This window comes from Triticum aestivum, chromosome 6B, assembly GCF_018294505.1.
Source record: "Triticum aestivum cultivar Chinese Spring chromosome 6B, IWGSC CS RefSeq v2.1, whole genome shotgun sequence".
Taxonomy (NCBI): Eukaryota; Viridiplantae; Streptophyta; class Magnoliopsida; order Poales; family Poaceae; genus Triticum; species Triticum aestivum.
The window spans coordinates 586889970-586962058 of record NC_057810.1 but is presented as its reverse complement, the minus strand read 5'-3'; the positions used below and the strand labels follow the sequence as shown (position 1 = coordinate 586962058).

Sequence of the window (72089 nt, the reverse complement as noted above, 5' to 3'; positions counted from 1 at the left end):
TAAATCAGAGAATAATGGTTGTTCTATTTATATGAGTAATATCTTTTATGGTCATGCACCCTTGAAGAGTGGTCTATTTTTATTGAATCTCGATAGTAGTGATACACATATTCATAGTGTTGAAACCAAAAGATGCAGAGTTGATAACGATAGTGCAACTTATTTGTGGCACTGCCGTTTAGGTCATATCGGTGTAAAGCGCATGAAGAAACTCCATACTGATGGGCTTTTGGAATCACTTGATTATGAATCACTTGGTACTTGCGAACCGTGCCTTATGGGCAAGATGACTAAAACGCCGTTCTCCGGAACTATGGAGCGGGCAACTGATTTGTTGGAAATCATACATACTGATGTTTGTGGTCCAATGAATGTTGAGGCTCGCGGCGGGTATCATTATTTTCTCACCTTCACAGATGACTTGAGCAGATATGGGTATATCTACTTGATGAAACACAAGTCTAAAACATTTGAAAAGTTCAAAGAATTTCAGAATGAAGTGGAAAATCATCGTAACAAGAAAATAAAGTTTCTACGATCTGATCGTGGAGGAGAATATTTGAGTTACGAGTTTGGTCTACACTTGAAACAATGCGGAATAGTTTCGCAACTCACGCCACCCGGAACACCACAACGAAATGGTGTGTATGAACGTCGTAATCGTACTTTACTAGATATGGTGCGATCTATGATGTCTCTTACTAATTTACCGCTATCGTTTTGGGGTTATGCTTTAGAGACGGCCGCATTCACGTTAAATAGGGCACCATCAAAATCCGTTGAGACGACGCCTTATGAACTGTGGTTTGGCAAGAAACCAAAGTTGTCGTTTCTTAAAGTTTGGGGCTGCGATGCTTATGTGAAGAAACTTCAACCAGATAAGCTCGAACCCAAATCGGAGAAATGTGTCTTCATAGGATACCCAAAAGAAACTATTGGGTACACCTTCTATCACAGATCTGAGGGCAAGATTTTCGTTGCTAAAATCGGATCCTTTCTAGAGAAGGAGTTTCTCTCGAAAGAAGTGAGTGGGAGGAAAGTAGAACTTGATGAGATAACTGTATCTACTCCCTTATTGGAAAGTAGTTCATCACAAGAACCGGTTCCTGTGACAACTACACCAATTAGTGAGGAAGCTAATGATATTGATCATGAAACTTCAGATCAAGTTTCTACTGAACCTCGTAGGTCTACCAGAGTAAGATCCGCACCAGAGTGGTACGGTAATCCTATTCTGGAAGTCATGTTACTTGACCATGATGAACCTACGAACTATGAGGAAGCGATGATGAGCCCAGATTCCGCAAAATGGCTAGAGGCCATGAAATCTGAGATGGGATCCATGTATGAAAACAAAGTATGGACTTTGGTTGACTTGCCCGATGATCGGCAAGCCATTGAGAATAAATGGATCTTTAAGAAGAAGACTGACGCTGATGGTAATGTAACTGTCTATAAAGCTCGACTTGTTGCGAAAGGTTTTCGACAAGTTCAAGGGGTTGACTACGATGAGACTTTCTCACCCGTAGCGATGCTTAAGTCTGTCCGAATCATGTTAGCTATTGCTGCATTTCATGATTATGAAATTTGGCAAATGGATGTCAAAACTGCATTCTTGAATGGATTTCTGGAAGAAGAGTTGTATATGATGCAGCCAGAAGGTTTTGTTGATCCAAAAGGTGCTAACAAAGTATGCAAGCTCCAATGATCCATTTATGGACTGGTGCAAGCATCTCGGAGTTGGAATAAACGTTTTGATAGTATGATCAAAGCATATGGTTTTATACAGACTTTTGGAGAAGCCTGTATTTACAAGAAAGTGAGTGGGAGCTCTGTAGCATTTCTGATATTATATGTAGATGACATATTATTAATTGGAAATGATATAGAATTTCTGGATAGCATAAAGGGATACTTGAATAAAAGTTTTTCAATGAAATACCTCGGTGAAGCTGCTTACATATTGGGCATCAAGATCTATAGAGATAGATCGAGAAGCTTGATAGGACTTTCACAAAGCACATACCTTGATAAAATTTTGAAAAAGTTCAAAATGGATCAGGCAAAGAAAGGGTTCTTGCCCGTGCTTCAAGGTGTGAAGTTGAGTCAAACTCAATGCCCGACCACAGCAGAAGATAGAGAGAAAATGAAAGATGTTCCCTATGCTTCAGCCATAGGCTCTATCATGTATGCAATGCTGTGTACCAGACCTGACGTATGCTTAGCAATAAGCTTGGCAGGAAGGTACCAAAGTAATCCAGGAGTGGATCACTGGACAGCGGTCAAGAACATCCTGAAATACCTGAAAAGGACTAAGGATATGTTTCTCGTATATGGAGGTGACAAAGAGCTAGTCGTAAATGGTTACGTCGATGCAAGCTTTGACACTGATCCGGACGATTCTAAATCGCAAACCGGATACGTGTTTTTATTAAACGGTGGAGCTGTAAGTTGGTGCAGTTCTAAACAAAGCATCGTGGCGGGATCTACATGTGAAGCGGAGTACATAGCTGCTTCTGAAGCAGCAAATGAAGGAGTCTGGATGAAGGAGTTCATTTCCGATCTAGGTGTCATACCTAGTGCATCGGGACCAATGAAGATCTTCTGTGACAATACTGGTGCAATTGCCTTGGCAAAGGAATCCAGATTTCACAAGAGGACCAAGCACATCAAGAGACGCTTCAATTCCATTCGGGACCAAGTCCAAGTGGGAGACATAGAGATTTGCAAGATACATACGGATCTGAATGTTGCAGACCCGTTGACTAAGCCTCTCTCACGAGCAAAACATGATCAGCACCAAGACTCCATGGGTGTTAGAATCATTACTATGTAATCTAGATTATTGACTCTAGTGCAAGTGGGAGACTGAAGGAAATATGCCCTAGAGGCAATAATAAAGTTATTATTTATTTCCTCATATCATGATAAATGTTTATTATTCATGCTAGAATTGTATTAACCGGAAACATGATACATGTGTGAATACATAGACAAACATAACGTCACTAGTATGCCTCTACTAGACTAGCTCATTAATCAAAGATGGTTATGTTTCCTAACCATAGACATGTGTTGTCATTTGATTAATGGGATCACATCATTAGGAGAATAATGTGATTGACATGACCCATTCCTTTAGCCTAGCATTTGATCGTTTAGTATATTGCTATTGCTTTCTTCATGACTTATACATGTTCCTGTAACTATGAGAATTATGCAACTCCCGTTTACCGGAGGAACACTTTGTGTACTACCAAACGTCACAACGTAACTGGGTGATTATGAAGGAGTACTACAGGTGTCTCCGAAGGTACATGTTGAGTTGACGTATTTCGAGATTAGGTTTTGTCACTCCGATTGTCGGAGAGGTATCTCTGGGCCCTCTCGGTAATGCACATCACTATAAGCCTTGCAAGCAATGTGACCAATGAGTTGGTTACGGGATGATGCACTACGTAACGAGTAAAGAGACTTGTCGGAAACGAGATTGAACTAGGTATTGGATACCGACGATCGAATCTCGGGCAAGTAACATACCGATGACAAAGGGAACAACGTATGTTGTTATGCATGTTGACCGATAAAGATCTTCGTAGAATATGTAGGAACCAATATGGGCATCCAGGTTCCGCTATTGGTTATTGACCGAGAATAGTTCTAGGTCATGTCTACATAGTTCTCCAACCCGTAGGGTCCGCATGCTTAACGTTACGATGACAGTTTTATTATGAGTTTATAAGTTTTGATGTACCGACGTTTGTTCGGAGTCCCGGATGTGATCACGGACATGACGAGGAGTCTCGAAATGGTCAAGACATAAATATTGATATATTGGACGACTATATTCGGACACCGGAAGTGTTCCGGGTGATTTCGGAGAAAACCGGAGTGCCGAAGGGTTACCGGAACCCCCCCCCCCCCCGGGAGAGTAATGGGCCTTATGGGCCTTAGGGGAAAGGAGAGAGGGGCGGCCAGCATGGGCCGCGCGCCCCCTCCCCCCTCTGGTCCGAATTGGACTGGGAGGGGGGCGGCGCCCCCCCTTTCCTTCCCCCTCTCCCCCTTCCTTCCTCCTCCTAGTAGGAGTAGGAAAGGAGTCCTACTCCTACTAGGAGGAGGATTCCTCCTCCTTGGCGCGCCCCCCTTGGGCCGGCCGGCCTCCCCCCTTGCTCCTTTATATACGGGGGCAGGGGGCACCCCATAGACACACAAGTTGATCTACGGATCGTTCCTTAGCCGTGTGCGGTGCCCCCCTCCACCATATTCCACCTCGGTCATATTGTCGCGGAGTTTAGGCGAAGCCCTGCGCCGGTAGAACATCATCATCATCACCACGCCGTCGTGCTGACGGAACTCATCCCCGAAGCTTTGCTGGATCGGAGCCCGGGGATCGTCATCGAGCTGAATGTGTGCTGAACTCGGAGGTGCCGTACGTTCGGTGCTTGGATCGGTCGGATCGTGAAGACGTACGACTACATCAACCGCGTTGTGCTAACGCTTCCGCTTACGGTCTACGAGGGTATGTGGACAACACTCTCCCCTCTCGTTGCTATGCCATCACCATGATCTTGCGTGTGCGTAGGAAATTGTTTGAAATTACTATGTTCCCCAACAGCCATCTCCTCCCCGCAGCCTGATGCTCCCCCGGCCCCGTCGTCTCCATGGGTCGCCCCGGTTGCCGCCCCATCGGCCCCCCGCGCGCCGCCTCCCCCTCAGGCCGCGCCGTCACCCCCTGCCCAGCTCTTCCTTGGCTGTGCTGGGCCGAGTCTGCTGTCCTCTCCTTCGTCGTCTCCTGGGATGGGGGCGGCTCGGATCATCACGCCTTTGGCGGCCCAGCGCCCCCTCCCCGGTCCGCCGCCTACTCCCGTCGTGGTCGGTCGTCCTCCTCCCCGGTGGTGGCCTCCCGCCGGAGTGCTCGTCTGGACGCTGCTCACCCTAAGGGCAGCCCGGCGTTGCCCATCCCCGAGCGGGTGGAGCTCCGCGCGGCCGCCCATAACTTGGAGCCAGGTACGCCCTCCATTCCCCCCTCTGCTTTGTCTTGTTCTTTCTCTGAGCTTGAGTCTGTGCCGCTGGGCCACCTCGCCAAAGTGGCCTCCGACTCCGCGATCATTTTCCGAGGGGAAGTTGGTCCCCCTCTTGCCCAGATCGCGGCCTTCAGAGCCCGTGAGGTTCTCGATGGGAAGCTTGCGGAGGCCCGGGCGGCCCTCCTCGTCCCCCCAGCCACCTCTCCGGCTGGGGGATCTCCTTCTTCGCCCATGCCGCAGCCGTCGGCCCCTCCTCCCCCTATGGCCATGCCAGAGATTCGGGGCCGCACCCGCTCCCGTACGGCGGCCCTTCGTGCGCTAAGCGCTTCTCGTGTTCTGGGTCAAGCAGCCCCCCCATGGCTCCTTAATGCGGGCCCTCTTCTGGAACATCCGCGGCTTCGGCCATGATGGCCGTCGCCGCCAGTTAGTGGAGTACATGCGGGATGAGCACATCGACATTGTGGCTGTGCAAGAGACCATGCGTCGCGATTTTGCGCTCCCTGAGCTTGACCGGCTGAGCTCTCACCTCTTTGCGTGGCACTGGCTCCCTTCTAGTGGGAGCGCGGGTCACTCGGGTGGCATCCTTTTAGGTGTAAAGGATGCCACCTTTGAGGTGGGCAGCATGGATAGGGGCGAATTCTTCGTCAGCATGGAGTTATTCGAGAGGTCGCTCAACTTCAAGTGGGAGATCATCATTGTCTATGGACCGGCCGACCATAGTAGGTCGGCCTCCTTCCTGGAGGAGCTCCACCGTAAGATCTCGGCTGCCTCCCTCCCCGTGGTAGTAGGGGGCGACTTCAACCTGCTGCGCATCGAGGAGGACAAGAGAAATGGCAATGTTTGCTTTGCCCGGATGCAATTGTTTAACGACTTCATTGCCGACCTCGCCCTCCGGGAGATTGATCGGATTGGGGCCCGGTTTACCTGGACCAACCGACAAGCCTCCCCGACCCAGTCCGTCTTGGACAGGGTCCTAGTTTCCCCGGAATGGGACCTCCATTGCCCCCTAGCCTCTCTTCGTGCCATCACCCGGATTGGTTCGGACCATGTCCCCCTGCTTCTCTCCTCCGCAGACGAACGTCCGCCGATCCCCCCTCGTTTCCGCTTCGAGACCTTCTGGCTATCCCAGGCGGGTTTTACCGACGCCGTGTGCGCTCGGTGGATCGAGGCTCGGGCCCACCCCCACCCTCGCCCCCCTTCTGCTATTGACACGTGGCACTTTTGTGCGAAGCGTGGCCGGCAATTTATGAAGGGTTGGGGGGCCAACCTGGGTCGTGACGCCAGGGAGCGTAAGAAGGCGTTGCTTACCGCGATCCAGGCCCTCGACTTTCGGGCTGACGCGGTGGGTCTCTCTCCGGACGAGTGGCTTTCCCGCTATGACCTCGAGGACCAGCTCTCCATGATTTACACCGATGAGGAAGCATATTGGCGCCTTCGGGGTGCCCAGCGTTGGGTCCTGAAGGGAGACGCGAATACGGCTTACTTCCAGTCGATTGCCAACGGCCGCCGTAGACGCAACACCATCCCCTACCTGTGGGATGGGGAAACCCTCCTTCAGGATCCCCGTGACATCCGGACCCATGTCGACGGTTTCTATCGGTCCCTCTTCTCTCCTGCTCCTAGGAGCGGCATCTCTCTCGCTCTCGATTGTTGGCCCGGCGCCTAACTAGTTTCTGACGTGGAGAACGCGTCCCTGACGGCTCCCTTCTCTGAGCAGGAGGTCTGGGAGGCCATCAAGGGTATGAATTCCTCCTCTGCGCCGGGGCCGGACGGTCTTCCGGTCATTTTCTTCCAGACCTTCTGGCACGTGATTAAACCAGAGGTCATGGCCATCTTTGATGAATTCTTTGTGGGATCTATTGACCTAGGTCGCCTCAACTTCGGGACCATCTCCCTCATCCCCAAGGTCCCTGGGGCGGCTGACATCCACCAGTTCCACCCGATCACGGTCATTAACGTGATCTTCCGGATCCTAGCCAAGGGGTACGCCAATAGGGTGACCCTGCTAGCTGATCGGATTACCCACCCTAACCAATCGGCCTTCATTAAGGGGCGGTACATCCTAGATGGTGTCTTGGGGCTTCATGAGGTTCTTCATGAGGTCCGGGTCAAGCGCCTGAAGGCGGTTTTTCTGAAGATCGATTTCCATAAAGCCTACGACACGGTTAGCTGGATCTTCCTTAGGGAAGTCCTTCTTCGGAAGGGCTTTGACGACCGGTGGATCACGAGAGTCATGCAAATGGTCGCTTGCGGTCGCACGGTGGTCAACATCAACGGCGAGATCGGTCCCTTCTTCCCTACCCTATGTGGGGTGCGCCAAGGCGACCCCTTCTCCCCGTTCCTCTTCAATATGGTCGTGGACGCTTTGGCCTCTATTCTGGATAAGGCAAAAGCCGCTGGCCACATCCAAGGGATTACCCCCCACCTCTCCGGGGGCTCGGGGATCTCCATCCTCCAGTATGCTGACGACACGATCATCATGATCGAAGGCTCGAAGATGGACATCGCCAACCTCAAGTTCCTCCTTCTTTGCTTCCAACAGATGTCGGGCCTCAAGATCAACTTCGACAAGAGCGATGTTATGGTGATGGGATATTCCCCCTCTGAGTCTGTGGCCATTGCCAACAGACTCAATTGCCGCCTGGGTTCTTTCTCCACTACCTACTTGGGGACCCCCATTAGTGAGTCGCGTCTCTGTGTCGCGGACCTGCGGCCCTCCGTGACCAAGCTCCAGTCCCAGTGCGAGCCTTGGCAGGGGAGGTGGCTTTCTAAGGCGGCCCGGACTATCCTTATCAACTCCTCCCTCTCCAGCCTCCTCTTGTTTCTTATGAGTTTCTACAGCCTCCATGAATCTCTCCATAAGGAGATCGCCAAAATTCAGTCCCGATTCTACTGGGCTGGCGAGCATGGCAAGCAGAAGTATCACATGGTCAGCTGGCCTGACATCTGCAAGCCCAAGGAGCAGGGTGGCTTGGGCATCATGTGCTCTAAGCGGATGAATATTGCCCTTCTATCCCGGTGGCTGTGGCGCATCGCGCAGGGTCATGGTGGCCTCTGGCTGGACATTATCCGGAATAAATACCTGCAAGGTCAACCCCTTGCCTTCTGCCAGAAATCGGGCGGGTCTCAGTTCTGGCAGTCTCTCGTCCAGCTTCTCCCGGTGCTCCGCATTGGTACCTCTATCTCGGTGCGGTCCGGCCTCTCGACGCTATTCTGGTTTGATCGCTGGGCCGGCGACTCTCCCTTTGCGGCCTGCTTCCCCGCCCTCTTCTCTATCTCCGTCGACCCTATGATTTCTGTTGATAGGGCCCTTCTTGACTTAGGGCGCCTTGCTTTCCGTCGGCCCTTTGGGCCGGCGGAATCCGCCGCCTGGCGTGAGTTGCTCGACTGCGTTGCTCTGCATGAGCCGTTGGTGGATGGGGGTCAGGACTTTGTGCGCTGGCACTTGGAACCATTGGGTCAGTTCTCAACCAAGTCGCTTTACTTGGCCATTGCCCCCTCCTCCGCCCCCTCCCCCTTTCGATGGAGTGGTCCGTCCGCGTCCCCCTGAAGATTCGCATCTTCATGTGGCAGTGGATTCGCAGACGGGTCCCGTCCGGTGTGGAGGTCTGCAAGCGCAATGGCCCGGGAACTGGTATCTGCCCGCTCTGTGATGTCCCGGAAGACTCCAAACACATCTTCTTCGCTTGCGTCTCTGCCCAGTTCCTCTGGAGCTGCTTTCGCGAGATTGTCGGTGGAAATTGGTGCCACACCAATTTCCCGGACTTATTTGCTGAACTCCAATTGTCCCCCACGTCCTCTCGCCACATTAGGTGGCTGGAGGTTGGGGTTCTAGCCTGGACTCTTTGGACCGTTCGCAATAAGCTTGTGATCCAGCGTACCCCTCTTCATCGCGCTACTGACGCTCTCTACAAATTCTCGGGTTTCTTGCAGCTTTGGCGGCCGCTTAGCCGCCCCCCGGATCGGGACGCCATCTCAGCCTTCATCGCCGACCTCCGCTCGATGGCCGTCCGCCTGTCGCCGCCGCCCCCGCCGCCTCCGCCGGAGCCCGACTAGACTTCCTACGCTTGGAGGGCTTTGTTTTTTCTCTTTCTTTTGGGCTTGTTGAGCTGTGCCCTCAGCAGAACCTTTGTACTTTGTTGTGCGACTCGGGTGGTGTGTGTGTGAACCTGCTTTGGTTGTATGTCTTGTGGCGGTTTGCTTTATTTATAAAGCGGGGCGAAAGCCTTTTTTGTTAATTCATTGACAAAACATGACTCTAAATAAAGGAAAAACTATAGCTGTGACTATATGCCACACATTCTTATTGAAGCCAAAACTAAACTTTGCTATCGTAGCACCACCATAACTCTTCTTGACATCAAGAAATCTATCCATTGAAGTACCTAAAAATACCTCACTGAATCGCTTCAACCATAGACCACCTCGATTTTGACAGGCAGCTGGGCTAGTATGGTGGATAATGAAGTAGGAGGACTTTTATTCGAGACGAGATTGCCATCACCGTCTAAGCAACATCACCGCGACACCAAAACCTGCTACTGAACTGATGAGAGACAATAATCCCTCCAATCCTCCCTACAGTGCCAGTGCAACGGCCATAGCCATAGGGGAGATGAGATTGATCTTGTGACGGCTAATGTTTATTTTCTCACATCTACTTCGGTTGAGTCCACATATATACATGTGCCTCACTTTTCCATTGTCACACCAGAGGGACTACCTCCTCGTGTGTGACATTAGTTTGGAATTAGACGTGCCTTGGACATCCACTACGACGACTAGAGAGATGGGATGATAGCAAAAAATATTAGGCTTTGTTCATAGGCCGTAAGAATCCTTCCCGTGTGCAGGGCCCGTCGATCATCGTGGATCTGGTGTTGTTCGTTGGTACAAGAAGTCGAGAACAGAGACAAACTAAGTAACTATTTCTCCCTCCATCTCATAACATGGATGTTATTACAACCAATATATGAGTGATTCTACGACACTCCAATAAATGAAAGTTTCATGTGTCAACTTTTTCTCAAAAATGGAAGTTCCCGGGAAAATTTGAAACCATTCCCAAAAATCCACACTACCCTTATGTTCAATCTGGAAAAGTTTCAACAAGTGTTGCAAAATAGAAAAGAAATTACAACAGAAATTCAAATTCATAGCCATTTTGAGTCAAATTTTGGCCAAATAAAAAAACAAAAAAAATAAATGTTTTCTCAAAACCCCATACTACCATTATTTTCAATTTGGGAAATTTTCAACAAGCTTCATCAAGTAGAAAAAAAGAGAAAAAAATTCAAATTCAAAGTTATTTTGGGTCAAGTTTGGCCAAAAATTTCAGATAGATTCCAAGAAATTCTCAAAAAGTCAAACTACCCTTATATTCAATCTCGAAGAGTTTCAACAAGTTTCTCCCAATAGATAAAAAATGCAAGCATTATTCAAATGGGCTTGCTAAAACTCAGTCGACTGAGATTTGACCAAGTCTCAGTCGACCTTGTAGCATTTCTCTTCCATCGTTTGCAACATTTTTTCCTACGGTTGCAGCATTCGTCTTACTGGTTGTAGCGTGTCATCCTCATCGATTGTAGCACATCAAATCATCAGTTGCAACATCCTTCATTGATGGTTGTAGCATTTTAGTTAGAACGGTTATAGCATTTGTGGTCGTTGCTTGCAATATCATCGCAACATTTTTCGTCTCTGCTTGTAGCATCCAACCGTACCGCTTAAGCCTCAGTCGACTGAGTTCTACAGACCCTGATTCAAGTTCAAGAGCATGGTTACCTAGCAGACGAAGTGGCGCTGACGGGGAAGGAGGTGGAAGAAGCCGCCCGGGAGCACGATCGGAAGCAGCCACCTCCTTCCCCAAGAACCTGCACTGCGTTGGCTCCACCGACAGCTGGCTCGCCTTTGACTGGACGGACGATGAGAAGAGGCATGCCTACTTCTTGCACAACCCTTTCTCAAGGGCAACCGTGCCACTCCCGGAGCTGGACGCCATCATCGGTGATGTCTCCGAGTTGTTTAGGATTCGCAAGGTGCTCATGCGATCGACCCCGATGACCCCATCATGGTTATGACCAACAACTGGGATCTTCCTATATTTTCAATCCAGTGAGGGGAGGGTGCGTTGTTACCACAGCTGCAAGCAGCTCCCTTGACTTTGGGACCATCACTGACATTGCCTTTCTTGAAAACAAACTCTGGGGAATCACCAAGGACCAGTGTGACGCCCGGGTAATCAGGCTACAGTGATTCCACGCTAATGATGCCACATCACCATCGTTGCTGTTGTTAGTCTCGCGATGGTTCAAAAACGATTCAAATTCAAATTTAAAATAAAGACAAACATCAAAAGTTTTCAAACGCTAAAACTAAAATGTTCGGAATATGACATAATTAAATATACTAAATTAGGTACAACTTTTGTATTTTACCAAAACTAAAGTATTTAGAAAATAAGAGAAAATAGAAAAGGAAAAATAAATAAAAGAAAGAAAATATAAAAGAGAAAAACAAACAAAAAAGGAAAAGAACCCCCCCCCCCCCCGGTGCTCCGGCCCAACTGGGCCACGACCCACCAGGCCGGCCCAACCGGCCATCCCTCACTCCCCATATCCCCCCACTCCCGAAACCCTAGCCCACCGACACCCACTTCCCCCCCCCCCCCGTCGCCCCACTCGCCCCCCACTCCCCCTCGTCGTTCTGGATCTGGATCGGGATCCCGATCCCCTCGCCCCCCCACCGCTCGTCGCCGCCGAACGCCGGCGCCCCCGCGCCACCACGCCACCTCGCGGGACTTCCCCACCGGCCTGCCTCCCCGTCGCGCGTCGTCCCCGTCGTCCTCCTCAACCCCCACTGCCACGATCCCTGCATACCCCCGTGAGCACACGCCGATCCTCCTCTCTTCCTCCCCTGCGCACGTGCTCGAACCCGTGCCGCGCATCACACACCCCCGCCGCGGTGAGCGCTTCGTGCCCCCTACTGTCGTCCTACCGTGCGCCCGCCCACGCGGGGCCGCGCCCGCTGCCGCTCGCGGCTCCGGCCGGCCCGTGCTGGCCTCACCCCGCCTTGTTTGCGCGCGTGACCGTTGTGGCCGCGTTCGGCCACCGCCGACCCCGCGCAGCTCGGCGCCCGTCTACTGCTCCCGCCTTGCGCCGCCCGCGTCCCGGCTCCTTCCTTCAACTGCTCGCCGTCCCGCCTCCATCGCCGAGCCGCCGCGACCGTCCCTGCTTCGTCTCCACGCCCCGTTGCGCCCTCCGCCGCTCGACCTCTGCCCGCGGTGCCGCCCCGCACCGCCCGGGTCCGGCACCCACAGCCGTCGCCCGCCGTCGCGGCCTCAACCTCCTGGGCGGGCTCCCCCGACGCCATGCGGGTTCGCCCACGCCCAGGCGCCCGTCGCCCGCTGCCCGCTCACCTGCGAAGGCCCTTGGGGCCACAGACATGTGGGGCCCGGCCCCAGAACATAAATAAAAATAAAATTAAAAATAAAATTAATCAATTAATTAATTAAAGAAATAATTAATTAATTTAATTTTGATTAATTAAATCAAACAACTAATTAAACTAATTACACATTAGTTACCTAATTAACCTCATCAGTTAATTAGTTAGTTAAGTAGTCAATGACAGTGGGGCCCACCTCCTAATTAATACTAATTAGGTTAATTAAATTGTTTAATTAAAATGTGTCACTGACCAGTAGGACCCACTAGTCAGGTTGACCAGTCAACCCCCGTTGACTGCTGACGTCAGCATGACATCATGCTGATGTCATAAATCCATTTTCGGGTTAAATTAAATAATTAATTAAAATCCAGAAATTAATAAAATCTTTAGAAAATCATATCTTTTAATCCGTAACTCGGATTAAATTATTTTCAACATGAAAGTTGCTCAGAACGACGAGCTAAATCCGGATACGCAGCCCGTTCGTCCGCCATCCATCCCTAGCATAGCAAACTCGCAACTTTCCCCCTCCGGTTCATCTGTCCGAAAATGCGAAACACCGGAAATACTTTCCCGGATGTTTCCACCCTTCGCCGGTATCACCTCGGACTGCGTTAGGGCACACCTAGCACCGCGTATTGACATGTTATGCTTTGTGATGCTTTGATAGCTTTGTTATTTATTGCGTTCCCATCCGTTACTTCTTTCCGGTAGACACCGAGGCCGCTGTCGGTACCCCTGTGATCGACTACATCGACGATGAACCCTTCTTGCCAGAGCAACCAGGCAAGCCCCCCCTTGATCACCAGATATCACCTATTCTTCTCTATACTGCTTGCATTAGAGTAGTGTAGCATGTTACTGTTCAGTTACTCCTATTCTGTTGCATGGCCTGTCATTGTTGCTACAGTCATTGATACCTTACCCGCAATCCTAAATGCTTAGTATAGGATGCTAGTTATCATCATTGGCCCTACATTCTTGTCAGTCTGCCTTGCTATACTATTGGGCCGTGATCACTCGGGAGGTGATCACGGGTATATACTATACATATATACATACTACAGATGGTGACTAAAGTCGGGTCCGCTCGAAGAGTACCCGCGAGTGATTCACGGATTGGGGGCTGAAAGGACCTTTGTCCCGACGGCCCTCTGTGTGGATCTTTGTGGCGGAGCGACAGGGCAGGTTGAGACCACCAGGCGAGAGGTGGGCCTGGCCCTGGTCGGCGTCCGCGGTTGCTTCATAATAACACGCTTAACGAGATCTTGGTATTTGATCTGAGTCTGGCCATTTGGTCTATACGCACTAACCAACTACATGGGAAAGATATGGGCACTCGACGTCGTGGTATCAGCCGAAGCCTTCTAGACGTCAGCGACTGAGCGGCACGCGCCGGATTGGAACGTAAGCCTGCTCTTGTATTAAGGGGGCTAGTCCTGCTTTCGTCCGCCCTCGCAACATGCAGGTGTGCAATGGGCGATGGGCCCAGACCCCTGCGCCATAGGAGTTAGACCGGCGTGCTGACCTCTCTGTTAGGCCTAGGTGGGGCTGTGACGTGTTGATCTTCCGAGGCCGGGCATGACCCAGGAAAGTGTGTCCGGCCAAATGGGATCGAGCGTGTTGGGTTATGTGGTGCACCCCTGCAGGGAAGTTTATCTATTCGAATAGCCGTGTCCCTCGGTAAAAGGACGACCCGGAGTTGTACCTTGACCTTATGACAACTAGAACCAGATACTTAATAAAACACACCCTTCCAAGTGCCAGATACAACCCGGTGATCGCTCTCTAACAGGGCGACGAGGAGAGGATCGCCGGGTAGGATTATGCTATGCGATGCTACTTGGAGGACTTCACTCTACTCTCTTCTACATGCTGCAAGACGGAGGCTGCCAGAAGCATAGTCTTCGATAGGACTAGCTATCCCCCTCTTATTCTGGCATTCTACAGTTCAGTCCACCGATATTGCCTCCTTACCCATATATCCATGCATAAGTAGTGTAGCTCCTTGCTTGCGAGTACTTTGGATGAGTACTCGCGGTTGCTTTCTCCCCCCTTTTCCCCCCTTTCCTTTCTTTCTGGTTGTCACAACCAGATGCTGGAGCCCAGGAGCCAGACGCCACCGTCGATGATGACCACTACACTAGAGGTGCCTACTACTACGTGCAGGCTGCTGACGACGACCAGGAGTAGTTTAGGAGGATCCCAGTCAGGAGGCCTGCGCCTCTTTCGATCTGTATCCCAGTTTGTGCTAGCCTTCTTAAGGCAAACTTGTTTAACTTATGTCTGTACTCAGATATTGTTGCTTCCGCTGACTCGTCTATGATCGAGCACTTGTATTTGAGCCCTCGAGGCCCCTGGCTTGTATTATGATGCTTGTATGACTTATTTATGTTTTTAGAGTTGTGTTGTGATATCTTCTCGTGAGTCCCTGATCTTGATCGTACACGTTTGCGTGCATGATTAGTGTACGATTGAATCGGGGGCGTCACAAGTTGGTATCAAAGCCGACTGCCTGTAGGAATCCCCCTTCCCAACTCCTTGGCCTAAGTCGAGTCTAGACGTTGCAAAAACTTTTACTAACATGACTGTGTGTCTTACCGGCACACGTCGCCATTGGGTGGTATTAGGATCTTTTACTCCTTGTCTATACTCTAGGACTCTGATCTCTCTCTTCTATTCGGGTTAAATGAATTTTGCTAAATCTAACATTAAGATCTCGTTATCACTTTCACCCAAAGAGCCCCTTATTGCTGATGATCGTCTGCTGCACGTGAAGACCCTGAAGATACTCTCCGCTGTTAACCCGAGAACTTGTGTTCATTGCGTTTGCAATTCCCCTTCCACCGTCAACCCTTATGGATAACTACTTGCAGTTGTTATTCTGACATTCATCCCCAGTTGGTCTTGTTATTACAAGATACCCCGAAACACTCGTCGTTGTTTCGATAATCCTTTGAGCTTACTGCCTTGCTGTTCCTTGTCACCTGAATACCCCTATGGATAATTCTCGCACTTATCGAGTATCCACTCATCCCCCAGTTGTTCATGTGTTTCACAATGGTCTTCGAAATACTATTCGATCCTCCAAAAATCCTTAGTAGCTTTTTGCTCTGCCATACTTGTCTACTTGCATGATGGATGCTTTCCATATGTCTGGCAATATTCGTTAGTATCCTTAGGCATCGTCATTTTGATCCTTTTGATTCAACATGAGTGCGAATGCACGCAATCATCAGTTGATCCTTTTAAATTATCTTTCCGGCTGAGATGTCATTTTGAACATGATCTGTTTATCAACCAATCAAATTGTCGACGATTGTACCCCTAAGTCTATTTAGCTTAACCATCCTTAATCAGAGCGTTGCTTCTGATCCCTTGAATCAGAAATCATGATTCTTTACATTGAGCTTTGAATTAGTCAGTTGCTTCTATAATCCAATGGCTTCGCATTGTTTCTTCCTCTGCTTGTGTACCAATACTCACATCAGCTCCGCTATGGACCGTTGGATCCTTTGTTGTAATATCATCCGACAGTGTCCTTCATATACAAAAACCTCGAGAAGATCTTTCCCTGATACATAATGCATTCGGTAAATTGTATCCTCTCCTTCTGTCACCCATGCTCTACTATGGAGCTTGTGTTAATTACTATTGAAGTTTGTGGTATATGTTCGTAAGATGCCCTGATGGGTTGAACCTATGCCTTCCTTAATCTGTGTGAACTTGAAAGTTTTCACGAGTCATATTCTTCTAGTGTTTCGCCAGATAAAATTTCAACACTGCAACTTCTTTGAAGACGAGACATGAATGAGAGGTTATGCATTAAAGAAGTGGGAGTTGACCTTGAACTTTGTGTTCATGCCCATGGACACGATGTAGATCCTATCATAGAAGCTTCTTGTAATGTTAACTATTTCCTTGATATGAAATCATCTGGTATCGATGTATTGATCATTTGCAGTCGTGGTCCCGACCATATTTTCTCCTTGATTCCATTTCTCGGACAAGTTAAAGTACCTGCCTTGTAGATCAATACGCTTGCCCAACCTCTATTTTGATCTTCCTCGAGTATTAACCTCTGGTATCTCGAGAGCTATGTTGCTTCCTGCGAGTCTTCATCTAGTATTGCTTCTCACCGATCTCGGATCCCCCCCAGGTTCTGAGTTATTAGTCACTCGAGAACACCGGTAAGGGAATTGATTCCGCACTCCGATTCAATAACTCTAAGTAATTCTTGTTGCTTACGAGTTTAATAATCCTTCAAGTCATTCCTAACCTTATCGGCTATATCAGTATCGTGCTGATCCTAACTGTGCTACCTGGTCCTTATTTCCGGAGCACCACTTTCAGCGATGAGCTAAGCTTACGTCGATCTCCCTTGTCTTATCGTTTCACCTCAAATAGCAAGCTCGATCCCGAGCTGGAGACGTATCGGTGGTTCCAAAAATCTTTCGCTACAACACTCCTTTTGCTTGATGCAGTCGATGAGCGATTATATCCTCATGAAACCTCTCGACAATTGTGTCATGATCATCATCAACATTCTGAGCTCTCCCAGGATATCAATTGAATTCATGATGAGAAATACCATCCTTGCCCTCTATGATTTGTGTTGTCATCGACCACATTATTGCCTTCCCTCCAACACAAACTTGACTGTGTTTTGTGTTATACCTGGAGATCCTTACTATCCAGCTTGTACTATGTTCTACCTTAAAGTATTATTGTCTTTTATGTCAAGGATGTTGCGAGGATTGCTCCACCTCTTAAGAATTCTTGAAATAGTGATACTTCTCTCCATCACCTTCTTTCTTGGTCCCCGTGTTGTTTCTAACCGGAATACCGACAATTGAACTATGATGTGTGAATTCAAAATTCCTAGCAACCCTATTGCTTTGAAGTGAATGGTCAATAACTCCATTCTAAGTCCTTTGGTTATTGAATCTCCATTCTAACATTGATCATGCTACCTAAGCCCATATTTCGGGTGCACCTTTCAACCAATGTTTAATTGTGTATGTTTCCCTCGAGCATACATCATTATATCATCAGATCTGACAAATGTTATCTCCTTGTCCGCATAATTGTGGGAACCCATCTTTTTGGAAATCTCAATGAATTTTTGCTGAGTCCATCAGCCACCTCCTCATCCCCTCCTTGGTGTAATGATGAACTATTGTTTCAGGAACCCTCTCCCATAGTTCATTTCCCGAGAATCTTGTAATGTCATTTCATCGAATTTGTGTTGCACCTTTTCTTCTCGGACATCCCGAGTCTGAGGTATCATGACACCAACCGGATCTGAATCTCGGTCAGATATGATGGTTGGGACAAATTTCCAGGAGTTATGATGTTGGTCCTTGATGACCCGGTAATATGATATCATGCCTAGCACCCCCTGGCTGGAGAACCTATCAATATATTTCTTTTGCAAGGATAACCATTCTTCCTGGAGAAAATTGTAAGACTTATTTTATAAGTTGCTCCTGTTGGATCATTTGAGTATCCAAAGTTTGACCCTTGATTGAAACACCATATCATTGCTACCTCGAAGCATGACTATGATACCCCGCTCATCAACAAGAACATTGGAGGCGCGATGCTAAATGTTTCTTGGTCAGTTATCCAAACACCGTTGTACGGGTAACATCTTGATTAATCCTTGCCTCTTATCTGAATGGTTGGGTACTTTCTCTCGTACCCTGCATGCCATGTTCTGCTTGTACCTGGGAAAGATATACTCCTAATAATTGTGTGTAATCACAATTTTCCTTTCCATTGTTCTGTTTAATCTGATAATCGCATTTTTCTTTCCATTTCTTTTATTCAACCTTTCCTGTAATATGACTTAGTTGAGCAGAGATAATTCCCTGCTTAGGTAGGCACCTTGTTGTACCACTCTGTTTGTAAGACCCTGTTACCATTGTTGATGACATTCCGGTAACCACCGATGGGTGAGAACTTTGCCAAGTGGTTTGCCTCGTTCAACGAGCGGGAAATGGTTCTCTTCATTCCCCGTCCTTGGTACCGACTTTGTTGCCGGCATAGCTGACAAGCTATTCACTGACATGCCTCCCTGTCGCGGCTGTGAAAGATGTCACCACCCTTCCTACTTTCAACTCACATGGTGGGCCCATAACCCATAGGTCCACTGGATCGAAACCTGACTCTTCTTTACAACTCGGATTTTAATGTATCCTTTGCACCTGGCTTCGTATGTGATTCACGAGCTAAATTCTATACCATTAATCATTCTGGAATCAAACACCATGTTATTCTCGTTGTTCAAACCCCTATTCCAGCTTCTGTCTAGTCATCGAATGATTGCCTACCCGTTTGAAACTTTGGTACCATCGTATATTGCACTCAACGAATTCACTAAAATACAACTCGTGGGGTACCTTGTGTATTTCCCATTGAGTTCACCGTCAGATGCCCAGCTTTGTGGATATGCGTTCTTTCAGAGTTTTTCCCCTTGGTCGCGTTCGTAGGACGATGGAGTTTCTGAAGAAAGGATGCCGACTTCATCATGATGACCTGAAGCAGAGGAATAAAGACATCAACGTAATGGATCAACCTCTTCGAAAGGGCAGCCAAGACCGAGAAGACTCGTTAGGTTTTTCGCTACTAGCACCTTCCCCCCTACTCCGCCGCTTAAATCTCGGGACGAGATTTCTTGTAGTGGAGGAGAATTGTGACGCCCGGGTAATCAGGCTACAGTGATTCCACGCTAATGATGCCACATCACCTTCGTTGCTGTTGTTAGTCTCGCGATGGTTCAAAAACGATTCAAATTCAAATTTAAAATAAAGACAAACATTGAAAGTTTTCAAACGCTAAAACTAAAATGTTCGGAATGTGACATAATTAAATATACTAAATTAGGTACAACTTTTGTATTTTACCAAAACTAAAGTATTTAGAAAATAAGAGAAAATAGAAAAGGGAAAATAAATAAAAGAAAGAAAATACAAAAGAGAAAAACAAACAAAAAAAGGAAAAGAACCCCCCCCCCCCGGTGCTTCGGCCCAGCAGGCCACCGGCCCAACTGGGCCACGACCCACCAGGCCGGCCCAATCGGCCATCCCTCACTCCCCATATCCCCCCACTCCCGAAACCCTAGCCCCACCGACACCCACTCCCCCCCCCCCCGTCGCCCCACTCGCCCCCACTCCCCCTCGTCGTTCTGGATCTGGATCGGGATCCCGATCCCCTCGCCCCCCACCGCTCGTCGCCGCCGAACGCCGGTGCCCCCGCGCCACCACGCCACCTCGCGGGACTTCCCCACCGGCCGGCCTCCCCGTCGCGCGTCGTCCCCGTCGTCCTCCTCAACCCCCACTGCCACGATCCCTGCATACCCCCGTGAGCAGACGCCGATCCTCCTCTCTTCCTCCCCTGCGCACGTGCTCGAACCCGTGCCACGCATCACACACACCCGCCGCGGTGAGCGCTTCGTGCCCCCCTGTTGTCGTCCTACCGTGCGCCCGCCCACGCGGGGCCGCGCCCGCTACCGCTCGCGGCTCCGGCCGGCCCATGCTGGCCTCACCCCGCCTCGTCTGCGCGCGCGACCATTGTGGCCACGTTCGGCCACCGCCGACCCCGCGCAGCCCGGCGCCCGTCTACTGCTCCCGCCTTGCGCCGCCCGCGTCCCGGCTCCTTCCTTCAGCTGCTCGCCGTCCCGCCTCCATCGCCGAGCCGCCGCGACCGTCCCTGCTTCGTCTCCACGCCCCGTTGCGCCCTCCGCCGCTCGACCTCTGCCCGCGGTGCCGCCCCGCACCGCCCGGGTCCGGCACCCACAGCCGGCGCCCGTTGCCGCGGCCTCAACCTCCTGGGCGGGCTCCCCCAACGCCATGCGGGTTCGCCCACGCCCAGGCGCCCGTCGCCCGCTGCCCGCTCACCTGCGAAGGCCCTTGGGGCCACAGACATGTGGGGCCCGGCCCCAAAACGTAAATAAAAATAAAAATACAAATAAAATTAATTAATTAATTGATTAAAGAAATAATTAATTAATTTAATTTTGATTAATTAAATCAAACAACTAATTAAACTAATTACACATTAGTTACCTAATTAACCTCATCAGTTAATTAGTTAGTTAAGTAGTCAATGACAGTGGGGCCCACCTCCTAATTAATACTAATTAGGTTAATTAAATTGTTTAATTAAAATGTGTCACTGACCAGTAGGACCCACTGGTCAGGTTGACCAGTCAACCCCCGTTGACTGCTGACGTTAGTATGACATCAGGCTGATGTCATAAATCCATTTTTGGGTTAAATTAAATAATTAATTAAAATCCAAAAATTAATAAAATCTTTAGAAAATCATATCTTTTAATCCGTAACTCGGATTAAATTATTTTCAACATGAAAGTTGCTCAGAACGATGAGCTGAATCCGGATACGCAGCCCGTTCGTCCGCCATCCATCCCTAGCATAGCAAACTCGCAACTTTCCCCCTCTGGTTCATCTGTCCGAAAATGCGAAACACCGGGAATACTTTCCCGGATGTTTCCACCCTTCGCCGGTATCACCTCGCACTGCGTTAGGGCACACCTAGCACCGCGTATTGACATGTTATGCTTTGTGATGCTTTGATAGCTCTGTTATTTATTGTGTTCCCATCCGTTACTTCTTTCCGGTAGACACTGAGGCCGCTGCCGGTACCCCTGTGATCGACTACATCGACGACGAACCCTTCTTGCCAGAGCAACCAGGCAAGCCCCCCCCCCCTTGATCACCAGATATCGCCTATTCTTCTCTATACTGCTTGCATTAGAGTAGTGTAGCATGTTACTGTTCGGTTACTCCTATTCTGTTGCATAGCCTGTCATTGTTGCTACAGTCATTGATACCTTACCCGCAATCCTAAATGCTTAGTATAGGATGCTAGTTATCATCATTGGCCCTACATTCTTGTCAGTCTGCCTTGCTATACTATTGGGTCGTGATCACTCGGGAGGTGATCACGGGTATATACTATACATATATACATACTACAGATGGTGACTAAAGTCGGGTCCGCTCGAAGAGTACCCGCGAGTGATTCACTGATTGGGGGCTGAAAGGACCTTTGTCCCGACGGCCCTCTGTGTGGATCTTTGTGGCGGAGCGACAGGACAGGTTGAGACCACCAGGCGAGAGGTGGGCCTGGCCCTGGTCGGCGTCCGCGGTTGCTTCATAATAACACGCTTAACAAGATCTTGATATTTGATCTGAGTCTGGCCATTTGGTCTATACGCACTAACCAACTACGTGGGAAAGATATGGGCACTCGATGTCGCGGTATCAGCCGAAGCCTTCTAGACGTCAGCGACTGAGCGGCGCGCGCCGGATTGGAACGTAAGCCTGCTCTTGTATTAAGGGGGCTAGTTCTGCTTTCGGCCGCCCTCACAACGTGCAGGTGTGCAATGGGCGATGGGCCCAGACCCCTGCGCCATAGGAGTAGACCGGCGTGTTGACCTCTCTGTTAGGCCTAGGTGGGGCTGTGACGTGTTGATCTTCCGAGGCCGGGCATGACCCAGGAAAGTGTGTCCGGCCAAATGGGATCGAGCGTGTTGGGTTATGTGGTGCACCCCTGCAGGGAAGTTTATCTATTCGAATAGCCGTGTCCCTCGGTAAAAGGACGACCCGGAGTTGTACCTTGACCTTATGACAACTAGAACCGGATACTTAATAAAACACACCCTTCCAAGTGCCAGATACAACCCGGTGATCGCTCTCTAATAGGGCGACGAGGAGAGGATCACCGGGTAGGATTATGCTATGCGATGCTACTTGGAGGACTTCACTCTACTCTCTTCTACATGCTGCAAGACGGAGGCTGCCAGAAGCGTAGTCTTCGATAGGACTAGCTATCCCCCTCTTATTCTGGCATTCTGCAGTTCAGTCCATCGATATTGCCTCCTTACCCATATACCCATGCATAAGTAGTGTAGCTCCTTGCTTGCGAGTACTTTGGATGAGTACTCACGGTTGCTTTCTCCTCCCTTTTCCCCCTTTCCTTTCTTTCTGGTTGCCGCAACTAGATGCTGGAGCCCAGGAGCCAGACGCCACCGTCGATGACGACTACTACACTAGAGGTGCCTACTACTACGTGCAGGCTGCTGACGACGACCAGGAGTAGTTTAGGAGGATCCCAGGCAGGAGGCCTGCGCCTCTTTCGATCTGTATCCCAGTTTGTGCTAGCCTTCTTAAGGCAAACTTGTTTAACTTATGTCTATACTCAGATAGTGTTGCTTCCGCTGACTCGTCTATGATCGAGCACTTGTATTCGAGCCCTCGAGGCCCCTGGCTTGTATTATGATGCTTGTATGACTTATTTATGTTTTTAGAGTTGTGTTGTGATATCTTCCCGTGAGTCCCTGATCTTGATCGTACACGTTTGCGTGCATGATTAGTGTACGATTGAATTGGGGGCGTCACAACCAGGAACTTATCTCCCTCCCCATCACCTTTGGCTATGTGCACGACATGCCCATGGCTACCAGTATTGAGCAGGTCATCTGGACCAACATTGATGATGTTGCTGATGTGGCAGGAGATGGCGAGGACGAAGACGAAAACAACAAAGGCTATATGGGTGACGAGCAAAACAACAGTGAGGCTGAGAATGATAATGATGAGCTTCTTCTTAGCGAAGAGGACAAAGCCAAATGCCGTAATCATGTCAAATCGATGTTAAAACCTAGGGATAGCATGATAGGCACCAACATCCAATTTGAAGCCGACAATATGATCTTTCGGTACTTGGTCGAGTCATGCAGGAAGCTTCTCATGGTGATACGATAAGCCGATAGCCCGAGATTGACTTATAAGGTGGAGGTTTTTGTGGTCGATTTCAATGCCCTTGAATGGGTTCCGATCTCTGGCGGCGGGCTACGTGGCCAGACGCTTTTCATCAGCAAACTCTTCAGTAAGTCTGGTTTAGCTCGCGGGGAGGTGGAACCAGATGCTATTTATTTTATCGATTTTGATAAAGTCTTCACCATGAAATCCTCCGAGGCGAGATACGTTGGTCACTTTCGGGGGAAGAAATTTCTTGACTTCAATACCATAACGTGGATCTTTCCTCCACAGTAGAACCAATTGTTTATGCATGCACTTATTCCTGTTAAAAATATATATTAACCTTACTACGTACATGCATAGATTTATGCAGTGTACACTCTTTTTTTCGGGTGTCATTGCCAATTCAACTGGTGTGCCTTTTGTGTATTATAGTTGTGTCAAATATGGTTTATACTTTTTAAAGATAAATATGGTTTATACTTTATATTATGTCAATCAACGTTGGATACAAGCACGTGACAATACACGATTCTAACAAAATTGAAAATCATAACCATGACTATATGCCTCAAACTTCTTGGAGAAGTCACAACTGAACTTGTCATCGACTGCACCATATCATAGCTCTCGCTGACAATGGGTAACTTCATGATATCCAGCCATTGAAGTACCTGAGTTGTTGAAAAAAGATGATGATGCCGCTTATGATGCATATGTAGGGACGCCAACAGACATCACATATAATCAACCCGTCGTCCATGAAGAATAATGGGGATGAAAACCCCCAAACTACTCGGCAATGTCGCGCGATGCCGCTTCCTCCTTTTATGATGCTGCCGCCATTACCGTCGGAGCTACGTCTCCGCGGCACCAAAACCTACTCCCTCCATCCTAAAATAAGTGTCCCCTCCCATCCGCCCTATGGTGTTGGCGCAACAGCCATAGCCGTAGGGGGGATTGATCTTGTGACATCTAGGGTTTTTTTTTCTCACAGCTACTATGGTTGAGTCTTCTTTCTAGGGGAACTACTACGGTTGAGTCTGTACGTGTGTGCCTTACTTTTGCACCGGAGGGATTGCCGTCGTTGCGCGTCACCTTGGTTGGGATCAGTCGTGCCTTAGACATCCATCCACCATGACTAGAGATGAGATTGATGACACAAAAGATTAGTCTTTGTTCGTAGGTCGTTTGAATGAAAGTGTCACCGTGTGTAGGGCCCATCGACCGTCCATCGTGCTTGGCAGGCTAACACACTGAGGCTTCGGTGCTCTATGTTGTGGACCTAGTGTTGTTCACCAGTATGAGAAGTTGAGAACACGGCTTGCAGCAGTGGTCTAAGGCCAAACTTGCTACTCCCTCCGATCTAAATTAATTGACACAGTTTGAGGGAGTACTAGAAGAGTGACAAACTAAATACCACATTATTGTTGTTATGCATTAGAAAAGAAAAGGTATTATTGTTGATGGATAGCATCTCCTTACCCCAGGTAACCATGGCCATTTATTTATCCTAGAACCAGAAAGGTAATTGGACTTGAACGGGAAGTGGAAGAAACCTCGTGAACCTATCTCTTCCCTTGTTCGTCGAGTGGTCTCATTCACGCGTGCAGGCAGGACGAGACACATAATTGTGCTGCTTAAAAACTACTTCCTCCGTCCCACAATGTATGACGGAAGGAGTAAGTCTTGTCTTTAAGCTACAATAGTGTTTTTATTCAATTGGCATGTCTATGTAAATCATGTATTTTCTTTCATACTCCCTCCGTCCCATAATGTAAGACGTCTTTTGACACTAGGTGTAGTGTCAAAAAACGTCTTACATTATGGGACAGAGGAAGTACATATTAATTGTCGCTGACTAGAAAGAGAATAATAAAAAGAGAAAAGTATGTTTTTGGTCCCCCAAGTTCACCAAAAATATACACTTGCTCCCTTACGAATTTTCGGGAGACATTTGGTGCCTTAAGTCTCAAAACCGAGTAAATTTGGTCCAAACCAGATTTGTGTGCAAAATCGCCCACATGGCAACGGTTTTCTCTCTCCCCAGTTGCCACATTGGACACCGTTTGGTCAAACTAACGCCTTCCTCTCTCCTTCTCCCCCCTCTCTCTCTATCCTGACTGCATCGCCATCGACTTGACCAACGGCCTCACCGGCGGCCGGTCTGAGGTGGTCCCCTTCCTCGGTTGCATCTCGCCTCACCCCCCCCCCCCCCCCTCGAACAACTAGCGAGCACCACCTCGTCAGACCATGACGCGCGACGGGTGTGACCTTGTCCATGTGAGAAAGATGGTCGGGTTCGGGGAAGCCGGTTCCCAATGCAGGAAAGAGGGGGGTGGAGGCTTGTCGGGGGTAGCTCACTGGAGCCTGTCGTGACGGTGACCACGGGAAGGGAGCAATGGAAGGGCGGTGGCCCAGGATCCGAATTCTGTGGTGGGAGGTGGGCGCGACACACATGGAGGGGCACTGTGGCTTGCCTTAGCCCTCATCCTATGGTCGATCTCGCCGTCTACGGGAAAGAGGGCTCTCATGGAGGATGCTAACATCGTGTGGGGTGTTGAGGGAGGAGGGGCATGGCCTCCCTGCCTTCGGTTGTTGGTGCTGCGGATGCGACCACTATATAGTGGATCTCACATGTGGGAAGATGGGGAGATGACCGAGTCGTTGGAGCTCCGCCGGTGGTGGGGCAGCAGAGGTGGAGGCATGGGGTGGCGTGGCAGGTGGAGGAGGAATGACACGATGGGTGGAGGAGGGGCGTGGCCTCCCCGCCTTCGGTTGTTGGTGTTGCGGATGCGACCACTATATAGTGGATCTCACCTGTGGGAATATGGGGAGATGAACAAGTCGCTGGAGCTCCGCCGGTGGTGGGGCAACAGAGGTGGAGGCATGGGGTGGCGTAGCAGGTGGAGGAGGAATGACACGGTGGGTGGAGGAGGGGCGGTGCAGCCAGTGGTTGTCAGGGTGGTGGTGGAGGCATGGGCGAGGAAGAAGGATGTCGGGGGGTGGGATTCAATATTTGACTAAATTGCTTCCACATGGCAAGTGAAGAGAGAAAACCACCTGCCATGTGGACGATTTTTCACTTAAGTCTGGTTTTGGATGAAACTAACTCAGTTTTGAGACTTGAGGGATCAAATATCTTCCAAATTTTTTTTGAGGGGCCAAGTGTATACTTTTGGTGAACTTGAGGGACCAAAAACATACTTTGTTGCTTCCATGCAGGCAGGACAAGACACATAATTGTGCTGCTTAAAACCTACTCCCTCCGTCCCACAACGTATGACGGAAGGAGTAAGTCTTATCTTTAAGCTACAGTAGTGCTTTTTTATTCAATTCACATGTCTATGTAAGTCATGTATTTTCTCCGTTTCACGTTAACTGTCGCTGATTTAGTAAAAAAGAACAATAAAAGTGCGTGCGAATTTGCTGGGAAGTCATTCACGTGTCTGACCTGGCAGAACCGCTGGGATCCACTGCAGGAACAAAAGTCGTAAGCAGGAAAGTATGCCAATGCTAATGAGGTGTATGGATGTAATCCTCGAGCGTAGATAGACGGGAGACCGTATATAAATGACTGCGTGGATTGGCTGTCGTGACATGTACGGAAGTTACTGGAAGATCATATAGGGAGTGGTAGATGCTTGTGGAAATGCACTTGGAGCGGGCAATGTTACGTGTGTGTATATGGACGGGACACGTGGTGGATGACTGCCGCCCGGTGCATCATCCGTCGATAGATGAGGACGCGCACGCATCATGTTGCAGTTTTTGTTCTGCACGTCTTCCCTGCGACTTTGCGCAATTATTGCCTCACCTTGAGGCCACGAATGGGATGGTTTGCTGCAGCCAAACGCCTCGCGTGTGGAGCTGTTCTTATCCGGCACCGACCCTCTGGTTCGCCATGTGCAACGTGCTTCTTGCTTCTTGGACAATGTATTATAAATCGTGTTGAGCCGACCTACTTTTACATGATGGAGTTGCATGCCTTAATCATTGGTCAGTTATTTACATTAGGGCATGTACAATGGTCGATAAGGTAGTCTTATCTTAAATCCTGCATGTAATTTAGAGATGACAAAAAAACATGTCTATAATGGTTCATCTCTTAGCCTTATCTTTAATAACTAGTTATTTCTAAAAACGTGGGTGAGACATATTGTGTTAAGAGATCATCTTTTGCCTTCTCTTAGTTAAGAGAAGACAAGTCTTCTCTTATGATTTCTCTCTCCTCCACCTCATCATTTATCCTACGTGGCATTGTTAAGATAGAACCATTGTACATGCCCTTAATCATTATTACTCGCTCTGCTTCATAATTATTGCCGTGGTCTGTTTTCCATAATTATTAAGCTTAAAAAGAATGAACTCCACCTCATTCAAACTCCTTTGGATAGCATAATTTACTCACATTCTTGTGGTACACTGCTACTCCACCTAGCAGGAGTATGATTTACCCAAGCAACAGGTTAGACTGAATCTTTTACGCAGCGGTTCTTTCAGTCAAAGGGAGGAACTTTTACGCAGCGAGGTGAGCCGTTATTTGTCCCGTCCTGCCTGCCTGAACGCGTGAAAGGGACGGCCGAACAGAAGGGGACGGACGGAGGCGATCCCGCTGCGTTGGACTGATCTCACGAGGTGGCTGCCAGCTCGAGACAACCAAACCAGCAGCTCCGATCAGCTAAAAAATAGGTACTCCGAGATCCTGATCAGGCTCTCGCCGCATGTGATTAGCCGCGGTGGAAGGGAATCTTGGTGCGCGGTTGTTAACATCGTTTGTCCTTGGCACGCCAAGGGTTCCACTTCCTGTTCAAACTGAACTATCTTTCCCGGATAAATGGTCATGGTTATTCGGGGTAAGAGCAACTCTAGGAGACCACGTATCCCGCCGGCCCGCCAAACACGTTTGCAATTCGAGCAAAACCGTATTTACGGGCCGGCGCGGACAGCCACAGACGCAGACCCCTTAAATGTACCCGCATAAAAGTATATTCGCGGAATATACTTTTTTACGGGTCGGCTTCTGCGGGTTCTGCTCGGGCACCACCGTGACGACCCGGGAACAGAAAACGCCCAATTCTCGCATTTGACATAAGTTTCCACAAATAAGTTCAAATTCAAACAACTAACACAATTTTAGGCGCAAATTAAAAGCCAAGTTCAGTAGGAGAAACGCAAAAGAGGGCCTTACAAAAGTTACGGCCATGCCCGGCATCATCTTGGTCGACCTTCACTCCGGGCCATCGAGTCCACCTTGAAGTTCATCGACACCACCGAATCCACCTCCGGCGCTTGTCCCAACTCCCGCACCGAAATCATCGACGTTGCCACCATATGGAGCAGAGAAAACATCTCCCGAACTATAATACGGACCAGCCAACGCGACCATCCTCCTCTTCAAGATTTCTCTCCTTGCCATATCATGCCATGTTTTGGTGAGGTCATCCACGTCATCACGGTTCATTGACATGATCTTGTTCTCTTCGACGAGCAACAAAGACATGGATTTGTTTTCAACGGCGCGTGCTCTTCTCTCCTTAATGGCAGCTTTGCGGAGCCCCTCTTCCTTGATCAACTGCCACTTTTCTTGCTTCTCTTTTGCCTTCTTCTCGGTCAACTCTTTCTTGATCTCCAATGACTTCAACAACATCAACTCGTTTGAATGCACCATGGCATCAATCTTCTCCCTCAAGCTCGATGCTTCTTGCTCTCTCTTCATCTTCTCCTTAGTTTTCTTGTCACCATCGGGCTTGTTCAGATTTCTTGGGCCATCATCATCCTCATCTTCTTCCATGTTTATAAGCGAGCCTCTCTTCGATGGAGATTCTTTGTCGATCAACTTCCACTTCTCGCACTTTTGAAGCAAGTCCCAACAATGCTCTAGTTTGAAGAATTTGCCTTCCAAAGCTTCCATGTCTTTGTATCTATGTTGGGCAATCTTGTCCTACACAATGTGAAGAACAAAGTGATGTAATCAATTCTTATGATGCAAATATGATTATGCACAACTTGAACAAAGGCAAAACAAACTCACATAGTCGGATTCCACGGCACCACTTGGAGGTGCATTGCGTACTTGCTCCAAGCAAGCAACCCAATGGTTGCACATAGGCTTGATGTTCTCCCAACGGCCTTGAAGCGACCGAAATGTGCGAGGAGTCCTATTGGGATACTTTGCCATGATGCGAAAGTACTGATCTTAGATCCTTTGCCAATATCTCTTGGCGGTTTGAGAAGTACCCGTGCATGCATCAAGAGACACCGCACTCCATGCTTGGATCAAATCTTGATCTTCCAAGATCGTGTAGTTCTTCGATCTTTGGCTTTTCCCGGATTTTGATTGTGATTCCTGAAACGCTTCCGCTTCGATCTCGGCCAATTCGTCCTCACAACCATGATCATCCACGCCACCCTCCGTATCATTGTACTCGAATGCGAACGAGGCTTGATCAATGTCAATGACATTGGTGTCCGACAAGGTCACGAACTCGACAGTTCCATTTTTGAACCACCGCTATATTGAACGATAACAAGTGACGAGCTAGCAACAAATGGCAAAGGAAAGCACGATGACCGAAGACGCATACCTTCCGGCCATTTCATCGAACACCTCGCTTGCGGGGGGAGCAGCACCGTTGGACGGCATCGGCGGGGCACTTCTTGCCGGGATGGAGTTCGAGGATGAAGGAGGCGCCTTGTTTGCAGCCGGATTCGTCTTCCTTTTCCCGACCGCGGCCTTGGTCACCATCTCTGCCGTCGGCCGAGATCGCGCAGCAGCGTTGGCGCTGGGAGCGCGAGCCTTGGCGGCGGGGGCTACCGGATTCCTGCCCTGCACGGCCACGTTGCCCTGCCGCTTGCGGGCAGGCGCGACGCTAGCTTGAGCGACGGCGGGGCCAACATGGCCGGTGACGAGATCCGCCCGAGGGGAAGGGGCATGCGCGGCCTCGATAGTGACGGGGGGGGGGGGGCAGCTGGGAGTCATCCATGGCGGCGAGGGACGGCCGCAGAGGATGCACCGGAGCGTGCGACTGCGGGGGCAATGGTGGCGGAGGGTGGGGGAGCGGGAAAGGGCGCGCGGAAATATCCCTCCTGCCAAATCTCACTGCGGATGGGGGCTGCGCTCGGATCGGCCTCCCAGCCCGTGAATCTAGAGGTTGGGGGAGAAGTTTTGCCACGCCCCGTAAAAATATTTGCGGGCCGGGGCGGGATGCGGGGTCTGGTCGGACAGATTTTCCCGCCCCGACCCGCACTTTAACGGTTATTTTGCGGGCCGGGGCGGGATGCATGGTCTGCTAGAGTTGCTCTAAGAGAATGTTATCCATTGAGATAAAAAAACTACTAGTACCAGTGGTTACTTAGTCGTCATCCGGCGGATCACACCATCCGTGTCCGCCACCTCCCCTGCCTCACACGTGTCTCAGCGAGAGCCCACACACTATCATTTGTCGAACGCGCTTCTGCAACAGAAGCAATGTTTCTAAAACATATGTAGTGTTGCAATGGTCTACGACGGGTCTACATTTTTCAACAAAATATCTCTTATGTATTTTTCTGCAACAAGACCTTGGTTGCAAAAACAATTGCAACAAAAACTCAGTTGTAAAAAATGCAATAAAACAACTGTTGCGGAAAAATTCTGCAACAAGACTTGTGTTGTTGCAGAAGTAATCCTGCAAGAAGACCTGTGTTGCAATGATGAAGGCACGTTTGAGCGCTCGATGCGGCACAGGCCTGATGGCTCGCAAACCGGCTGATCTTTTAAAAAGATCAGCTGGCGGACGCGATGCGGCACAGATCTGATGGCTCGCGAACCGGCTGATCTTTTAAAAAGATCAGCCGGCAGACGTCTAGCACGTCCCATAAAGAAAAGGTAATCGGACAACTTATGCTAGGCTGATGTTTGTCCGTAGCAACCTTTTAAATCTTAACATTACTTCAATTTTTTAGGGGCTTATATAGAGATAAAGTATGCATGTGGACGTTCCTGGCTCATTCAGTTTTCAAGACTTTTTAAGGATTCCATACGATTTTGACGCTATCCTTTTTCTTTTTTCCTTTGAGTGATATTCACTTTCACAAGAATGAAGATATCAAATTCCTTCGCATTCTGTATGTATTGGTCCCATTTTAAAGATTTTTTAGCATTATGTGAGACCTCGTAGAAAATTTAAGGGCTCTTTGATTTGCATGATGGTAAAACGCAACAATGTAAAAAATACTGGATAGAAATGGCATACCTATGGATTTTTTAACAGATTTAACTGAATGTTTGATGGAAGAAATTCTATAGGAATTAGTCCTACAAATCCAAATGGGCAACATAGGGGAAATGCTAAAATCCTTCAAGAATTCTTGAAGGATCGAAGGATTCCTCGCAGTCGTGGTGCTCCCCACCGAGGCAGTTTTGTGGCCTTTTCCCGTAGCACGGAGGATGGAGGGCCGAACGAATGCTTTGCGTCGTGACATCGGTGGTGGTCATGCCCCGTGGGTGTCGCATTTCCCTAGGGGCACCGCTTTGGTCCTCTTCCACCCTTTCGACACTCTGGGTGAAAACCTTCATTTGCTTTGGCGGATGTGGCGGCAGCAGCACACGTCGTCATTACCTCTTTGGGGGCGTCATCGATGTGTGTGGTGGTTTTCGATCCTGCGGTGAATCTCATGCGCCTTTCCTCGGCGACACTCTAGTGGCATTTTCGTGAAATGACATTAATGAAAAACATGAGAAGAAGAATCGATGCTCCAAATACGCTATTTTCAAAAGCAAAAGCATTTTGGAGCATCGATTTTTGTTTTTGCCATGTCTTCCATGAAGGTCATCTAGTGATGAAACTTCACAAGCAACCAAAACATTTGTCAATGTTTGCTCCTCCCTCCGATCCATATTACTTATCATTGGTTTAGTACAAAGTTATAAAAAATCAAAAAAATTGAATTATTTATGGGCGCTGCTACGCGTTAGCCGACCGATGTTTACATATTATCCGCTGCCTCGATGGTCGTTGGATGCGAGCTGATAGCCCTCTGATGTAGTGTTCACGCTCCGCATGCCCACTCGTTACTTCCCACAACAAACGCTTTGTTGCAGAAACAAGACTGCATGCCCACTCATTACTTGCCGCATCAAACACTCTGTTGCAGAAACAAGACCACATGTTCACTCGTTACTTCCCGCAGCAGACGCTCTGTTGCAGAAACAAGACCGCATGCCCACTCGCTACTTTCCGTGACAAACGCTCTGTTGCAGAAACAAGACCGCATGTTCACTCGTTACTTCCCGCAACAAATGCTTTGTTGCAGAAACACACTGTTGCAGAAGCAAGAGAAATAGCAGGGAGCACCACCATCGCCGCATCGGCCAGAAAATGGGAGAAGCGATCTCTGAACCATACCTACTTGAGTCATCGCCGGCCACCGCCGACCCTGAGCCAGTTGTTGATGTCACCGCGTTGGATAAACCCCGGTCGCCCAACGCCTTGCGCCGCCGCCCTCCCATATCCAGCCGCTCACACTCCCAGCCACATGAGCCCACGCTACTGCGGGATGGAACTCTCCTTCTGTTATCCAGTTGCAGGAATGGCTATCCTGAAACAAGAGGTGGGTTGCAGAAAATAGACATGCGTCGACCGTCTGATAAGACATAGATCGGACAGCCACGAGGCCGGCGGATGGGCGTGCGCGATCGGCCGGTAAAAGGTAAGTTTTTCCCATCATTTATTCCTTTTCAATTTTACTATCCACACGAGCTCAGGAAAAAACACTTCCAAAGTCACCAACACTTGATAAAAGTAACCAAAACAAGCCTACGTACAAGCATTAACAAAAGTCAAGTAGCTTGGTTGCTGGATTAGTCGATTATCATGCCGCGCATTTTTAATCACAACACGTAACCCATAAGCCACAAGGGCTTTCCCCGTCACGTAATCCCACACTGACTTTAGAAAAACGTTATAAGGAGGTTCCTTTCTCCCTCATCCGTGATACTCCCCACAGATTCACATCGCAAAACAGAAAGAAAGAAAGAAAAAAAGACAGAGAGAAAGCAGCAATGGAGTCGCTGACTCTGCGCGCCTCGCCGTCGTCGACCGCCTCGCCGCTGCTCCGCCTGCCCGGCCGGCGGCGGGCGGCGTCCGTCCGCGTCTCCGCCTCCGGCGCCGGCGCCGGCGCCGGCGAGCCGGACCTCTCCGTGACCGTGAACGGGCTGAAGATGCCCAACCCGTTCGTGATCGGCTCCGGCCCCCCCGGCACCAACTACACCGTCATGAAGCGCGCCTTCGACGAGGGCTGGGGCGGCGTCATCGCCAAGACCGTAATCCCCCTCACCCCACCTCGCCACTGCTCATTACTAGCTCCCGTGAATCGCTGCTTACGTCACGCGGTTGCCATCTTCCTTCAGTTCTGCGGCGCGCACGGATAGGATAGGATCTACGTGCTGTAGTTCTGAAAATTGCGGTTCGATCGCCTCGGATGCTTAACGCCATTGCGTTTTGGCCGTTTGGTGCCGATTTGGGTGGGATGTGGAGTGGGGGCCAGTTCAATCTGCTGGAGAAGCAGTAGATCCTAACCTCATAAGCTGGGTGATGACCACCAGAAACCGTGTGCTCGGTCCACACTAGATTCACTGGGTTGGGGAATGGGTATGGATCTTAATTATGGTATATAGTGCCGGCGTGAGAACTGTATAAGGCAGTAATATGGCTGGTTAATAAATGTTTGTTTGTTGCGACCACATTAGGCTGTTGTAGATCACATTTTTCGTACGGGTGAAGCTCTGCTCTCTTTTCTGAAAAACCACCTGTAAGGTGGTCTAACTTTTGCCGATGAACATTTCAGTCCCACTACTAAACATTAGGAAGAAGCTTTGACCCGTCACCGGTCCCATTCTGCACTAGACTGTCACAGTCATCACTTTCACATTGCTGATGCTTTTTTTTTCCGTGAGTACGCAATCGCATACCATAGCTTTATACTCCCTCCGTTCCCAAATATTTGTCTTTCTAGAGATTTCAACAAGTGACTACATACGGAGCAAAATGAATGAATCTACACTCTAAAATATGTCTACATACATCCGTATGTTGTGTCCGTTTGAAATGCCTAGAAAGACAAATATTTGGGAACGGAGGGAGTAGAAGGCAGAGATAATTACAAGACACATTGCTGATACTACCACTCTGCGTTGGACCTGCGCAGTCATCAGTGATCAGTTTCACCAATGACATTTAATGGTCTGTCTTTTGTCATGTAACATTATGGCTAACTGTTGGTTTAAATTATGACTGGTAGGTGTCCTTGGATGCTGGAAAAGTTAATTTGGCGGTGTGCATGGGTAGGATAGGATAGGAAGGATATGATCTATGTGCTGCAGTTCAGAGAATCACATTAGATCACCCCGACGGTTCCGATTTGGGTTGAATATGGAGTGGGGGCCAGTTTAATCTACTGGAGAAGCAGTAGATCCTAACCTCATAAGTTGATCCACCAGAAACCGTGTTTGGTTCACATTAGATTCATTGGGTTTGGGATGGATCTTAATTATGTAGTCCTGGAATGTGAATTAAGACAGTAATATGGCGGGGTTTTTTTTTTTTTGCTGCAGCTCATAGGAGAATTTGTTTGTTGTGACCACATTAGTCATTAGACTCCTGTAGATGACATTTTTGTATGGATTAAGCTCTGCTTTTTTGTTTTTCCTGACAAACCACCTGCTTGAAACAATGTACATCTACTTTTGGAGTAAGGTGTCCCAACTTTTTTTCCGATGAACATTTATTCCCAGTACTAAACATTAGAAAGAAGCTTTAACTAGTCACTGGTCCCATTCTACATTAGACTGTCACAATCATCACTTTCACATTGCTGATACCACTCTGCACTGAACCTACTCAGCCATAGTTCCACCAATGGCATGTGATGGTCTCTGTTTTTTCACGTAACATTATGGCTAACTTTTGGTTTAATTTATGACTGGTAGGTATCCTTGGATGCTGGAAAAGTTATCAATGTAACTCCTCGCTATGCTCGGCTCAGGGCAGATCCTAATGGATCTACAAAAAGTCCTATCATTGGATGGCAGAACATTGAACTTATCAGTGATCGACCTCTCGAGACAATGCTTAATGAGTTCAAGCAACTGAAGAAGGAATACCCTGATAGGATACTCATTGGCTCAATAATGGAGGAATACAACAAAGCTGCATGGCATGAGCTTATTGAACGTGTTGAGGAATCTGGAGTGGTAACATTTTCATATCTGTGTTTTGGTGCATACTTTTTCAGAGTTATGATAATGAAGTACTACTGATCTGTTTTATTTTGTCATTCAATAGGACGCTCTTGAGATAAATTTCTCATGCCCACATGGTATGCCTGAGCGAAAAATGGGTGCTGCTGTTGGACAGGACTGTGCCTTGTTAGAGGAGGTTTCTGGTTGGATAAATGAGAAGGCCACTGTGCCTGTTTGGTCTAAGATGACTCCTAACATTACAGATATTACACAGGTTACTTCTGCATATAATACATCTATCGAGTACTTAGCAGTCACAAATCTTCCGTGTTCACTTGTTATGGTTCAACAAATGATGAGTCCTAAATTAGTTTTTATCCTTGCCTACTTTCCACATATTTAGTATGTACCTTCCAAGAAAACATACTTAGTTTGCTCTCTGCATTGATCTTAGTAGTTTGGTTCTCAGGTCGTACATTCGTTGATCTGTTAGCAGAAGCTAGCTGTTAGAAAATAGTAATGAAACTATTAGTGTAAGATAGTTTTTGTCTTGTTCTACATATCTTGGGTTTTTGGTAACAACTGGGAAAGGGTGGTTAATTTTGCTGGATTAGGGATGTGAATTCTGGTTTTAGTCTCAGGTCCATGTTTAGCAAGACCGACAGAAACTGTGAGTGTCTGATTTGTATCTTCAAAGACACTGTAGGGTGGGTCATCATGAAATGCTGAGGTAAATCAAACTTTCTAAAATGATGGGAGTTCGATCCTCAAACTCCTAATCCTCATTCCATGTAAATTCTCATACCCACCAAAGATATGATAATCTTTCAGTCCAACATTGCTAGCCATGTTACTCCACGCTACCAGGTTGATCATTTCTTGGGCATTTCGCAAAGTCTAGCATCATAACCTGTACTGATGTGATCAGTGAAACATCAATTATACATTGGCATCTCTATTTGTTTAATTGTGCATCCTGGAATAGGACTGATAAGGGAAGATGACATTACTGCCATCACTTGTGCTGCACATGACTCTCCATGATACTTCTTTTTGTACATTATATAGTGCTAAGAATATTTGCTAATTTCACCCATATTTATTTTTTTATGTTTTCATTTTTTGTCTTAACACCATGCAGCCTTCAAGGATTGCTCTTAAATCAGGGTCTGAAGGAATTGCCGCTATCAACACAATTATGAGTGTGATGGGGATTGATCTCAAAACTTTGCGCCCAGAACCTTGTGTGGAGGGGTTAGATTCAGTTCCCTGGGTTGTTTTTTGGAGCATGTCCATATATTGCTAGCAATTTGAAACAACACTCTGTTCCACAGGTACTCCACACCTGGGGGATATTCTGCGAGAGCTGTGCACCCTATCGCACTTGCGAAAGTCATGCAGATAGCAAGACTGATCAAAGAGGAATTTCCTGAAGGAGGTCGGTCCCTCTCCGCCATTGGCGGTGTTGAAACCGGCAATGATGCTGCTGAGTTTATTCTACTTGGCGCAGATACTGTACAGGTGAGCTCTTGAACTGTACGCAACATATTTTCCGATCAAGGGGACTGATGTGGCTCTATGCTGTGTGCATCCTTATGTGTACTGCCGGTACACATTTTCTAGACACACATTTTTAGTTGTACTGTAGGCAGTACTTCTGAGACATCTTTTTCAGTCGAGTCACTAACAAAGTAATGATTATTCATCACAGGTATGCACAGGTGTAATGATGCATGGTTATGGCCTTGTGAAGAAGCTGTGTACAGAGTTGCAGGATTTTATGAGAATGCACGACTTTTCATCAATTGAAGATTTCCGAGGGTATGCCCCCTTTACCGTTTTTTCTTTGTGGTTGAATTGGCGTTGGAAACCATCTGGATGAACTACCTTTCTTTCCAGTACATATCAGGATACCATGTAGTTGACTATGTTGCGCTACCTCTAAACGTTCACTTCTTTGCGTTAAGCCTCGAAGCACCATTGTGTTACTGAAATCTAACGAATGAGCTTTGGATGTAGTAGATGATCATCGACTTGAGAGCTCAGGAGGTTCCCTTTGCTATCTTTTTGTTACACATGCTACCAAATACAGGACACGATTAGTGAAGGAGCATGCCCCTTGTTAAAACCGGAAAAGAATTCCCTTGTTAAAACCGGAAAAGAACAACTCCCATGAAAAACGGAAAAATAAAAGGTCTTGCGTAAATGGGTGGAAGGTAATCATCAACTGGGAAGACTTGGGAGGTGCGGGCAATAATCATGGTTAGCTATTGCCTTCAACCTTAATCATGCCTCCTATGGCCTGATTACCACGCCTAGCCCCACCATGCATGTATGAACGGCACAAGTTGAAAGCCGTGTGCACCGTGCAATGATCAACTCCCTGTCAAGTTGGCCTTGTTTTACTCTGCCTGGAGGAAGTTTCTCCGAAGCATCAGTAGTCCAGTGCTAAATGTCTGCCCCACTAGTAGAGAATGCCTGAGCTGCCTCTTTCAAGTTTCAAGTGTACATATCTTTTGTCCCCCTCTTGTGCCGACGTGGTTAATTTTTTTTTCTCGCCTTCTGGAACAAGATCGCTGACGCTTCGTTGTCGCAGGGCGTCTCTCCCCTACTTCACGACGCACACGGACCTGGTGCAGCGGCAGAAGGAGGCGATCAAGCAGCGCAAGGCCATCAGGATGGGCCTGCAGTCGGACAAGGACTGGACCGGCGACGGGTTCGTCAAGGAGACCGAGAGCATGGTCTCCAACTGATGCCGCGACTCCGCCTGATCTCTCGGTCTCCAACTGATGATGCAACTCAGTCTGATCCGATCCCCTCACGACGCCCTTACTTTCCACCATACTTCCTTCCACTTGTGATTACACCCGGATTTAGAAACGAAACAAAAAGAACAGTGGGAACCTTTGCTGCACCTCGTTCAATAAAGCATGATGATGGTACGAAATTCCTTTTGCCTTTTCACCGTGTGGTTCAAGGCGTGACTGGCCAATGGGACGACGTTCCCGGTCTGGACCTGGACCTTGGACCTTGAGTCTTCAGGCTGGACCGAGTCATGAGTTCATTCACTCGGCAGTTGATAATTACCTTCTCTCTTCAGTCTCTTCCAGACACATTATGTTTCCGCGTCATGTGAACATGATCGGCGGCGGGGGTATCCCGGACTTGACCTGGTGGCGATTGGCTGGTGACTTGAAGTCCATCGCGGGGTCTCTGGAGTGAAGTGTGAGGAAACTATGGCGTCAGCCCCGGTCAGGTTCAGGTGTGCGGAGTCCTTGGCCAAATCTCTTCCACACCTGCTGCCGTTTGGTGCAGCATATTGCCGGCTTTGTCGCGTTCTAGGCGCTCTCCTGAATCTTTGATACGGTTTCGACTGACCATATGTGGCACCACACGTATTCTGTCAAGAGCGACTTCGGCTGATTGGTGAGAAGACGTGATTGCGAGTTCTGAGAAGGCTGGTCCACACCCGAAATGGCTGCACATGTGAAATAGAACAGAGCATATGTAGAGCAGATACTAGTAAAAGAAACTGTACTAGATACTCAACAAAAGGTACATGAACACGTACTGAGCTGCGTGACGTTGTCACCCATGTTGTCGAAGAGGTCGTCGACGTCGGGGAAAAAGTCATCGTTGGGGAAGTAGTCGTCGGTGTCCGGGGTGTCCGTGATGAAGAGGTCAGTAGTCGCGCAAAGCGCACACCAAAAACCTTATCACTCTTCTCTCGTACATGACTCAAAGAGCTGGAGTTTTGGAGGCCTACTGTCCCGACCCGCGGTGCACGCTGCAAGCCGGGATGGGGAATATCGTAGCAGTAGCTCAGTGCTCTAAAACGCGGTGGCGTGAGGAAGGTGTTGTTCTGGTGTGTCTCTCTGAAGAGGAGCAGACTCTCTTTTATAGGCACAGGAGAAGGAAGCGAACAGGTAGCAACGGGAGGCGAAGCAAAAGAGAGACGAAACGAACAACCAGTAGCCAAAGGGTGCAGAGTTCGTATTCAATCTCCACTATAGCAAAACTTTTCAGCTCCATGTGACCTTCCGTATGCCAGCCCGCGTGGCAAAAATTTAAACAACGGCTCGGCTCATTCCCGCAACACGCGGTGCGTCGTGACGAGGCGGGTGGCGGAGGAGGAGCGCGCGTGAATATCTCTCTTGTTCTCATCCTTATACATGTTGTGAAACAATCTCCCTTATAAGGAAGTCCAACTCCTATCAAACTAGCAATGTGGGGCTAAACTTTAGTGTCACCTCTTTCCTTACACGAATGGGCTAAGTGGGCCTCTAGGATTTATTAGGAATTCTGAAAAATGCTATTGGGTGGGCCCAAAATAGATTAAATTCCAGCAATTCTCCACCAGATCCGAGAGGCACACAAAATTTGCCTTTGGTTCTGAAACACTGTTTTATATACGGTACTGCAGTGGAGACTATTAAGTTGAACTTCCACCTAGAACTCTATGCTACACTAGTAAGCAACTCGAATAGTGGACTAGGCCTTGAACTGCAGTTTTCTGCAAATCTAGCTATCTTCCACATCTAATTCACGGGATCTTCGATCACATAGACTAGGTTAGCACTATGAACAACTTATATTGTGGGTCTCATACCCATCTCCTTAGATGCATTATCTATCACATTACGTGATAGAACCTTAATAAAAGGATTTGCCAGATTTTTAGACGTTTGGATATAACCCATTGCAATAACTCTGGAGTTTCTTATTTTTCTGGCAGACTTTAACCTTCTCTGAACATGTCTTGATGACTTCATATTATCCTTTGAGCTGCTCATTTTCGTGATCACAGTTTGATGTCGCGGTTCATAAGGATATCGGGTACATGTTTCTCAATAGCCGGCAAGTCATTCAAGAGCTGACGAAGCCAATCTGCTTCAACCGTAGTTGTATCTAGTGTTGTGAGTTCTGCTTCCATTGTTGACCTCATTAAGATGGCCTGCTTGCAAGACTTCCAAGAAATAGCACCACCTCCAAGATGAATATCCGCTCGTTGCCTTTATCTCGTCAGCATCTGAGATTCAGTTTGAGTCATTATACCCTTCAAGCACCTTTGGTACCCAGCATAGTGAATTCTATAATTCGCAGTGCCTTTCAAATAAATCGTAAGTCTCTCTAGAGCTTTCCAATGATCATCTCCTGGTTTTGAAACAAAATCGCTCAGTTAGCACTCAAGATCTTTTCCACATAATGAGATTGAAGCAATGTAATCCCGCCATCATCATCTCTCAATAGCTTGATGTTTAGAATAACATCCGCTACTCCTAAATACTTCATCTCAAAGAGCGAGATAGGAAATCCTTGACCTCCTTAATAGCATTCAGATGTGTTCCAAAATCAATATGTCATTAACATACAAGCAAAGGATAACTCTCTCGCCCCCACCATGGCGATAGTACACACATTTAGCTTTGTTTACAACAAAGTCTGCAGCTGTTAAAGTTCTTTTAAACTTCTCATGCCACTACTTAGGTGCTTGCTTAAGTCCATACAAAGACTTCAGCAACTTGCACACCTTTCTTTCTTGACCGTCCACTACAAACCCATCTGGTTGTTCCATGTAAATTTCCTCGTCCAACTCTTCATTTAGGAAAGCAGTCTTGACATCCATTTGATGAACAGAAAGACCATGCGAGGCAGCTAGTGAAAGTAGTACTCGAATACTGGTCAGACGAGCCACAAGCGAGTAAGTATCAAAGATATCTTCACCTTCCTTTTGGGTATAGCCCTTGGCCATGAGCCATGCCTTGTACTTATCAATAGTACCATCAAGCCTAAGCTTCTTCTTGAATACCCATTTGCATCCTATAGGTTTGCACCCATAAGGACGATTAGTGATCTCCCAAGTTTCATTGGCCAAGATGGAATTCATCTCACTCCGGACCGCTTCCTTCTATTAGTCAGCATCTTCGGATGCATAGGCCTCTAAAATAGAACTAAGAGTGTCATTTATGAGATACACAAGAAAATCATCACTATAGGACTTTGCAGTCCTCTGTCTCTTGCTCATTTTAGGAGTCTCATTGTTATCCTCCACGTCGTCTTCAAGATGTTGAATCAGAATCGTAGGTTCAGAAAAAAATTGCAACTACATCCTGACTGGATGAACTAGGCAACTCTCTGATTTGATGAGCTACCCTATCCTTCACGGGAAAGATATCAGGAAAGAAAGTCGCATTATTTCACTCCATTATTGGATCGACATGCATGTCTAGTACCTTAGATTTTACAATCAAGAATCTATAACCAATGCTATGAAAAGCATAGCCTAGGAAAACATAGTCCACAGTTTTTGGTCCAAGCTTGCGCTTCTTTGGAATTGTCACATTGACTTCCGCCAAACAACCCCAGGTTCGTAGGTAAGAGAGTTTCAACATTTTCTTCTCCCATTCCTCGAATGTAGTTATCTCCATGTTTTTTGTGGGAACTCGGTTTAGGACATGACATGCAGTCAATATCGCCTCCCCCACCATGCCTTGGAGAGACCCGATGTGTCTAATGTGGCTTCAACCAAATCAGTTAGAGTATGGTTCTTTCTTTCGGCTACCCCATTTGACTGAGGTGAATAGAGAGGCGTCCTCTAATGGATTATACCATGTTTCGCACAAAAAGAATCAAATTCATTATAAAAATACTCTCCACCACAATCAGACCTAAGCCTCTTGATTTTACGATCAAGTTGGTTTTCCGCTTCAGCTTTATAGATCTTGAAGAAGTTTAAAGCCTCATCTTTTGATTTAAAAAGATGCACATGGTAGTATCTAGTGGAGTCATCAATTAACGTCATGAAATATTTATTTTCACCTTTTGTCAAAACATCATTCATTTCACAAAGATTCGAATGTATGAGTTCTAGTGGCGCAAGCTTTATTGTTTCCGCGGTCATATGAGACTTACGAGGTTGCTTAGCTTGCACACAAACTTGACACTTAGATCCCTTAACAAGGATGAAATTAGGGATTAAGTTCAACTTGGCTAGTCATGTCATGCAACCAAAGTTAACATGACAGAGACATGAGTGCCTGATATTTGATTCACTATTGTTGCAAACATGATTAACAACTTTATTACAAACATCTAACAAGTATAAGCGGGACAAGCCTCCTGATTCATAACCTTTACAATAAAAGTTCCATACATGGATATTACGAATTTATTAGACTCGAAGACAAGCTTGTAGCCATCTCTACACAGAAGAGATCCGCTAACAAGTTTTATTGACAGAGAGGACATAATGCACGTTCTTCAGCTGCACGATCTTCCCTGAAGTAAACTTCAGATCGACCATGCCAACACCACGAACAGAATCACTTGAACCATTGCCCATCAGCACGGTGGAAGTCCCCGTGGTATGATAAGAAGAAAACATGAAAATGTCGCCGCATACATGTACATTAGCACCCGTGTCAATCAACCAATCAGGAGAATGACATACTGAAATAATAGTGGGAAGTATACCATATCCAACATCCTTCATGTCAATGTCACTAATGACAACATTGGCCGTCTTGCCACCTTTTTCATGTTGACGCTTGTCATAATGGTTAGGGAAGCAAGGAGCCCGATGATCAGGATAGCCACAACGAGCCTAGCAACCGTGGCCGCTAGATGCACCACCTCGATGGTGTTCGCTAGCGCTAGTAAGGGAGAGGAGGGTCGCTCTCACACAACCCCCCAACTAGACCGAGCCAATGCCTGGTGCATAGCGCAAGATACTCTAGATTCTACAAACCTTGCCGTCGTTGAGCTGCACCAACCCATGCATGCCGCCACATCTGACCCATACATGAGAATGCCGGACCTACTCGCACCAGGCACCACACCGATGAGATGTCCACCGTCGGCGAGGATTTTACTCGGGGGCGCATGGGAGGGGCCGCACGTCGAGGTTGATCTTGATGATCCGATTACAACATTTGTGATGTTGCAATTTATGTCGACGAATAATGATCCCTTGATTTTACGGTCTGGGGTTTCCAATGGAAGAAAGTAGAGAGGGTCGAGGGATCACGTCGGCGATGATGTTGACAATGTGGTTTTACCTAGGTTCTGAAAGTGCGTTATATCGACTAGAGGGGGGTGAATAGACAATTTTTACAAATTCGTCACTGAGGAATTTCTAGGTGAAGAAATTCCTAAGCAACGACACACTAGCAGTGGAATAAGTACTCAAGTATAAGCATAACAGAGCAACATCATAGTCATCATGATGAAATGAAAACAAGCACATAGTACAGATAGCATGAAAACAGGATAAGCAGGCTGAAGACCGTGTGACTGAAGAAATAAGATTGAGGAATTAGAGGAAGTCTTCAGTCAAAGTCTTCAAACAGTAATGACCAGGTTCATCAACACATGAATGAGGAAATGAAAGGGTTGAGGAAATAGAACCAGTTGGCTTGGTGAAGACAATGATTTGGTAGACTAGTTCCAACTGTTGTGACAGTTGTACGTCTGGTTGGAGCGGCTGGGTATTTAAACCCGAGGACACACAGTCCCGGACACATAGTCCTCACCATATTCTCCTTGAGCTAAAGTCACACAGACCTCACCAAATCACTCGTGGTAAGTCTTCAGGTGACTTCCAAACCTTCACAGACTTGGTCACTCGACAATCCACAATTCCTCTTGGATGTTCAGATCATGACGCCTAACCGTCTGGAGGATATACAGTCCTCAAAGGTAACAAGCATCGGTTCCACACAGGAACAATCTCTTTAGTGATGCTCAATCACTTTGGGTTTGTAGGTGTTTGGGTTTGGGTTTTGGGTTTTTCCTCACTTGATGATTTTTGCTCAAAGTCCTCGAAGGATGGGATGCTCTCAATGACAAGTGTCAATTTCTGCCGGAGCAGCCAACCAGCTAGTGGTTGTAGGGGGCGGCTATTTATAGCCTGGGGAGCTGCCCGACATGATAAGACATAAATGCCTTTCAATGATATGACCATTAGGTGGGTAGATATTTTGGACAGCTGGCGCATAGCATAGCAACGGTCGGAAATATGAGGTTCAAATTCCTCAGGGCTATCATGTTCCTCACTGTGTAGGCAATCCGCACTGGCGAATTCCTAAATCCTCAGTCAGAACAAGTTCCTCAGAGACCAGAAGATCTTCGTCTCTGTCACTAAAGAAATTGACTGAACTGATATGAGATTTCCAATGGCTTCACTCGAAAGGATTGGGTAGGTGTAGGATTTTGAGATGAGCATCACTTGGAAATCACTTTCCTTAGTATTACCTCGACCCCCTTTAACAGTACGGTGTTTCCTATGATTTAAGGAATAGAAAATGAAACTACAAAAACAAAAGTCTTCACACTTCATAATCCTCGCATGAATATCCAAGTCTTCCAGGTCACACCAATTTCTTCAGTTTCAAAATCTTCAGGAGAACCAAAGTCTTCAGCTGATAAAATACATTTTTACGGGTCAACATTCATCATAAATATAAAACTAATTATCGACTTATAGAGCATGTGTAGACTCACAAACATATTAGTCCCTTAACCTATAAGTCTTCAATACACCAAAATCACCAAGGGGCACTAGATGCACTTACAATCTCCCCCTTTTTGGTGATTGATGACAAACAGGTTAAGTTTTCAACGGGGATAAACATATCAATTGAAAGTGCTAAGTATTAAGGAATTTGATTGCAAGATATAGAAGAACCCCCCCCCCCCTGAAGATGTGCATTTTTGAGGAATTTGCTTTGGATAACAAATGCACATTGTAGAGTAATATCATGGAGATCTCCCCCTATATCTTGTAATTCATACACGCATTTAACATATTGTATGAAGAATTTGAAATGCATGATGAAATATGGTGTCTGACGAAATTCAGCATGCGTGTATTAAGTACTTGAGGAATTAAGTATGCGGAAAGTAGTCAAAAGTATCAGATCACCATAGGACTTAAGTTTACAACTCGGCGAATCAAACACATCAGAAGAACGAGAGTTATAACTTAGCAAAAATATGCCCATATAATTAACCGGCTTGAAGACTATCTCAAATTTCTCCCCCTTTGTCATCAAATGACCAAAAGGGACGAAAGTGAGGACTACCGCCCCTGAAGAATATCATCATGATGTCGATGGAGGAGCACCAATGTTGTTGGGGTCGACCGTTGTTGTAGGGCCTGCCGCAGTGTCGTCCAAATCTTTAGCTTTGTCCGTCTCGCGCGATGAAGAATATGAGTTGACGACTAGGTGAGGAACTTTGACCTTCTTGAATTTCTTCGAAGGTGGATGAGACCAGTCAAAGTCCTGTTGGAAGTCCATCTTCTTGAGTTCATCATTAGTGTAGACATGCAAAAGAATAGCCTAGGTGCGGTCGAAAAAGACTTGATGCAGATAATGGTGATTCTTCTTCACAGTGTTTTGAGTGACAGTCATGTTCTGAAGAATTGCACCAAACTGATGCTTGACCCACTTGTGATTTTTGTCCACTTTCTAATGAAGACTTAGGAGCAACTCATGATCAGTCATCACACGCAGAGCAGTTGCCTGAGGATATTGCTTTGAAGCATTTGCGGCAGTGTCATGAGTGGCAGTTTCATCATTCGTTGAGTAGGATGCCGCCTTTCAAAATTGACCATCCAAAGGACGAGTGCCTTCATCAATAATTGTAGCCTTGCCCTTCTCATCAGCTAAGGAAATAGTCCGTTTGAGGACTTCAATTGGGGGCAAATAGCTGAGATGATTCTGAAAAGTCAGCCTTATAATGAATTGAAGTCCTTGATCTGATGAATTTCATGATCCAGGGAGCATAAGGCTTCAATTCAAATGGTGACAAAGTAGCATTGGCCAAAGTCCTCATGAAGAAATCATGATAGTTGATTGGAATACCATGCATGATGTTGAAAAGCAGATTCTTCGTGATGCCAACAACTTCTTCTTCTTCTTCTTCTTCTTCTTCAGAGTGGTGGCCCTTAATTGGACTGAGGGTTTTGGCCAGAATGCGATAGACAATCCTTGGCACATATAGCAAATCCTTGACGAGGTAATTGGTCCTTGGAGCTTGGCCAGCCTTCAAAGGCTTCATCAAGACTTGCATAAGATGATTTTGCAATTCAGGTTCCTCATACAATTTCGGAGTGCCTTTAGTGGGTGGACTGACTGGGATGGCATGAAGCAATTCAGAGGCCGGAGATTTGTGGTGAGTGTTTTCAGTCATCCAGTCCAAAACCCATGAATTCATATCGTCAACATTGCCTGTCAGATGTAAAGTGGCATAGAACTGAAGAATAAGCTCTTCATTCCAGTTGCAGATGTCGGTGCAGAAGTTGAGTAGCCCAGCATCGTGAAGAACTCTAAGGACTGGGGTGAAACATGGAAGAGACTCCATATCCACATGAGGAATTTGCATATGGTCAAACACTTTATCCTTGTCAAACAACAGTGTTGAATAAAAATTCATCTGAGAAGCAGTCCAAAAGTGCTTGCGACGAAGGCGAGCAGAGTAATAAGGATTGCAATCAGAGAGGAAATGACGCTCAGCAAAGAAGTCATCAGCCTTGAACTTCTAGTTCTTGGTGTGAGGATTCTGTGGCTTCGGCTGAAGATTTGCAGTGGAAGTCTTCACACCCTCTTGAAGCACAGCCTCTGGAGCCTCAGGCCGAGGAATCTCAGGAGCGGTTTCTTCTGCTGTCTTCTTCTCCATTTCATCAGCACTAGTGGCTGGAACTTCTTCAGGGATAGACTGAAGTGAAGCTTGACCTTGATCAGAACCCGTATGAATTTCTTCAGTTTGCATGGGGGATTGAGATTTTTTTTGCAGAGGAGTGGTTAGAGGAGAATTGGGATGATGACTTTCCCAATAATCATCATTCAGCACTAGAGTCATAGACTCGATGTCCACATCCTCTTCTTCAGCTTCAATTTCTTCAACGTCAGCCTCTTCAGCAGTGAACTGAGGCATGGGTGATGATACCTGTAGTGGTGAAGGGATTTCATCCACTTCAATTTCATCATCCAACTGCTCTGACGTAGCAGTAGATGGATTCTCTTCATCAATGCCATCAGCGATGACATATTCTTCACCAAAAGGAACAATCTCCTTTGATGACATGAGAGCCAGAGGAACAACATCAATTGGATTCTTGTATGAGGTCGTCAAAGTCTTCACTTTCTTCGGAGCTGAAGACTCTGAGGCGTCTGATGCTTTCCTCTTCTTCACAGCTGCACTTTATGCAGCCTTTGTTTTCTTTGCCTCTGATGCAGAAGGAGGATGAGTGCTTTTCATCTGTGAAGACTTTGCAGGGGGAGCAGATGAAATAGACATAGTTTCTTCAGGCACAACTATTGCAGTTGCCCTGGCAGGTTCAGTTTCTTCAGGCGCAGCAGCAGATGCTTCAGCTGGCCTGGGTTCATCTTCAGGCGCAACATTGGTGGTTGCCCTGGTAGTTTCATTAGGAGCTGGAATAGCATCATCAGCCCTGGCACTCTCAATGTCATCAGCAGCCTGATTATCATCAGCTGTGCTGGCATGTTCTTTAATGGGCTGAGTAGATGCTTCACCCTGAGGAATTTCTTGTTGCGCTTCAACAACATTGCTCTTGAGGCCTTTCGCCAGCTTGACGAATATGACTTTGGCACCTAGCCAATCAACACGATACGCGTCAAATTCATCACTGAGAGCTTTAATTTCAGACTATATAGTCACAAGTTCTTCAGTGGACATTTTCAAGACATTTTTCTTCAGATGATGCTCCTTTTTGTATTGAGCTTTCTTCACTGATCTTGCCTTATCAAATTTCCACTTTTCTTCAGCGATGAAGGCAGTCAACATGTGACTCTGTCCATGTGTGAGGTTTAGATCAGGAAGAGGTGTGTTGGGATCTTTATGCCAACGATCAATGAAATCAAGGATCTTCTTTGGATCCAGCAGAAGTGGCACAGCACTGCCTTTGGCGCATAACACAGCAACAGTCGGAAATATGAGGTTCAAATTCCTTAGGGCTATCATGCTCCTCACTTTGTAGGCAATCCGCACTGGCGAATTCCTAACTCCTCAGTCAGAACAAATTCCTTAGAGACTAGAAGATCTTCGTCTCTCTCACTGAAGAAATTGACTGAACTGGTATGAGATTTTCAATGGTTTCACTCGAAAGGATTGGGTAGGTGTAGGATTTTGAGATGAGCATTGATACGTCTCCAACGTATCTATAATTTTTGATTGTTCCATGCTATTATATTATCTGTTTTGGATGTTTAATGGGATTTATTATGCACTTTTATATTATTTTTGGGACTAACCTATTAACCGGAGGCCCAGTGCAAATTGTTTTTTTGCCTATTTCAGTGTTTCGCAGAAAAGGAATATCAGACGGAGTCCATACGGAATGAAACCTTCGTGAGAATCATTTTTGGAACAAACGCAATCCAGGAGACTTGGAGTGGACGTCAAGGAAGCAACGAGGCGGCCACGAGGCAGGAGGGCGTGCCCAAGGGGGTAGGCGTGCCCCCCACCCTCGCGGGCCCCTCGTGGCTCCCCTAACCGACTTCTTTCGCCTATATAAACTCATATACCCTGAAAACATCCGAGAGCACCACGAAACCCTATTTCCACCGCCGCAACCTTTTGTACCCGTGAGATCCCATCTTGGGGCCTTTTCCGATGTTCCACCGGAGGGGGAATAGATCACGGAAGGCTTCTACATCAACACCATAGCCTCTCCGATGAAGTGTGAGTAGTTTACCTCACACCTTCGGGTCCATAGTTATTAGCTAGATGGCTTCTTCTCTCTCTTTGGATCTCAATACAAAGTTCTCCTTGATAACCCACAAGTGTAGGGGATCGCAACAGCTTTCGAGGGTAAAGTATTCAACCCAAATTTATTGATTCGACACAAGATGAGCCAAAGAATATTCTTGAGTATTAGCAGTTGAGTTGTCAATTCAACCACACCTGGATAACTTAGTATCTGCAGCAAGGTATTTAGTAGCAAAGTAGTATAATAGTAATGGTAACAGTAGCAACAGTAAAAATAAATGTTTGTGGGTTTTCATAGTAGTTGTAACAGTAGCAATGGAAAAGTAAATAAGCGAAGCACAATATATGAAAAGCTAGTAGGTAATGGATCAGTGATGGATAATTATGCCGGATGTGATTCCTCATGTAATAGCTATAACATAGCATGACACAAAACTAGCTCCAGTTCATCAATGTAATGTAGGCATGTATTTTGTAAATAGTCATACGTGCTTATGGAAAAGAACTTGCATGACATCTTTTGTCCTACCCTCCCGTGGCAGCGGGGTCCTAGTGGAAACTAAGGGATATTAAGGCCTCCTTTTAATAGAGAACTGGACCAAAGCATTAACACATGGTGAATACATGAACTCCTCAAACTAAGGTCATCACCGAGAAGTATCCCGATTATTGTCACTTCGGGGTTGTCGGATCATAACACATAATAGGTGACCATAGACTTGCAAGATAGGACAAGAACACACATATATTGATGAAAACATAATAGGTTCAGATATGAAATCATGGCACTCGGGCCCTAGTGACAAGCATTAATCATAGCAAAGTCATAACAACATCAATCTCAGAACATAGTGGATACTAGGGATCAAACCCTAACAAAACTAACTTGATTACATGGTAAATCTCATCCAACCCATCACCGTCCAGCAAGCCTACGATGGAATTACTCACGCATGGCGGTGAGCATCATGAAATTGGTGATGGAAGATGGTTGATGATGACGACGGCGACGAATCGCCCTCTCCGGAGCCCCGAACGGACTCCAGATCAGCCCTCCCGAGAGAGATTAGGGCTTGGCGGTGGCTCCGTATCGTAAAACGCGATGAAACTTTCTCTCTGATTTTTTTCCCCGCGAAACAGAAGATATAGAATTGGAGTTGAGGTTGGTGGAGGTCCAGGGGGCCCACGAGATAGGGGGGCGCGCCCTACAGGGGGGCGCGCCCCCCTGTCTAGTGGACAGGCCCTGGGCCCCCTGATGTATTTGTTTTGCCCAGAAATTCTTATTAATTCCAAAAGGTGCCTCCATGGATTTGCAGGTCATTCCGAGAACTTTTCTTTTCTACACATAAAACAACATCATAGCAGTTCTGCTGAAAACAACGTCAGTCCGGGTTAGTTTCATTCAAATCATGCAAGTTAGAGTCCAAAACAAGGGCAAAATTGTTTGGAAAAGTAGATACGTTGGAGACGTATCAACTCCCCCAAGCTTAAACCTTTGCTTGTCCTCAAGCAATTCAGTTGATAAACTGAAAGTGATAAAGAAAAACTTTTACAAACTCTGTTTGCTCTTGTTGTTGTAAACATGAAAAGCCAGCATTCAAGTTTCAACAAATATTATGAACTAACCATACTCACAATAACACTTAGGTCTCACACTTACTCATATCAATAACATAATCAGCTAGCGAGTCATAATAATAAAACTCGGATGACAACACTTTATCAAAACAATCATAACATGATATAACTAAATGGTATCTCGCTAGCCCTTTCTGAGACTGCAAAACATAAATGCAGAGCACCTTTAAAGATCAAGGACTGACTAAACATTGTAATTCATGGTAAAAGAGATCCAGTCAAGTCATACACGATATAAACCAATAATAATGAATGCAAATGACAGTGTGCTCTCCAGCGGGTGCTTTTAATAATAAGGGTGATGACTCAACATAAAAGTAAATAGATAGGCCCTTCGCAGAGGGAAGCATGGATTTGTAGAGGTGCCAGCGCTCGATTTTAAAATAGAGATTGAATAACATTTTGAGCGGCATACTTTTGCTGTCAATGCAACAACTATGAGATGGCCGTATCTTCCATACTACATGCATTATAGGCAGTTCCCATGCAGAATGGTAAAAGTTTATACTCCCCCAACCACCAACATGCATCAATCCATGGCTTGCTCGAAACAATGAGTGCCTCCAACTAACAACAGCCCTGGGGGAGTTTTGTTTAATTATTTTGATTTGCTTGATCTTTTTGGATCATGGGACTGGGCATCCCGGTTACCGGCCCTTTCTCGTGAATGAGGAGCGGAGTCCACTCCTCTGAGAATAACCCACCTAGCATGGAAGATATAGGCAGCCCTAGTGGAAACATGAGCAGCTAGAGCATACAAAACATAATTTCATTTGAAGGTTTGGAGTTTGGCACATACAAATTTACTTGGAACGGCAGGTAAATACCGCATATAGGAAGGTATGGTGGACTCATATGGAACAACTTTGGGGTTTAAGGAGTTTGGATGCACAAGCAGTATTCCCGCTTGGCACAGGTGAAGGCTAGCAAAAGACTGGGAAGCGACCAACTGAGAGAGTGACAACAGTCATAAACATGCATTAAAACTAATTCACACCGAGTACAAACATGAGTAGGATATAATCCACCATGAACACAAATATCGTGAAGGCTATGTTGATTTGATTCAACTACATGCATGAACATATGCCAAGTCGAGTCACTCAATTTATTCAAAGTAGGATACCATCCCATCATACCACATCATAATCATTCTAATAGCATGTTGGCACACAAGGTAAACCATTATAACTCATAGCTAATCAGGCATGGCACAAGCAACTATAATCTCTAAATGTCATTGCAAATATGTTTACTTCATAATAAGCTGAATCAGGAATGATGAACTCATCATATTTACAAAAACAAGAGAGGTCGAGTTCATACCAGCTTTTCTCATCTCAATAAGTCCATCATATATTGTCATTATTGCCTCTCACTTACACGACCAAACGATGTGTATAATAATAAGAGTGCACGTGCATTGGACTAAGCTGGAATCTGCAAGCATTCAACTCAAGAGAGAAGACAAATAATATGGGCTCTAGATTAAATAAACAATCATGCATATGAGAGACACTAAGCATTTTTGATATGGTCTTCTCGACCCCCAAAGAAAAGAAAATAAAATAAAACTATTTACACGGGAAAGCTCCCAACAAGAAAGAAGAAGAACTAGAAATCTTTTTGGGTTTTCATTTTAATTTCTACTACAAGCATGGAAATTAAACTAACTAATTTTTTTGGTTTTTCATAAGGTTTATCAAACACACAAGAAGAAAACTAGAAAAGGAAATTTAAACTAACATGGATAATACAATGAAAGAGTATGAGCACCGACAACTAGTGTGTGAACATGAATGTAAAGTCGGTGAGAAATACGTACTACCCCAAGCTTAGGCTTTTGCCCTAAGTTGGTCTAATACCAGGGACCGCCTGGCTGATATCCATAAGTGAAACCGGGGTTGTACTGAGCTGAAGCGGCAACCGCCTCCTGAGCTGCAGCGTGTTGTCGAGCTGCCTCCACTCCCCTCTCATATTCACCTGCTTCCTCCCTGGTGACAACGTATCTTCCTTTTGCCTGATAATTAAAAAGGTAGTGAGCAGGAAGAGTAACAGGGACGATGTTGCGTCTGTCATAGATTAGTCGATATTGAAGGAATTGTTCGTTCCTCTCAAGAAAATGATGATTAAACATAGCTTCTTTATCCAAATAAACAGGAGGTAAAATCATATCCCCCTCTCGTGGGGATATACCAAGAAAATTAGCCACACGGGTTGCATAAATTCCTCCAAAGAAATTTCCCTTTCTACTATTATTCTGCAACCTTCGTGCAACTATTGCCCCCAAGTTATAACCTTTATAACCTAACATAGCACTCTTGAGGATACTCAGATCAGGGACACACATGTGACATGCTTCATCCTTACCATTAATACATCTACCGATGAAGAGAGCAAAATAATGTATAGCAGGAAAATGAATGCTCCCTATGGTAGCTTGTGCTATGTCCCTAGATTCTCCCACAGTAATACTAGCAAGGAAATCTCTAAATTCAGATTTGTGAGGATCATTAATATTACCCCACTACGGGAGTTTGCAAGCAGTTGTAAAATCCTCTAAATCCATGGTATAAGATGTATTATAAATATCAAATATGACACTAGGAGAATTACGCGTACAGTTATATTTAAATCTCCGCACAAAGGAATCAGTCAATTGGTAGTATTGAGGACACTTATCTTGTAAGAAGTCCTCCATCTCGGCATTACGCACATATGCGTCAAATTCCTCCTTGAAGCCTGCTTTGACCATAAAATCATCGGATGGCCACTCACAAGCTCGAACATCCACGTTCCTCGGCAATTCAACATCTTGCTCACGAATAGCAATCCTGGGCCCTTTCTTCACCGAGGAACCACCTTGGTACATTCTCCTAAGCATATTTCTTTTTCTGAAAATTTCTAAAAAATTTAGTAACTTCAAAATAAAAGTGCACAAAACTTAACAAGATTGATAGCAACTACTCCTACAAGTGCCTAGAGCCTATATCATGCATTAGAATTACTTGGAACCTCAAAATTTTAACATGCAAGCTCAAGAATAGGGTCACCAAGACAACAAGTATTTGCAATGAATAAAGCACTAGAACAAAAACTAATTGGACCAATGGAGGAGTCACATACCAAGCAACAATCTCCCAAAGCAGTTTTGTGAATGGAGCTTTGAGCTAGGAGATCAAAAATCGCAGCAAAACGAGCTAGAACTCGTGCTTGAGCTGGATGGGGATTTTTTTGGGTAGAAGATGGAGTGTGTGGGTGCTGGCATAAGTGGAGGGGAGCTGCCAGGGGTCCACGAGACAGGGGGGCGCGCCCTATAGGGGGGGGCACCCTCCACTCTCGTGGCCTGGTGCTTGCCCCTCCTGTAGTAATTTCAGTGCCTAAAATCCTCAAATATTCCAGAAAAAGCATACTAAATTTGCAGGGCATTTGGAGCACTTTTTTTCGGACTATTTTTTATTGCACGGATAATTCAGAAAACAGACGGATAATACTATTTTTGCTTTATTTATTTCAAATAACAGAAAGCAAAAAGAAAGTACAGAAGGTTGTGCCTTCTAGTTTCATCCATCTCATGATCATCAAAATGAATCCACTAACAAGGTTGATCAAGTCTTGTTAACAAACTCATTCCGAATAACACGGAACCGGAGAAATTTCGAAGTGACACTAAGTTACCTCAAAGGGGATATGAAAATCCCCAACAATAAGAATATCATACTTTTTCTTGAAAGTAGGGAGAGGAAATTCAAAACCTCCAATAATAATTGATGGAATTTTCTCAATAGTATTTATGCTATGAACTTGGATTTGCTTCCTCGGAAAATGTACCGTATGCTCATTTCCATTAACATGAAAGGTGACATTGCCTTTGTTGCAATCAATAACAACTCCTGTAGTATTTAAAAAGGGTCTAGCAAGAACAATAGACATACTATCGTCCTCGGGAATATCAAGAATGACGAAGTCTGTTAAGATAGTAACATTCGCAACAACAACAGGCACGTCCTCACAAATGCTGACAGGTATAGCAGTTGACTTGTCAGCCATTTGCAAAGATATCTCAGTGGGTGTCAACTTACTTAATTCAAGTCTACGGTACAAGGAAAGAGGCATAACACTAACACCGGCTCCTAAATCACATAAAGCAGTTTTAACATAATTTCTTTTAATAGAGCAAGGTATAGTGGGTACTCCAGGACCACCAAGTTTCTTAGGTATTCCACCCTTAAAGGTATAGTTGCCAAGCATGGTGGAAATCTCAGTTTCAGGTATTTTCCTCTTATTAGTGATGATATCTTTCATATATTTGGCATAAGGGTTTGTTTTAAGCATATCAATTAAGCGCATGCGTAAGAAAATAGGTCTAATCATTTCAGCGAAACGCTCAAAATCCTCATCATCCTTTGACTTGGATGGTTTAGGAGGAAAGGGCATGGGTTTCTGAACCCATGGTTCTCTTTCTCTACCATGCTTCCTAGCAACAAAATCTTTCTTATCATAACGTTGGTTTCTTGATTGTGGGTTATCAACACCAACCGTAGGTTCAATTTCTATATCATTGTTATTACTAGGTTGAGCATCTACATGAACATCTTTATTAGCATTATCATCAGGTTCATGTTCATCTCCAGATTGTGTTTCACCATCAGAGATAGAAGTGTTATTAGGATTCTCAGGTGTTTCTTCATTAGGTTCACTAGAAGTTTGCAAAGTCCTATCATTCTTCTTTTTCTTCTTCTTAGAAGAACTAGGAGCATCTAGATTATTATTTTGAGAATCTTGTTCAATTCTTTTAGGGTGGCCTTCGGGATACAAAGGTTCCTGAGTCATTCTACCAGTTCTAGTAGCCAATCTAATAGCAAAGTCATTTTTATTATTTAATTCAGCAAGCAATTCATTCTGAGCCTTAAGTACTTGTTCAACTTGAGTAGCAATCATGGAAGCATGTTTGCTAGTGAGTTTAAGTTCACTTTTAACTCTAGCTACATAATCATTCAAGCGTACTATCGTATAAGCATTATTCTTCAATTGTCTACCAACATAATCATTGAAATTTGTTTGTCTATTCATGAAATCATCAAATTCATCTAAGCAAGGGCTATGAAATTTAGTAGATGGGATTTCATCTTTATCATATCTATAGAGAGAATTTACCTTTACTAGTTGTGTCGGGTTATCAAGACAATGTGTTTCTTCAACAGGAAGTATATTAAGACCATGTATTTCTTCAATAGGAGGTAAATTCTTAACATCTTCAGCTTTAATACCTTTCTCTTTCATTGATTTCTTTGTCTCTTGCATATCTTCAGGACTGAGAAATAGAACACCTCTCTTCTTCGGAGTGGGTTTAGGAATAGGCTCAGGAGTTGGCTCGATTGGTTCAGGGATTTCCTCAGGAATTGGCTCAGGGAGAGTCCAATTATTTTCATTAGTCAACATATTATTCAATAGTAACTCAGCTTCGTCGACTGTTCTTTCCCTAAAAACACAACCAGCATAACTATCCAAGTAGTCCTTGGAAGCATCGGTTAGTCCATTATAGAAGATATCAAGTATTTCATTTTTCTTAAGTGGATGATCGGGCAAAGCATTAACTAATTGGAGAAGCCTCCCCCAAGCTTGTGGGAGACTCTCTTCTTTGATTTGCACAAAATTGTATATTTCCCGCAAGCCAGCTTGTTTCTTATGAGCAGGGAAATATTTAGCAGAGAAGTAATAAATCATATCCTGGGGACTACGCACACAACTAGGAGCAAGAGAATTATACCAAGTCTTAGCATCACCCTTTAATGAGAACGAGAATATCTTAAGGATATAAAAATAGCGAGACTTCTCATCATGAGTAAACAGGGTAGCTATATCATTCAACTTGGTAAGATGTGCCACAACAGTTTCAGATTCAAGGCCATAAAAAGGATCGGATTCTACCATAGTAATAATTTCAGGATCAACAGAGAATTCATAATCTTTATCAGTAACACAGATAGGTGAAGTAGCAAAAGCAGGGTCAGGTTTCATTCTAGCATTAAGAGATTGCTGCTTCCATTTAGCTAATAGTTTCTTAAGATCATATCTATCTTTGCAAGCAAAAATAGCTTCAGCAGCTTCTTTATTCATAACATAACCCTCAGGAACAACAGGCAATACATAATCATTGGGAGAATTTTCATCATCACTATCATCAATAATAGCATCTTCAGTAATTTCATTCTCTCTAGCCCTAGCAAGTTGTTCATCAAGAAATTCACCTAATGGCACAGTAGTATCACGCACAGAAGTAGTTTCATCATAAGTATCATGCAAAGCAGAAGTGTCATCATCGATAACACGCGACATATCATAATTCATAGCATTAACATGTTTAGGTGTCGCAAGCTTATTAATAACAGAAGGAGAATCTAGTGCAGAGCTAGATGGCAGTTCCTTACCTCCCCTTGTAGTTGAGGGCAAAATCTTGGTTTTAGCGTCCTTCAAGTTCTTCATAGTGATCAACAGATATAAATCCCAAGTGACTAAGAGAATAGAGCTATGTTCCCCAGCAACGGCGCCAGAAATTAGTCTTGATAACCCACAAGTGTAGGGAATCGCAACAGCTTTCGAGGGTAAAGTATTCAACCCAAATTTATTGATCCGACACAAGGGGAGCCAAAGAATATTCCTGAGTATTAGCAGTTGAGTTGTCAATTCAACCACACCTGGATAACTTAGTATCTGCATCAAGGTATTTAGTAGCAAAGTAGTATAATAGTAATGGTAACAGTAGCAACAGTAAAGATAAATGTTTTTGGGTTTTTGTTGTAGTTGTAATAGTAGCAACGGAAAAGTAAATAAGAGAAGCACAATATATGAAAAGCTCGTAGGCAATGGATCGGTCATGGATAATTATGCCGGATGTGATTCCTCATGTAATAGCTCTAACTTAGGGTGACACAGAACTAGCTCCAGTTCATCAATGTAATGTAGGCATGTATTCCGTAAATAGTCATACGTGCTTATGGAAAAGAACTTGCATGACATCTTTTGTCCTGCCCTCCCGTGGCAGCAGGGTCCTAGTGGAAACTAAGGGATATTAAGGCCTCCTTTTAATAGAGAACCGGACCAAAGCATTAACACATGGTGAATACATGAACTCCTCAAACTACGATCATCACCGAGAAGTATCCCGATTATTGTCACTTCGGGGTAGTCGGGTCATAACACATAATAGGTGACTATAGACTTGCAAGATAGGATCAAGAACACACATATATTGATGAAAACATAATAGGTTGAGATCTGCAATCATGGCACTCGGGCCCTAGTGACAAGCATTAAGCATAGCAAAGTCATAGCAACATCAATCTCAGAACATAGTGGATACTAGGGATCAAACCCTAACAAAACTAACTTGATTACATGGTAAATCTCATCCAACCCATCACCATCCAGCAAGCCTACGATGGAATTACTCACACACGGCGATGAGCATCATGAAATTGGTGATGGAAGATGGTTGATGATGACGACGGCGACGAATCCCCCTCTCCGGAGCCCCGAATGGACTCCAGGTCAGCCCTCCCGAGAGAGATTAGGGCTTGGCGGCGGCTCCGTATCGTAAAACGCGATGAAACTTTCTCTCTGATTTTTTTCTCCGCGAAACGGAAGATATGGAGTTGGAGTTGAGGTCGGTGGAGGTCCAGGGGGCCCACGAGATAGGGGGGCGCGCCCTACAGGGGGGGGGGCTGTCTCATGAACAGGCCATGGGCCCCCTGATGTATTTCTTTTGCCCAGAAACTCTTATTAATTCCAAAAAGTGCCTTCGTGGATTTGCAGGTCATTCCGAGAACTTTTCTTTTCTACACATAAAACAACATCATAGCAGTTCTGCTGAAAACAGCGTCAGTCCGGGTTAGTTTCATTCAAATCATGCAAGTTAGAGTCCAAAACAAGGGCAAAAGTGTTTGGAAAAGTAGATACGTTGGAGATGTATCACTCCTCGATCTTCTTGGAGATCTATTCGATGTAATACTTTTTGTGGTGTGTTTGTCGAGATCCGATGAATTGTGGGTTTATGATTAAGATTATCTATGAACAATATCTGAATCTCCTCTGAATTATTTTATGTATGATTTCTTATCTTTGCAAGTCTCTTCGAATTATCAGTTTGGTTTGGCCTACTAGATTGAGCTTTCTTGCAATGGGAGAAGTGCTTAGCTTTGGGTTCAATCTTGCGGTGTCCTTTCCAAGTGACAACAGGGGCAGCAAGACACATATTGTATTGTTGCCATCGAGGATAAAAAGATGGGGTTTATATCATATTGCTTGAGTTTATCCCTCTAGATCATGTCATCTTGCCTAATGTGTTACTCTGTTCTTATGAACTTAATACTCTATATGCATGCTGGATAGCGGTCGATGTGTGCTGTAATAGTAGTAGATGCAGAATTGTTTCGATCTACTTGTCGCGGACGTGATGCCTATATACATGATCATGCCTAGATATTCTCATAACTATGCACTTTTCTATCAATTGCTCGATAGTAATTTGTTCACCCACTGTAATACTTATGCTATCTTGAGAGAAGCCACTAGTGAAACCTATGGCCCCCGGGTCTATTTTCCGTCATATAAGTTTCTGATCTATTTTATCTTGCAATCTTTACTTTCCGATCTATATCATAACAATACCAAAAATATTTATTTTATTATCTCTATCAGATCTCACTTTTGCAAGTGGCCGTGAAGGGATTGACAACCCCTTTATCGTGTTGGTTGCAAGATTCTTATTTGTTTGTGCAGGTATGCGGGATTTGAGTGTAGCCTCTTACTGGATTGATATCTTGGTTCTCAAAAACTGAGGGAAATACTTACACTACTTTCTTGCATCACCCTTTCCTCTTCAAGGGAAAACGAATGCATGCTCAAGAGCTAGCAAGAAGGATTTCGGGAGCCGTTGTCGGGGAGTCTACGCACAAGTCAAGACATACCAAGTACCCATCACAAACTCTTATCCCTCGCATTACATTATTTGTCATTTGCCTCTCGTTTTCCTCTCCCCCATTTCACCCTTGCCGTTTTATTCACCCTCTTTTTCCCGTTTGCCTCTTTTTCGCTTGCTTCTTGTGGTATTTGCTGCCACTATGTCTAAAACTGGGGAGGTTATCGTTGATAAGGACAATAATAATAACGTGGGAAACTTTGATGTTTTTGATGATCCTGTTGAAGAACCCACTATCTTACATGCTAAAAAGTTTCGAATTGGTAGTGGTAATATTATTGGAAAAGGGGTTATTCAAGATTTCTTTACTTGTGTCGGTGCTTTGCCCACTATGGGTGGATCTATTCTTCATAGAACTAGTAGTCTTGCGGATGCTATATCCTTGCTTATAGTTGAACTTGAAAGACAGTTTATTCATATGCATCCTTGTATACAAAGGATTTTCCTAGAATTTTCCAATATTGAGCATTCTTTTGTTAAGCATGCAGCTACTATATTTTTGACACATCAGTTCATATTTATAATGAAAGAAGTCTTTGCGCACTATAGGGTGGACGCTGGTTGTCCTCCCATAGAGGCGATTCTTTTTAATCAAGAAGACATAATGCGTTTACGATCTTTAGATCATGTTTCTTATAATGAAAACCTTAGAAAAAAGGTTCCTACCGATGTTCTAATTGATAGAATCTCTGAACTTAATAATGATTTTGCTATTCAAAACAATGGGTTAGGATTTTCTCTTGAGCAAACGCTCATGACTTTTTGCCAAAAGAATGCTTATAATGATGAATTGGTTGTGCAATATGAGGGGCCAAAAGAGGAACCCATACCTCCCGAGCTTGATCTTGGGGAATTTTGTCCCATTAAATTTAGCCCTTTTGATTACTTTTGCTTGCCACAAAGAAAACTTGCTGCTGAATGTAGGGAATATGAAATGAGTTTTCATGATTTACCTTATCATTATGACAATACTTAGATCTATTCTCGCTTTTATGCCTAGCTAGGGGCGTTAAACGATAGCGCTTGTTGGGAGGCAACCCAATTTTACTTTTGTTCCTGTTTCATAATAAATAATTCATCTAGCCTCTGGTTAGATGTGGTTTTGTGTTTTAATTAGTGTTTGTGCCAAGTAAAACCTTTAGGGTAACCTACAGTGATAGTTAACTTGATCTTGCTGAAAAACAGAAACTTTTGCGTGCACGAGAATAATTTTCATAAATCACAGAAACGTGATTTTCAATTGATTCTTGTTGCAGAAGATTAATAGACAAATTACCTAGAACTTCCTAATTTGATAGAATTTTTGGGGTTCCATAAGTATTCTAGAGTTACAGATTGCTACAGACTGTTCTGTTTTTGACAGATTCTGTTTTTCATGTGTTGTTTGCTTATTTTGATGAATCTATGGCTAGTATCGGGGGGTATGAGCCATAGAGAAGTTGGAATACAGTAGGTTTAACACCAATATAAATAAAGAATGAGTTCATTACAGTACCTTAAAGTGGTGGTTTGTTTTCTTGCACTAACGGAGCTCATGAAATTTTCGGTTGAGTTTTGTGTTGTGAAGTTTTCAAGTTTTGGGTAAAGTTTTGATGGATTATGAAATAAGGAGTGGCAATAACCTAAGCTTGGGGATTACCAAGGCGCCCCAAGTTAAATTCAAGGACAAGCAAAAGCCTAAGCTTGGGGATGCCCCGGAAGGCATCCCCTCTCTTCGTCTTTGTCTATCGGTAACTTTACTTGATGCTATATTTTTATTCACCACATGATATGTGTTTTGTTTGGAGCGTCTTGTATGATTTGAGTCTTTGATTTTTAGTTTACCACAATCATCCTTGCTGTACACACCTTTTCGGAGAGACACATATGAATCGGAATTTATTAGAATACTCTATGTGCTTCACTTATATCTTTTGAGCTAAATAATTTTGCTCTAGTACTTCACTTATACCTTTTTAGAGCACGACGGTGATTTTATTTTATAGAAATTATTGATCTCTCATGCATCACTTATATTATTTTGAGAGTCTTTTAGAACAACATGGTAATTTGCTTTGGTTATGAATTTAGTCCTAATATGATGGGCATCCTAGAGGGATATAATAAAAACTTTCATATAAAGTGCATTGAATACTATGAGAAGTTTGATTTCTTATGATTGTTTGGAGATATGAAGATGGTGATATTAGAGTCATGCTAGTTGAGTAGTTGTGAATTTGAGAGATGCTTGTGTTAAAGTTTGTGATTCCCGTAGCATGCAGGCATGGTGAACCGTTATGTGATGAAGTCGGAGCATGATTTATTTATTGATTGTCTTCCTTATGAGTGGCGGTCGGGGACGAGCGATGGTCTTTTCCTACCAATCTATCCCAATAGGAGGATGCGTGTAGTACTTCGTTTCAATAATTAATAGATTTTTGCAATAAGTATGTGATTTCTTTATGACTAATGTTGAGTCCATGGATTATACGCACTCTCACCCTTCCACCATTGCTAGCCTCTTTTGTGCCGCGCAAATTTCGCTGGTATCATACACCCACCATATACCTTCCTCAAAACAGCCACCATACCTGCCTATTATGGCATTTCCATAGCCATTCCGAGATATATTGCCATGCAACTTTCCACCGTTCCGTTTATTATGACACGCTCCACCATTGTCATATTGCTTTGCATGATCATGTAATTGACATCGTATTTGTGGCAAAGCCACCATTCATAATTCTTTCATACATGTCACTCTTGATTCATTGCATATTCCGGTACACCGCCGGAGGCATTCACATAGAATCATATTTTGTCCTAAGTATCGAGTTGTAATTCTTGAGTTGTAAGTAAATAAAAGTGTGATGATCTTCATTATTAGAGCATTGTCCCAGTGAGGAAAGGATGATGGAGACAATGATTTCCCCACAAGTCGGGATGAGTCTTCGGACTTTATGAAAAATAAAAGAGGCCAAAGAAGCCCAAATAATAATAAAAAGATGCCAAAGAAGCCCACAAAAAAATGAGAGAAAAGAGAGAAGGGACAATGTTACTGTCCTTTAACCACACTTGTGCTTCAAAGTAGCACCATGATCTTCATGATAGAGAGTCTCCTATGTTGTCACTTTCATATAATAGTGGGTGTTTTTCATTATAGAACTTGACTTGTATATTCCAGTGATGGGCTTCCTCAAATTGCCCTAGGTATTCATGAGCAAGCAAGTTGGATGCACACCCACTTAGTTTCTTTTGATGAGCTTTCATACACTTATAGCTCTAGTGCATCCGTTGCATGGCAATCCCTACTCACTCACATTGATATCTATTGATGGGCATCTCCATAGCCCATTGATACGCCTAGTTGATGTGATACTATCTTCTCCCTTTTGTCTTCTCCACAACCACCATTTTATTCCACCTATAGTGCTATGTCCATGGCTCACGCTCATGTATTGCGTGAAGATTGAAAAAGTTTGAGAACATCAAAAGTATGAAACAATTGCTTGGCTTGTCATCGGGGTTGTGCATGATTTAAATATTTTGTGTGATGAAGATAGAGCATAGCCAGACTATATGATTTTATAGGGATAGCTTGCTTTGGCCATGTTATTTTGACAAAACATGTTTGCTTTGTTAGTATGCTTGAAGTATTATTGTTTTCATGTCAATATTAAACTTTTGTATTGAATCTTATGGATCTGAATATTCTTGCCACAATAAAGAAGATTACATTGATAAATATGTTAGGTAGCATTCCACATCAAAAATTCTGTTTTATCATTTACCTACTCAAGGACGAGCAAGAATTAAGCTTGGAGATGCTTGATACGTCTCCAACGTATCTATAATTTTTTATTGTTCCAAACTATTATATTATATGTTTTGGATGTTTAATGGGCTTTATTATGCAATTTTATATTATTTTTGGGACTAACCTATTAACCGGAGGCCCAGTGCAAATTGCTGTTTTTTTGTGTATATTTCAGTGTTTCGCAGAAAAGGAATATCAAACGGAGTCCAAACGGAATGAAACCTTCGGGAGAATCATTTTTGGAACAAACGCAATCTAGGAGACTTGGAGTGGACATCCACGAAGCAACGAGGCGGCCACGAGGCAGGAGGGCGCGCCCAGGGGGATAGGTGAGGGAGTCCTGGATTAGGGGGTCCTCGGACAGCCGGACTATATACTTTGTCCGGACTGTTGGACTATGAAGATACCAGATTGAAGACTTCGCCCCGTGTCCGGGTGGGACTCTCCTTTGCGTGGAAGGCAAGCTTGGTGATTCGGATATGTAGATCTCCTTCTCTATAACCGACTCTGTGTAACCCTAGCCCCCCCCCCGGTGTCTATATAAACCAGAGGGTTTAGTCCGTAGAACAACAATCATAATCATAGGCTAGCTTCTGCGGTTTAGCCTCTACGATCTCGTGGTAGATCAACTCTTGTAATACTCATATCATCAGATCAATCAAGCAGAAAGTAGGGTATTACCTCCATCGAGAGAGCCCGAACCTGGGTAAACATCGTGTCCCCCGCCTCCTATTACCATTAGCCTTAGACGCACAGTTCGGGACCCCCTACCCGAGATCCGCCGGTTTTGACACCGACATTGGTGCTTTCATTGAGAGTTCCACTGTGTCGTCACGATAAGGCTTGATGGATCGCCTTGTTGTCAAGGACAACATCACCTCTAGGGGAGCCCTGGCTCTAGGCCAAACTCTCCGACTAGGTGGCTTCGTCATGACCGCCCGATCGGCCGTCGTGCCGACGATGACTTCTCAGGTCATCAAAAACAACCTCCAGGTCAACTCGAAACTTGCCGAACAGATGGATCCAATGGAGCTCTCCTCCCTGAACGAGCTCTTGGATCGCATCGCCGCTCTGGGGGTCGCTACGGACTATGAATGGATTGGGCTTAAACCCGACCATAGGGAGATTAACTCTCCGTCGGCCACCCATCAGATAGCAGTAGTGGAAGAGCAATGCATTGATTCTTCCTCTATTCCGAGGACAAACTATGTACAGATTCCCGAGCTCTCCGAGCAGGATACCCGTCTACGGGAGGACATGTCCCAGGCTCCGAACTTAGAATCAGAAAGCGGGCCAGAAAAATTGGGCAACATAATATAGCCCGAGCGGGCAAGCTCGGAAGCTCCTCTGCCCATGGGTCTCAGACCAGGTCAGGGTTTGGACTCAAATCTACCCACCCACCCAGATATAAACAATCTTTCCCACATCAGACAAGAGCCCCAAGAGACAGTACATCACTTCTGGGCCAGATTCCTCCTTGTAATGAACAAGGTTAAGGACTGTCGCGAGGAAGACACAATCTCATTCTTTTGCAAAAATTGCACGAACAAGGGAATCCTCAACACCATAAGTCGCCGTGACATAGTACACTTTGCTGACTTCGCGGCCATAGTATAGAAGTACTATGCGATGGAAAGCGCCTGGAAAATCCAAACAAAATTCTGGGATCCTCAGGCTCTCACTAAACCCCCCATCCGAACTAAAAGGGTGCACTCTCGCAAGTCACCCGACCCAATTACAAAAAAACCAAGGCCCGCTACAGGGCATGGAACCGTATTGGAGGGATGGCTCAATGGGCCATGCAAAATTCACAGTACACCGGATACCATACCAACACACAGCCTTAGAGCATGTTGGATACTCCTACAGGTGGCCAAGAGCGGCGAGGATCTCCTCATCAACCATTCCGCAGAGCAACATCCCGCCGAAAATAACAATACGGTAATGACAGTCTTCGAGACTTTCGCCTCAAATAATAGGCGTAAGCGAGCACTCCGCAGCCTCGTCGAAGTCTGCCACGTTGCAGCAATAAACCCATGGAACGACATGGCTATAACTTTCAATGCCAGTGACGAACCTCAATTTCGAATAGTTCAGGCACCAGCCGCTTTGGTCCTTAGTCCAATCGTGGACGGCTTCCGGCTCACTAAAGTGCTCATGGACGGCGGCAGCGGATTAAACCTCATCTATGAGGAGGCCCTCAACAAGATGGAAATAGACAAGAGCCGCATTGAGCAAAGAAGCACGACCTTCAGGGGAATCATCCCTAGTCAGGAGGCACGATGTGCGGGAAAAATCACACTAGATGTGGTATTCGGCACGCCGGAAAATTATAGGTCCAAAGAAATCATATTCCAAGTGGCCCCATTCAGTAGCGGATACCACGCCCTTTTAGGGTGGGATGCATTCACGAGCTTTCAAGCTATACCCCATTACGGGTACATGAAGCTCAAGATGCCCGGGCCCAATGGAATCATCACTCTAGCTAGTGATCCGTACGTAGCACTCCGCGCCAAAAATAAAACCACTGCACTGGCCCTTGAGGCATTATCCGAAGCCCTCGCGGCCGAAGAACTAACCATGTTGCGCTCCATAGTGGACAGGAACGACGTGATACTCGACAAATGACCCAAGTCCACCTCTTTAAAACCAGCGGATGAAATAGTCAAATTCCAGCTCCACCCAATGGACCCTACAAAAACAACATCCATTGGGGCACAGCTGAACCCCACAACAGACGCCGCACTACAAGAGTTCTTGCGTGAGAATTGGGACATATTTGCCTGGCATCCTTCTGACATGCCAGGCATCCCACGCGGGCTGGCTGAACATAGCCTAAACATACTGAAGGGATACAAGCTGGTCAAGCAGACTCTTTGGCGCTTCTTAGAACCTAAGCGACAAGCCATGGGAGAAGAGCTAGCCAAGTTACTCGAAGCCGGATTCATCAGAGAAATAAAACATTCGGATTGGCTAGCAAACCTGGTAATGGTACCAAAGAAGGACAAATCCTGGCGCCTATGTGTCGATTTCAAGGACCTTAATAAGGCTTGCCCCAAGGATCCCTTCCCCCCCCCCCACATTGATCAAATCATCGACACTACCGCAGGACACGACTCATTGTGCTTCCTCGATGCATACTCCGGATACCATCAAATCAAGATGGCAGAGTCCGACCAAGCCGCAACGGAATTCATCACACCATACGGCCCCTTATGTTTCAACACCATGCCTTTCGAGCTCAAAAATGCCGGCGCAACCTATCAACGCATGATTCAGACATGCCTGGAGAAACAAATCGGCAAAACAGTGGAGGTATACATAGACGACGTGGTCATCAAAACCAGACACATCGAATGTTTAATAGATGACTTGAGGCTTACGTTCGACAATCTCCGAACATACGACATCAAGGTCAACCCGGAAAAATATGTTTTCGGCGTACCTGCCGGAAAGTTGCTAGGTTTCATCGATTCCAATTGAGGAATTGAAGCAAATCCGGCAAAAATTCGAGCTCTGTCACAGTTGGCTACCCCAACAGACCTCAAGCAAATCCAGAAATTAACTGGATGCGTGGCTGCCCTAAGCCGCTTTATCACCCGATTGGGAGAAATGCACTACCTCTTTATCGCCTTCTTCGACGCACCGAACACTTCGAGTGGACGGATGCGGCCACGACCGAACTGGAAGAAAAAAGGCCCTCTTGGCCAGCGATCCAATCCTGGCCGCGCCAAATACTGGCGAACCCATGTTGTTATATATAGCCGCAACACACCAGGTTGTAAGCGCAGTGCTCGTCGTCGAACGAGAAACGGACGGACATAAGTTCCCGCTTCAAAAGCCGGTATACTACCTGTCCACTGTCCTCACGCCATGCAAGTCCCGGTACCCACATTATCAAAAGATAGCATACGCGGTCTTCATGGCATCCCGGAAACTATGACACTGCTTTCAAGCGTGTTCAATCACGGTGGCCTCCGAAGTACCACTCAATGATATAATAAATAACCATGATGCCACGGGCCGGATTGCTAAATGGGCTATCGAGCTCCTCCCGTTCGACATAACATACAAACCACGGCGAGCCATTAAGTCGCAAGTACTGGCTGACTTCGTCGCCGAATGGACAGAATCTGAACTCCCTAAAGAATATGGCACGTACTTCAATTGGATCATGCCCTTTGACGACTCTAAGATGCTGGCTGGTCTGGGGGCAGGCGTTGTCCTGACATCCCCCACCGGAGATACAGTCCAACATATACTCCAAATATTATATACAGACTCCAACAATGCAGCCGAATACGAGGCTCTGTTGCATGGTCTTTGGATGGCAGTCTCCATGGGCATTCAACGCCTAGAAGTGCATAGGGATTCGAACCTCGCAATATCTCAAATAAATGGAGACTTTGACTCCAAGGACCCAAAAATGGCGGCCTACCGAAATGCCATCCTCAAAATGCCAGCTCGGTTCGAGGGCTCGAATTCCACCATGTGGTCCGAGAAAACAATCAAGCGGTGGATATCCTCGCCCGCATCAGCGCTAAGCGCGACCCCGTCCCACCTAATATCTTCTTGGAAAGGCTATTCAAGCCATATGTGGTATGGGAAGGGGAGAACGGCAATACCAGTCCGGATCCGACCACAACCCCATATACCGAACACACTGACATAATCGGAGGCTCCGCCACCGAAATAACACCTTCAGCCCACGTAATCTTGGCTGTCATCGCCCCGTGGACCGAACCCTTCTTAGCCTACCTAAATAGGCAAGAACTCCTCGAGGACCAAAATGAGGCACATTGCATTGTGCGGCGCTCCAAAGCCTACAAGGTCCACGAGGGACAGCTTTATAAGAAAAGCAGCACCAGAGTGCTCCAAAGATGCATCTCCGAACAGGAAGGGCGGCAGCTCTTGGCTGAAATCCACGCCGGACTCGGCGGCCACCACGCCGCAGCTCGGACCCTAGTAAGCAAGGCCTTCCGTACAGGTTTTTACTGGCCGGCAGCCCGAGCAGACGCACAGGATCTCGTCCAACATTGCGTCAGTTGCCAACTTTTCACCAATCAGAGCCATATGCCCCCTACCGCTCTCCCAACAATCCCCATAACTTGGCCCTTCACAGTCTGGGGGGCCGGTATGGTCGGACCCCTTAAAGGAGGAAGCCATAAAAAATACTTATTGGTCATGGTGGACAAGTTCACCAAATGGATAGAGTCCAAACCAGTTAAATCGGCCGAATCCGGACTAGTGATAGAGTTCATATCAGGGGTTGTGCACCGTTATGGTGTCCCCCACAGCATCATCACCGACAATGGCTCAAACTTCACAGCCGATGAGGTGAAAACTTGGTGCGGCAACATGGGCATTAAGCTCGATTACGCCTCTGTCTATCACCCCCAAACAAACGGTCAAGTTGAACGAGCAAATGGTCTTATTATGAGCGGAATAAAACCCAGACTAGTGCGGTCCTTGAAGGAATCAGATACGCACTGGGTCGAGGAGCTCGACTCCGTACTATGGGGACCGCAGACCATGCCGAATCGCAGTACCGGATACACACCATTCTTTATGGTGTATGGCGTAGAAGTGGTATTGCCCTGCGATATCATTCATGACTCACCTCGAGTGCGCATGTACAAAGAGAGAGAAGCCGAGCTAGATCGGCAGGACAGCTTAGATGCCCTGGAGGAGGAGCGTGACATCGCAAAGGCCCGTTCCACATTCTATCAGTAGCAGGCTCAAAGGTATCAACACAGAGAAGTACGGGCCAAAACCTATAACGTTGGCAAACTCATTCTACGCCTACCGGAGAAGAAAAAGGACAAGCTCAAGCCCAAGTGGGAGGGTCCCTTCATCATTCATAAAGTTCTCACTGAAGGAGTGTACCGTCTGCGGGATGCATCAGACAACCGACTCAAGCCGAATCCATGGAACGTAGCCAGACTCCGAAGATTCTACGCCTAGTGCCGAACTCTGTGTTTGTCTCCTTACCTCCGCCCTTTTAAATTATATCGTCTCCCTTTTCCTTCTTTCTTTTTTATATAGCCCTTGAAGGCTTAAAGTGTGACCCGTTTACACAATTTGGACGCGCTATGCGCGCTAACTATACCTGGGGGCTTCTTATACAGAAGCTTAATATAACTATTTTCCGGGCTTCATGCCCACTGCATATGTGTAACTTTTCCATATGCACCTTTTCTTCGCCATTATATGCATCGATTTGACTTAAGTTTTGGCCAAGCTGGGTTGCCTGGCTCTTGTGTTTATGTCCTATGTTCCCGTTAGTTCAGCTAGGGCATAAGGGGAGAACCTCTGCGGTTGTTACTGTCGGGTCAGCCGGATGTGTACCTCAGACTGGGTGAAGCCGAAAGCTAGAGTTCTTAAGGGAATATTCGGTCGATGAACAAAAGATGTTTTTTTACCTATTACAATATAAATCCCTAGATGTTTTGTATCCTCCGTCTTTGTTCGCAGTTCGGACATGCACATTAATGCATGCGTACCTAGGGAAAGGAACCCTTAACGGAACTATTCTCTCTGGAAGATGTTTCTTACTATCCATGTAATATAACATAACTAGTTGGGTACGTGTCTGTTCAAGCACTTATGACCCCTACACCTGGTTTCCATGCGTACCCCGGTTTACATAACTGAGCGAGTATTCAGATACACTTCGGACTGTCAGGTCCGGAGGCTGAAGTGAAAAGGTCCGCCATGACAAGTGATTTACAATCTGGCTAGGGACAAAATACGTCCACTAAAGTACATAGTCACTTAAACTAGCTAAATTCTTGTTCTATACCATCCAACAGGCTGTCTAGCCTACAATCCTGTTGGGAACACTTTGCGGCTAATCCTACTTGGTCATATACCAGACTAACGGGAATTTCCTTCACATCTGACCTTACAGGACCGACCAGGGCCATTTGATTCGGATCCACCTTTGTGTAATGTGTCTTTACCATGGCCGAGGCTTCCCTCGCACCTTGTTGGCAGGCTGATATCTTCCATAATTGGAAGCGCCGCCGCGCTCCCTTGAGCAGCTCTACAAGCTCTCCCATGCTTCTTGGCTGGGAGGCGGACGACCACAAAGCCTGAGCAATACCCTGCATCACCTGCCGAACTCGTTCGTGTAGTTGTGAAAGTTCTTTCAGAAGATCACCTGCGGATCCAGGCATCTCCTCTTCAGGACGGCCTATCAGCATACCTACAGACATAACTCTGTTAATTCGTTTCTTTGCCGAACTGTACAATGGTTCGTTTAAGCACTTACTATAAATGCCGCGTCGAAGCCTGTTATTCTCCTTCATGGAGTCAGCAAGCAGGGCCCGAACATCTTTTAATTCAACGTCCAGCTGGGTCTTCGCGACCTGGAGATTATTTTTCTCCTATATAACCTTTGTAAGCACGCGCTCGCCGGCCTTCAGCTGTCGTTCAGCATATTGCTCACCCACCGGTATGATCTCCGGATTACCTCCGAGATTGCCTGCAAAATCTATTGTTAGATTTGCATTCATGCCGAATATTAATTGGTATACGTACTTACATTCTCTTTGATCGAGACAAGTGTTACCAAATGGGGCCTTCTTGGACTCCTCCATTCCGGTAGCTGCGGCACGCAGCTGGGCTTTGCACTCCTCCAGCTCTTTCGACAGCTGGGCATTCTTCTCTGCAAGAACCTATGCATACAATGATCCTTAAATCAGTTGTGCCAACTGTTTCAAGTCTCAGGGGCTACTGATATATACATACTTATCAAATTTTCTTACCCGTATATCCTTTACATACTGGTCCATGGCTCTGGCGAGTCCATCTTGAGCAGCTCGGATGTACGCATCCCCTGAGTTGAAGGCATTGAACGCCTCTTCGGAGAAATTAGCATCGCGGATTACGGCCCATTGGCGCCGGTGATTCATGGCGCTCTCCACTTCGGAATTCGTAGCGGAGATTCTATCTGCATCCTCTATAGGGGGATAGTTCGGCGTTGTCCGACGTTAGCCTCCACCCTTGAGGCCGATTCTGGAATCTGGCTGGCGGAGGCATGGCCAGCAGGGTCTCCGGACATAGTCCGGCGAGTACTCTTTCTGCCAGGACACAATGGACGCTGTTACATTTCAAAGACAATAATCACGGAGCAGGTTTTAAATCATACCTTTGCGACGGTGTCTCGGTCCTAACCGCCTTCCTCTTAAGCCTGCCCGGCTGGGGTGCCCTTTGCTGATGAGCCCTCGTGGGCTCGGCGCGACGCCCTAGTAGCTTTTTCTATAAAGTACAATATATGTGCATGGGGTAAGGCATAAAGAAGGGATCCTTCTCAGAAGTTAGGGCTCTGGTTTTACTTACATTCGATGCAGGGAGCAGTCCGGGATAGTCGGCAATGATGGCCACCAAGGTGTCGTCACAGCTTGCCTGGTAAAATGTCCTGTCGACAAGCTCCACATATATGTTCGGATCTTCT

General features: G+C 46.0%; 1 protein-coding gene across 1 annotated transcript; it reads left to right on the top strand.

Annotated features, from left to right (window-relative positions):
• The first annotated feature begins 33239 nt into the window (after nt 1-33239).
• LOC123138178 (dihydropyrimidine dehydrogenase (NADP(+)), chloroplastic) lies at nt 33240-38433 on the top strand. Its single transcript, XM_044558094.1, has 7 exons — nt 33240-33569; nt 35235-35498; nt 35590-35760; nt 36628-36740; nt 36821-37007; nt 37198-37307; nt 38083-38433. Exons 1-7 carry the CDS (start codon nt 33309-33311, stop codon nt 38237-38239), a joined length of 1263 nt encoding a protein of 420 aa, XP_044414029.1. The 5' UTR covers nt 33240-33308; the 3' UTR covers nt 38240-38433.
• The last annotated feature ends 33656 nt before the right edge of the window (nt 38434-72089 follow it).

Coding starts and splice junctions, on each gene's coding strand:
- LOC123138178 (XM_044558094.1), top strand. CDS start 33,309: ATGGAGTCGCTGACTCTGCGCGCCTCGCCGTCGTCGACCGCCTCGCCG. Junction 35,761..36,627: donor ACATTACAGATATTACACAG/GTTACTTCTGCA, acceptor AACACCATGCAG/CCTTCAAGGATTGCTCTTAA. Junction 37,008..37,197: donor TTGGCGCAGATACTGTACAG/GTGAGCTCTTGA, acceptor TATTCATCACAG/GTATGCACAGGTGTAATGAT.